Raw genomic sequence first — 72,089 nt, 5'->3', positions numbered from 1 at the left:
ACAATTAAGGTCTGAATACGTCAACTAGCTCCATCGGAGGTGTCCCACAAGGACTTCTTGTCCGACTATAGTAGTCGTAGTTACCCTTGGTTCATGAAATGCAACATCTTTTTCTAGTAACTGTTTAGGATTCAGGGAACCTTAACGGAGTTCTAGCATAGATGCCGCACCTTTCCCCTAAGATAATTTCTGATCAAGGTTTTAAGACTTGACCCTAGGCAAGTCAACACTCGGCTCTACCTAAATTTTTCCTAATTAACATTTCATTCAATGTCTTGAGAGAAGCTCCCAGCTTATTGAGACCACCCATCCATAAGATGATCCATCAAGGATCTCACCCACCCTCTTCCCACAAATGGTTTTCTTTAGTTTTCTAATTGCCTATCACATTAAGTTATGGTAAATAAAAGTAGCTTCATTAATTAACCCGTTATCACAAGTTCCTTCGTGTAATTTTATGGCACAACACAAAGACAAAGAAAACAAATGTTTGGCAAAATATATTTATTTATTATTTCACAAAGTTATTTATAATTATTTTCCCCTTTTTCTTATACAGAAGATAAAGCTCCATTCACCGAAAAGTCCCTTCTGTCTACGTAGAAGAAAAGAAACCCTCCAAGATTTCTATCCCTTCACTAGTACTGGGGACTCTAGGATCCCATCCTAATTCATATGAGGATTAGGCAGTTCCTAGGAGTGATTGACACATTTGTGGCCAAAATCCCCCTTGGAACTCCCACCTTCTCCTGCCTAACAGATTCCTCATCGAGTGACCTCTCGCCTTCGAGGCTTGGGTCCAAATCTCCTCACGATGGTACAAAACAATGTCCCTTAGAGCAAGGTACCGCGTCTACCCGTGGGGGAGGCATAGCGCGATCTTTCATCTTATTATCTTGATTATATATTTACAATTAGATCTAACTGCTGTAAGCACAATCAATCTTTCATATGCAACCATCAATGTGTGCACAAATAAAAAAGAAATAGTAGCAAGTGTTTTTAGCATAGGAAGCAGCTCCACGTAAATCTAGGGTTTTTCTTTTAAGATCCCACATTATTCTTAGGGTTTCACTTCCTAATTGCAACTCTTTTTTCAGGATCCAACAAATCTTAAGTCTATTTTATCCTTATGAAAAATTTGGTATTTTTTCCCTAAAATATAATATGGTAATTTTTACCTATGCCAAGAAATTCATGTGATGTCCTACCCTAACCCATGCTTATTAGCAGGATTTCAAATGCTTTTCCAAGTTTGTTCAGACTTTAGAATTTGTATCAAAAAATTCTTATCAATGTCCAACAAGTCCTACAGACTTCTGATATTTATTTAATTTCTTGATACTAATAGTTTCAGGGTTGTCAAGTATTTAATAGTTGTTTTCGCTTCAACATTCTCGAAATTTTAGCTAAGGTTTTCTCGCTGATTCGTAAGTGGTCAACTCATGATATTGACGCTATTTCTAATATAATCATTAATATTAACATTGTGTGTGTTTTCAACAAGAAAATATTTTTTATTTTATTCTACTCGTATTCTATGGTTTAAATGACTCGTGCCTTACTAGATAGGGAGTTGACATTGGTAATGGAGGAAATACATTCTAATCATCACTGGTGGAGGGCAATGGAGCAAGACTTTAAGTCTATTGAGTAGAATTGGACTTGGTACCTTGCACCTCAGCTTGATCATTGCAAAGCGATCGGAGTTAACTAGGTCTTTAAGACCAAGCATCTCAATGATGGCAGAATTGACAAGCACAAGGTATGGTTGGTTGTGAAAGGTCTTGCACAAAGGCAAGTGTTGACTTCTAGGATAATATTTTTTTCCACGACTTAGTATGCCATCATTTAGATAGTTCTTACTCTTGCCAGCCATAGGAGATGGGCAATATACCAATTGGATGTCAAGTCTATGTTCTTGAATGGAGAATTAAAGGAGGGGATCTATGTGGCTTTTCTTCCTTAGATGATAAGATAATGCAAGGTAAAGAAGGCCATTCACAACCATAAATAGGCTCCTCATGCTGGAAATGAGAAGATACTTTGAGACAAGTCAAGGTATTAGATATCTGTATTTGATCCAAATTTTTATATCCACATGTCAATTGGAGAGGGCATGCTTTATGTGGATGATCTCATCTTGATAGATAACCATGCTTAGATAGTCAAGTAGACTATGGAAGCATTCCATGAGAAGTTTGAGCTAATGGATATGGGACTTCTTTATTTCTTTCTAGGTCATGAGATATGGTAGATTGAGAGGGGATCTCATTTGGGGTAATATGAACTCAAAAAGATCCCTTTAGCTCAGTATTTAATCACCTCTTTAATAATAAGAGATTTGAGGTGGACCAATAGGAGAGGCGGTGGTGTCTTTAAATGTATATACAGTTAAAGTGCTTATCATATGTACATTAGGTCAAATCCTTGCCAAGATAAGCCAATAATCAGAGCTTTAACATTTGCCGATGAAATAGGAACATTTTGTCTAGTTTGGTGGAGAGATGAGTAGTTTTGATTGAAAGGTATGTGTTTTTTCAAATAGAAAAATATTTCTTTGGATATAAATAGAGCAACAAAATCTTTCAAATTTTTTATTTTTAAATATTCAAATAGGCAACTTGCAGGTCTCATAGGTGGGCTTGAATACTAGCTTGACATGTGGAAAGGTACTTAACTTTTGCCCCCCCCCCAACTTACAAGGATGATAAATATTTTCAACATTAAAACATTTTTAATTTTTGCACTTACAAGATTTGACCCCACAATGTCCTAGTAATCATTCCAAGGCCTTACCACTAATCCAAGGTCCAATAATCAGAGCTTTAACATTTGCCGATGAAATAGGAACAGTTGTCTAATTTGGTGGAGAGATGAGTAGTTTAGCTAGAAAGGTAAGTGGTTTTTCAAATAGAAAAATATTTCTTTGGATATAAGTAGAGTAACAAAATCTTTCAAATTTTTTATTTTTTAATATTCAAATAGGCAACTTTCAAGCCTCATAGGTGGGCTTGAATACTAGCTTGACATGTGGAAAGGGGCTCAACTTTTGGCCCCCCAACTTACAAGGATTATAAATACTTTCAACATTAAAACATTTTTAATTTTTGTGCTTACAATATTTGACCCCACAATCTCCTAGTAATCATTCCAACGTCTTACCACTGATCCAAATTCCAATTGTGATAATACACTTGGACATTTATATTATCAACCCAAAATTGCATCCTCTTTATTTGAGTTTTCAATTAGAAAACCACTTTTCTTGGAGAAAAACCATGGTTAGTTTCCATCATGACAATTGAGAACCACCATATTTCGTGAATTAGCAAAAGTAATCCCACACTAATCCATTTCTTATAAGGCCCTTTTGGAGTCCATATTTCCCCTAATGTTTCTCCCATCAATGATATGTGTAGGAGATGTTGACCACTTTTAAGATATAGGAGTATTGGACTATCTCTACTCCCATGGATCTAAATTGGAAGGCTAGGGATCATATAGATTTACCATTGGTGGATGCTTCCCACTATAGGCAATTGATTGGGTCATTGTTTTGGCTTTTGAATACTTGGATTGATTTATGTTTTATAGTTGGTTTGGTTGTAGGTTTTATGAGTGAGGGAATCTAAGAAGGTTCATTTTGCAAGCTACCTTACAAATACTATGATCTTGAGGGGGACCCCCAACCTTGGACTATTTTATCTAGTAGGTGCAAAACATTTAGCTTTGCTGTTACATGGATGGATGGAGACTTGGTTGCAAATGTTGATCACTAGAGATCAATTATAGACTATTTTTTTCTTCTAGGTATAGGTGTGATTTCTTGGAGCAACAAGAAGCATCCTACAATTATTCTTAAATCCACAAAGGCTAGGGATTGAGTGACTTGCACTGCCACTTTTGAGAGCATTTGTCTTTGAAGGTTGTTGAAGGAGTTTGGCTATTCAAAAAAAGAGCTACTACACTTATCTATGATAATGAGAGTTGCATAGCCTTGGCAAGAAATCTCATTTTTCATGCTAGAAAAAAGCATATAGAGATCCACTATCACTACATTTGTGAGAAGCTCTTGGATAGGATCATTAATGTAGTTACAAAAGTTATTGGGTAATTTAGATGTGTAGGGAGATGGTCTAGTTGTCATTCACTATGGCAACATGAGCAACATACAATTAACTAGGAACACAGTGGTCCATGCTAGCACAAAACACATTGAGATTGATGGGACCTAAAATGGGCTGGCATTGGCTATAGAACTAGCCAGACCTCATGCATATGACAGACAGCCCCACCACACAGCCTCGCGGGCCAAGAGCATCTAAGACTCACTTTGTACTAAATGCTTATGATGATTTTGTGTTTGTATCCAATATGTAGTCCAACATTCATCTTCCCTTCTCCTCAAAGGGAGATCCCATAACATATAGGCATAATGCCTTGTAATACACACATAGGGAAGCACCTCTCGGCTAATTGTCTTCTCCACTGCGACTCTCCTACACCTCAGAGATTAGCCCCAAGATGCATCACTAACATATAAAGACATTTGTACAAACTCCAGTCTATCATAATTCAGTGTTCCAAGAGACTTTAATTTAACTCACAAAACTTTTCCCAACGGAAACACCCGTCTAAACCTATAGCTTAGGTTTCCTGTCCTCTCAGCATTGGCCAAAGTTTATCAATCAATTGCAATGCATTCTAGGAGATACCACATGGCATGCTTGATGCAAGGTGTATGAAAATTATACATAACTATTTTACGATTAAAAACCAGCCATGTGAGGTGCGAAAAATAACTTTTTCATAAACTTTAGCTAAGCGTTATGTACTATGCTGCTTTAGGGACTAGCACCGGAACTTCTGTGCTACTAGTCACCTATATTTAATTATGAAACAATCCCTAAATGCTATGCACAAAGAGGGAAATCAAAATTTGTATCTTTTCACCGATTAGATCGTCACACAACCTTCATCCTCCCCTCACTGTTTAGGTGTTGTTGCAGTGCATAGGTGTAAATGGTTGTTTTGTATCATTTTTATATGAAAAAAGCAATAAACACGGACTATAACACAAAAGACCAGGCCAAACTAAGGCTTGACCTCATGCTTTAACGTTGCCAAACATTCACGCACATGAATCTTATTTTTCCATATTTTTTTAGCGCAAAAAATTCAATTTTTCCTAATTTTTGCTATTTTTCTCTATTTATTATTCATAAAAATTAGGTATTTTCAGATATGATTGTATTGGCTTATTTTTTTGACTGAAACTTAACATTTTCTCTGAGTTTATCCCATTTCCATCCCTTTTCTCCAACTCAAAATCGAAAAAAACCACTAATTTCCATCAAAAATGACATTTTACAAGTTTTAAAGAATTAATAACGACTCTAAATCATGACAAAAACAAGCTTCAAACAAAAATTCATTGCATATGAATAACATTTGGACCATGAAACAACAAAAATGATCAAATTTATTCATAAAATTGAAGCATACCACGTGTCTTACGTGTTGTGGGTTTTTTAATCATTATTCTGAGTAGCCCACAGACTGAATAGCAACCATTCTTCAGTGCTGAACCTCTTTCCTCAGCCTCCTCTTCATCTTGAAGCAATTTGGACAAGCATTCTTCAGCCCCTCCTCTTCTTGATTTCTTGCATATGAATAGCCTCTATACAGGAGAGAGAGGAAGGAGAGAGAAAGATTGGTTTTTGATCTCTTGACTCAGTGCATCATTTCTTGATCTGTTTGCGGTGGAGGGCGAAGGATAGAAGCATTCTAGGCCCAGGAGCATTCCTCTCCATTCTACTGATGAAGAAATCATGATTTTGGGAGAAAAAAGGGGGCGCAAAAAACTGATCCCCCCCCCCATCGTTTCATTTCGTGGCTCTTCTTGTTGTCTAAGATCTTAATTAGAGCTTCGAAACTCTAATCAACTTATCTAGTTCATTCATCTTGCATTCACACTTCCGACAAACGGATTTTTCAGTTTTGAGGGGACAAACGACATCGGATTCGAGATGCATCTGGACAGGTGGCTCCGTGGCATCGAAATCTACAAATCAGGGCCTCGTCACGCTCTTCTCGACTTCCGGATCCAATAGCTGCTTCACAACCCCAAACTTGCGTTGGATTCCTAACATCATTTTATATCTAGGAAAACTCTAGCTCAACCATCCATCACCATTTGATTTCCATGAAAATAAGCACTAGCGCTTTAGGAACTTGCCGCTTAAAATCGTCTTGATTGCCACCGCCACCTTCAACGAAGTCTATTTTTCCCTTGATATTCGTAATTTTTGGCTATTTTTAAGCACTTCTCAGCATCAAAAATCATTTGTCATTGGCGATCACGGGATAGGGCGACTCAACCCTCGAATCCCACGAATAGATCTACACATAAACAACAAAAAGGAGCATCAAGCTGATACAAAAAATACACATCACAGCTCATACCCTACCCCCTGACAAAACCAAGGCATGAAATCCACGAGGAGTAGGCCTAGCATAATCTAGTAGAAAGTCCGAAGCTAGTTACTAACCGATTGCTCCAACACAACCAAACTAAAAAGAACTGTCAAAGAGGTCGCCCTAAGTGGTGGTCTAAACTACCTACCTAAGGACAACTCAACCAGGAGCTCCTCCTAAACGAGAACTCCTATAGCCTGGTCAAGAAATATTTTCTTTTAGCACATTTCTTCTTTTAATCTTTTATTTTTCCATACTTGAGCATGTAAAAAGAAGGGAGCTGAGCGTAGTGACCCAAGGAGAACAGGGCCTCCGCCTCAAGTCCTGTCTCAGTACCCAAAAACCTACCAAGCCCTCGGGAGGCGACACTTAATCCTTTTCTAACACTCACTTTTATTTTCGCTCCAACCTTCTTTTATTTTCTTTATTTTTTCAGCTAGATGTCACCCCAAGGAAGACCAGGCATCGGCCTCGAGTCTTGCTTGTCCCCAGGAACCTACCAGGCCTTCGCAAGGCGATAAACAACAGCTCAAGGATTTTTCTTTCTATCATTTTCTATTTTTATAGGGGTAAAACCCCTTTTTACATACCTTGGTATATATATATATATATATATTGTCTTTCAGATCTTTAGGGTTTTGTCTCTTTCCATCATTATTTTGGTAGGCTTCTCTAAGTGCCTCACAACTAGCAAGAACTCCTAGAACGATTGCCTAGCAAGTCAGCAGAATAGGGTCACTAGAACTCCCATTGAAAATAGGTATTTCAATGCCTGACAATGCCTTGCAGGAGGCAATGACTACTCAGACCTCCCCCAGACATATAGAACCTAAACCTAGGACTTCATGCCTTAAGTGCCGGTCCCCAACAAATAAAAGAAAGTAACCCTTACATGCACATATATCATTAATTGCTTAAGGAAAAAAACTAGAAAAGGGAAAGAAACCACCTGGAATGGCCACAAGATGCTTCTTCACCGCAAAGGCTCCCTCCAACAACTTCATCAACTTGTATGGTGCAATCACTAAAACAACAAAGCATTAAACGTACCTACACCAAATAGAGATAGGGCCCTCTTGGCCTAAAGAAATAGCACTTTTCACTGTAAACTAATGGGCACTCTTGGCCTAAAGAGATAGATTATTAAAATTGAAAACAAAGGGCCCTCTTGGCCTAAAGAAATCAGACATTAACTATTTAAAGCAACTGGCCCTCTTGGCCTAACGGAATCAGACAAAACAGCTCATAGAGATCCCTCCTTGGAAGAAGGCAGATATACGCAAATACGCTCTATTCCAAGGGGAAAAATAGGGATCTCACCCCTAAACTAAATGCATCAAATTATGGCCCATACCTCCTACATATATAGCAAGAGGCATACGCATAGCATGTCTTCGAATCAACCTATGGGTCCAAGATAATAGTGGGAGATGGGTCTCGACTACTCTTCGCATTACTCGTATCAACCATCGCCATAACATCCCCCACAAGCGCCCAGGTCATGTCTCATTATCAATGGCAACATCCGAACTAGGACCACGGTTGAAAAAGAGGTCCTTTTCATAAGCAAAATTAGCTAAGGAATCTGCAAACTGATTCCAATAACGTGGAATCAGCTGAAGAGATATGCTCTCAAATTCATCAAGTAGGGTTATAGCAGTTCGATGATACATACAAAGGAGAGGATTCCGGACTGTAAATGTCCCAGTGAGTTGATTTAAGATCAGCTAGGAATCTCCTCTTATTAACAACTGCCTAATGCCACCTTTCTTGGCAATATTCAATCCCATAATCAGGGCTTTATACTCAGCCATGTTGTTAGTAAATCCCACCCCAAGATAAGCAGCTAATTTCATTGTAACTCTATGTTGGGGATCTCGGATAACTACTCCAACACTTCCTTTTCTATTAGGGCCCTTGGATGCTCCATCAAAATATAATGTATATGTCCATGATGGGTTTACACAGCCAGCCATCAAGAACTTCCCTATTCGTAATTATGATAATCAAAGTTCAACATATTTAGAGGATGAACTGATAGCTCCATCCCACCTTCTTCATTAAACACAACAGGGATGCTTGTCAAGATTTGTAAGCAGTGATGGCAGAAAACTTTAATTTCCCACACAAAGGTACCATCTTCTAAGTAGTAGATGACGGGCTAATAGGACCCACAAAGTCAATGCCCCACTTCTCAAATGGAAGGATAGCCATGATAGACGTAAGTGGACGCTTCCTATTCTCTCTGTTGTCATGTCTTTGGCAGGTATCACATCTCTTGACATGGTCAAAGGAATCTTGGAAGATGGATGGCCACCAATATCCAACTCTTAAAGCCTTCTGTGCCATTAACTGCCCAGCAAACTGCCCTCCACAAGCGGAGTCATGGCACTCTTCCAAAATAAAGGGAACCTCTTCAGGCATCACACATCAGTGATAAATATCATCAACACCCTGCTGATATAATGTATATGCGATCAAAGAAAATTTCAATGCCTACTGTTTAATTTTCCTCTTCTCTAATTTTGATAAAGTAGCTCCAGTCTCTCCCGTAGAAAGATAATGTATTATAGCAGCATCCCAGGAGGGAATAGATGTCATATCAATCTTGAACAAAGTCTCCATGTCACTCCCTTCAGCTAAGACCTCTTTTGGCTCTCCGAAATCCACAAGACACTCTACAATGCCCTGAAGCTTCGGCGGCTTGCTCTTAACCTCATAATCAAATTCTTGCAAAGTGATTAACCACTTTGCTAAAAGGTCAGGTGGCTATAACTTATTCAACAACAATCGAAGCCCTTCGGTCTTTGTATAGAAAACCACCCTCTCGTAAAGAATGTAGCGCATGAACTTTTTGGTTGGAAATACCATCGCAAGGCACAACTTCTCCATATAGGTGTAGTTAATTTTCGATATGCCCAACTTCCGACTAGCAAAAGCTATCGGATGGTACCACTTTTTCTCCCAAATTTGAGCTAAACAATAGCTAATACTATACATGGTTGCTGCTGAAAAAATATAAAACATCTCACCCCTTTTGGGTGCTTTTAAAATAGGTGCTTTGGCAAGCTCCTACTTCACATCATCAAAAGACACTTTGCAAGCATCACTCCATGTAAACTGATAGTTAAAGGACAATAGGTTTGTCTACGGCAACGTTCTTTCTACCAAGGCATTGATAAACCTCCAATAATACCCTACCGATGACAGAAAGCTATGCACTTCCTTTGGAGTACGTGGCGGACTCATGGCAACTATGACCTTGATCTTCTCAGGATCAGTCGCAATCCCTACGAAACTAACCACATGGCCTAACAAGAGCCCATAAGGGACTCCGAAGACGCACTTCTGTGGGTTAAGAGCTATGCAAAATTGTCTGCAATGCTCAAAACACTTCCTCAAAATGATCAACTGTCTAACCCTTACGATGGTTGCCCTCAGATTGTCAATGAATACTTTTAGCTCCTCTAGGGAGATGTCATCAAAGGTCTTGTCGGCTATTTTTTGCCACAAACCAGGTGCATTACACAACCCAAATGCCATTACATGGTATGCAAAGGTACTGAATACTGTAATAAACATCATTTTTAGCTTGTCTTGCTCAGCAATCGCCATTTGGTTATACCTTGCAAAGCAGTCCATAAACGAATAGATTTCCCTACCCACTAGTTGATCTAAAATTTGGTCAATAAACGGCAACAGGTAGTAATCTTTAACAGTCTGCTTATTCAACTCTCTAAAATCTACACAAAGACGGATTTGATTATTATTCTTCTTCCTGATCACTACTGGTGAGCACCAATCTGTATGCTGAACAGGGAAGATCAAACTCACTTTCCACAACTTCTGTAGTTCCTCGTACAACCCATCCCTTAATTCCAAAGGCATATGCCTTACTTTCTGATGTATGGGGCAGGTACCTTCCTTTACTACAAGAATAGTATGCACAACTAGATTGGGAGGAATACCCCGAAGTTCGTCATAGCTCCAAGCAAAGATATCGCAGAACTCTCAAATTAAGGATACATAATCCTCTATTTCTTCCGAACTAAGCATGGACCCTAATTTAATTGGCCGCGAATCATTTAGCGTACCAAGATCCAGCTCAATAATGTCCGGGTCTCTTATTCAATCATGAGGCTCTATCGGCTCATTCAAGGTTATCTTACAAATATCCTTTGTAGTGGACCCTTCCTTAGATCCATCACTCGATGACGTCTCACTACCAAATGGATCATCTACTGTTTCAAGTTCGGTGGAGGATAATGGAGCTCTCTCACTCTGAGGAGACTCAAGGTAAGCATTCCCTATTACACAATGGGCACCTCGACCTAGAATCACTCGACCAGTGGGTATGTCGACTTGACAGTCTGTCCATAGAATCCATGGCCTGCCTAGCAAAACTTGATAGCTAGGACGTCCTGCAAACCTTATCACCCTAAAGTCCAGATTGCATTCCATGCTCGCAACTGTAACGTGGACCTTAGTAATGCAACCTTCTGGTTTTCTTAGACTATCATCAGCCATCCTAAGAAGTGTGGAGCTGTCTTTTTGGATCTCTAGACCTAACCTCTCCATCAAGTCTAACTTTTGATATTGATGGAGGATCCCGTCTCCACGATAGCGTGCTCCACTAATATTCCATCGACATATGCTGGAACCCTAGGGCAATGCTTTTCAGCATGATCGAACCAATCTTCCCCCACTCTAGCTATGCCCAAGGGTTCTACTATATACCCTATATGCAGGATTTTCTTGAATTCCTTGCGTACTCCTGGAGAAAGTTTAATCAATTGTAGGAGATTCACGTCTAGTTTGACTTCACAAAGGGAACTTGCTAGATCAAAGTCGTGATAATTAGCCAAAGTTCTCTTCTCACGCCAAACCATTCTCTCCTTTGGTTTTTCAATTGGCTTTGGTGCCTCTTTTTTAGCTTTACCTTCTTTCTTGGCAATCCTTTATCCTCCTCGAGATTGACTTTACTACCAACAGGTCTTAACGGTCCACCTTCCATATCAGGATTTGAGACTCGCTTTCCCCTAGCATGTTGCTTAGGGCTTCCCTCAATAGGTTTTGCATTATCTTTTTCACCTTCTTTAGCCTTTTGACCTCTTGTTACAGCTCGTAGATTAGAAATTTCAGCATCATTGACACGTACAGCCTCAATAAGATTGACTCCACTGGCATGAGGTAACTCCTCTACAACAGCCTTTCCTCTTTGCAACATTTGCCTTGGTCCATCGTCTTGCTGGAGATTATATCCCTTGTGCATGATGGTTAAGTGGACCTGGTTGTTTACTCCCTTGTTGGAGAGAACTGATCTTACTCCAACAAGTAGCGGCTAAGTGGCCATACTTCCCGCAAATATCACATTTGACATTTGGGCAATTCCTAGGAAAATGTTGGCCCCCACACCACTTACAGCTGAATCTTGAGGGGCCACCCTCTTCAGGGCGTCCACTCCCTATCAAATTCTGATGCTTCTTAAGGAAGTTGACATCCACAGTTATTTGTTGATACTGTTGAGAGATCATATCGGTGTAGTGCTTCATCATATCCTTAACTTCACCACAAGGACAAATTGAAGCACTCAACTCATAGCCACGATCGTCAGTCTGTCGCCCCATGGGCCTAACCACTTGATTAGGAATTAGCCGCTGACCAAGTGGGACAACATTAGGATTCATTGTTTGGTTTCCACCACTATTTAATGAGGCCGCCTGACTAGCCATAGGCATAGTCATGCTAGGAGGAGCTGGTAACATAGGAAAATTCCACATAATACTACCTCTGCCACTCGTATTTAACATGGGGTCCCCTAGACTCCCATTGGTCAAGGCCAAATTATTACCATTCCAATTTATCCTTGCTGTATAAGATCCTTGCAAGCACGACTCTACTCCTTCTGCTTGAGTAATGGCAGTGTCAATATCAGCCAAAGCAACATTACTCAGCTGTACCTCAATATTAAAATCCAATCCATGTAGGAAATATTGCAATTGTGCAGCCATTGGAATGGGAATATAAGCATTACGTTTGCGAAGAACTTGCTTTAGTTTCTTGGCATATGCCTGGACATTCTCATTTGGCTCTTGGCATGTTACATTCAAAACACGCAACCAATATTACCCACCCTTCTCAGGGGAAAACTCTCTACGGAAAGCCATAAAGAATTGGGCACTACTAGCTATGGTTCCGGCTTCTAGACCGTGATACCACACTATGGCTCTTCCTTTTAATGTCATGTTGAAGAACATCATTAGGTGTCCATCTTGTATTTGATAGTTGAACATGAGTACTTGAAACTCTTTAATGTGGAGTTCTCCATCTTCTTCTGCTAACCTATGAAAAATGGGCATCGGTGCTCCTAATGCCGGTAAATCTGATATACCTACTGGAATTGTGATAGGTTGTGCCATGGCTACAACCGGATTGACAACATGAGTTTGTGTAGGCAAAACTACACCCCCACTTGTTGTGGGTTGATTAACTGGAAATAGGGAAGTACCATGACTTCCACTTGCACTCAAAGGGCTACTCGTAACACCTAGGTTACTAGAACCACTGCCACTTATGCGTAACGGGCTGCTCCTTTGAGGAGAATAATGTCTTAGAATCTCTAACTGCCGTCTAGCCCTCTCAGCACGTTCTATTTTTTGTGTTTGGGCTTGACGGTTCTTGTCAGAGGACATAAACCAACTATTTGGTCCCTAAAAACCCTAGATTTGAGAACCACCTAGATGCACCACTGATGGGACCTAAAATGGGCCGGCACTGGCTATAGCACTAGCCGGACCTCATGCATATGACAGAAAACCCCACCACATGGCCTCATGGGCCAAGAGCGTCTAAGGCTCACTTTGTACTAAATGCTTATGAAGATTTTGTGTTTTTATCCAATATGTAGTCCAACGTTCATCCTCCCTTCTCCTCAGAGGGAGATCCCATAACATATAGGCATAATGCCTCGTAATACACACATAGGGAAGCACCTCTCAGCTGATTGCCACGGCTCCACTGCGACTCTCCTACACCTCAGGGATAAGCCCCAAGATGTGTCGCTAACATATAAAAACATTCGTACAAACTCCACTCTATCATAATTCAGTGTTCCAAGAGACTTTAATTTACCTCACAAAACTTTCCCCAACAGAAACACCCGTCTAAACCTACAACTTAGGTTTCCTGTCCTCTCAGCATTGGTCAAAGTTTATCAATCAATTGCAATGCACTCTAGGAGATACCACATAGCATGCTTGATGCGAGGTGTATGACAATTGTGCACAACCATTTTATGATTAAAAACCAGCCATGTGAGGTGCGGAAAACAACTTTTTCATGAATTTTAACAAAGCGTTATGTACTGCGCTGCTTTAAGGACTAGCACCGAAACTTTCGTGCTACTAGTCACCTATATTTATTTATGAAACGATCCCTAAATGCTATGTACAAAGAGGGAAATCAAAATTTGTATATTTACAACAATTAGATCATCACACAACCTTCATCCTCCCCTCACCGTTTAGGTGTTGCTGCGGTGCATAGGTGTAAATGGTTGTTTTGTATAATTTTTGTATGAAAAAAGCAATAAATAGGGACTATAACACAAAGGACCACACCAAAATGAGGTTTGACCTCATGCTTTAACCTTACCAAACATTCACGCACATGAATCTTTTTTTTCCATATTTTTTAAGCGCAAAAAACCCAATTTTACCCATTTTTTGCTATTTTTCTCTATTTATTATTCATGAAAGATAGGTGTTTTCAGATATGATTGTATTGGCTTATTGTTTTGACTGAAACTTAACTTTTTCTCTGAGTTTATCCCATTTCCATCCCTTTTCTCCAACTCAAAATCGAAAAAAAGCACTAATTTCCATCAAAATTGACATTTAATGGGTTTTAAAGAATTAATAACGACTCTAAATCATTACGAGTTCTGTATTTCTATAATTTCATCCCTCAACCATGATGCAAACAAGGTTCAAACAAAAATTCATCACATATGAACAACATTTGGACCATGAAACAACAAAAACGATCAAATTTCTTCATAAAATTGAAGCATACCGTGTGTCTTGCATGTTGTGGGTTTTTTAATCATTATTCTGAGCAGCCCACAGACCGATCAACAACCATTCTTCAGTCCTGAACCTCTTTCCTCAGCCTCCTCTTCATCTTGAAGAAATCCGATCACAGACAAGCATTCTTCAGCCCATCCTCTTCTTGATTTCTTGCACATGAATAGCCTCTATGCAAGAGAGAGAGGAAGGAGACAGAAAGACTGGTTTTTGATCTCTTGACTCAGTGCATCATTTCTTGATCTATTTGTGGTGATGGAAGGTGAAGGATAGAAGCATTCCAGGCCTAGGAGTATTCCTCTCCATTCTACCGATCAAGAAATCATGATTTTGGGAGAAAAAAGGGGCCGTAAAAAACTGACATCCCCCCCTCCCATTGTTTCATTTCGTGGCTCTTCTTATTGGCTAAGCTCTTAATTAGAGCTTCTAAACTCTAATCAACTTATCTAGTTCATGCATCTTGCATTCACACTTCCGACAAATGGATTTTTCAGTTTTGAGGGGGCAAACGACATCAAATTCGAGATCCGTCTAGACAAGTGGCTCCCTGGCATCGAATTCTACAAAGTTAGGCCCCGTCACATTCTTCTTGGCTTCTGGATCCAATGGCTGCTTCACAACCCCAAACCTTATGAGGATTAAAAGGGGGATCAAATAACCTCGTAATGGAGGTCCGAGAGTTACGTTGGATTCCTAACGTCATTTTACATCTAGGTAAACTCCAGCTTGGCCATCCGCCACCGTTTGATTTCCATGAAAATAAGCACTAGCGCTTTAGGGACTTGTCGCTTAAAATTGTCCTAATTGCCACCGTCGCCTTCGACGAATTCTATTTTCCCCCTGATATTCCTAATTTTTGGCTATTTTTAAGCACTTCTTGACATCAAAAATCATCTGTCAAAGGTGCATTATCAATTTGTGAGAGAGAAGGTACTTGTAGGAGAGATTGACTTGGTATATATCAGCACACATGGTTAGATAGACGGCATTTTCACAAAGGCATTGGGTATAGAGAAGCTTTGAAAATTTCGAATCTTACTTGGAGTTGCAAAGATACACTTGAGCTTGAGGAGGAGTATTGAGATGGCAAGCTTAACACATATGGAATTAATGATGGAGTGCCTAGTTAGTGGGTTTTCATATCTACACTTAGTACATTGATGGTCATTATGACTCTAACATGGCCATTAACTCGTCATTTATTATATTTAGTCAATTTCACCTACATATAGCTAGCATAGATATATCACCAATCGATTAGTATAGTTAGTTGTGTGCTGCTTAACTTAGTAGAGCACTTTCCTTTATGTTGCAGCTTATCTATACTTTGTTTATATTGTATTATGTATGAAAGAAAAAGGAAAAACTGGAAAGAAAATATTTTGGTCTCCCTCTCTCCTCTTATGTTCTTCAGTGAGCTTCCTCTTGTGTATATGGTGTGTATTTGGTGTAGTAGCTCAAGCAACTCCCCCCACCACACGATTCATGACACACTTGATATCAACTTACATTATTAACCCTCAAACGAACAAGGTGGAAAAGCTGGAAAATCTAAAGCAGAAGATAAGGCCAAGGAAAAAGTGAAACAAAAGACGAAGGCATGCCAAGAAGAATCTGAAAACACAAGAAGTGCAGAAAAGTCCTAAATCAAGGAAAAAGGTACATGAGAAAAAGTGCGAGTCTATACTGTTGTAAAAAAGCACAAGGCGCACCATGATTTATTTTAAGAGTGCATGGGTTCTCACGCATGCAATTTGTAAATGTAGATGGGCGATGGAAAGGAAGCTAGGAAGATAGGAGGACAATGGGAAAAAGGGCCTAGTGGCCATGTAAAAAAGGGGATAAGAGGATGACCTTCCAAAAGGGATTTAGGGTTTTGTATATAAAGTTAAAAAGTGAATGAGAAGCTCATTATTGTGTGTGGCCAAAAGTGGCTCTCCTCTTCTTCTTCTTCTTCTTCTTCTTCTTCTTCTTCTTCTTGCTTGCTTGAGCTTGTGCTTGAGAGAGGGAGTGTGAGAGTGTGAGGGAGTAAGTGTGTGATGGTGAGGGACCGGGGAGGAGAAGCTTGAGGATGGAGCTCACTTGAAGCTTGCACTTGAATCGTAGAGCTACCGGAGTGCTCGCGAGAGGAGATAACTCAATCGGGCATTGAGGTAAGCTCACTACACTCGTAGATAGATAGAGCGTCGGCTATGTGAGAGGTAGCCATTAGTGCTCGGCTTGGAACACTTGAAATAATAAGTGGTCCATGGGTCTTGGTGGTTGAGCGAGAGCTCCTACATTTTGGTTCCACTTCCGGGACCAACGGATTCAAGTCTTGAGTGCTTACGCGCTTCGAATTGAGTATTGAAGTATAGTTTTTCTCGAACCAGTACTTGAGGTAGATAAGTAGAAAGTGAGGCAGTTTGAAGAGGTATTCGATCTTCTTACCAAGTAGGTTTTTGGTTTTTGGACTTGGAAAAGCATGTTGGAGTAGTGTAGGTATTTCCCTTATGATTTTTTTCTTGCATTTAAGAAGGATAGGAGCAAAACATTGGAGCACACAATAGGGTTTTCTGTTGCTATATAACAAGCTGAAATAGAAAAAAGAAGGGCAAAAAATAAAATTTCGGGTTAAATAATGGTGAGGGGAGCAAGACTAAGGTGAGTACATGCCTAGGTAGGGTGATAAGGGGTCAAGAGTGGCAAGGAAGACCACATTTTGCATTGCAAGGTTTTAGGAGAGTCGGAGAGAGGGAGAGAAAGCTTCATTGCGTGGACCTGCTTCGATCTTGCCATCGAGGAGTTATTTGCCCACCGCAGGTAATTCCACACCTTCCCCTGCATGAGTAGCTTGGATCTCGAGGTGCTCGACCAGTAGGAAGGCCTCGATCGCTTGGCGCGACGAATTCTATGGAGTCTAGCAAAAAACGCATCGTGCTCGGCCCATCCGAGTGACAACCCTCGGTCGGCCCTCGGTCGTGGAATCAACCATTCGGCCCATTGTACTCGGACGCCCTTCGCTCGGCCCATCCGAATTAAGCATTCGGACCAACTTGATATGCGCCCCTCAACTTGCCGACCGACTTGGCCCGACCCCAATCGACTCAGACGCCTACAACTTGACCCATCCAAATTGGTCATTCGGCCCCTGCAATTGGAACCTATTGGGCCGAATTTGGATTTTTTTAGATATTTGACCCATAGACCCCGAAATTGACACAAAAACCATATAAATCCAAAAGCATATCATGGACCTATCACTAGAATAAAATGTAGAGTAAGTAGTTCAAAACTTGGCTATGAATGGTCCTTCAAATCGCATGTGGTGTTAATCATAACGGCCTTGTGGGCCGGGGGGACTGCCCCCCCTCCCCCGAACCCCTGCAGAGGGGGCTCTACCCCCTCCGCACCTCCCCCAAGTAGATTGAAGAGAAAAAATGCATCATGATAGGTCCTCCAAATTAGATCCTATTGTAGTAATGGGTCTACACAAGCATGGATTCTCACTTGCAAAAGAGCAACCAAAGCAAAGACCCTAGAATCTCAATGGGCCAATCTCGCCTACAAGGGCAAAAAGGCCATACCATAAAAACATGTCTAGATTGCATCCGGACTGCATCCAATCAAAGTGGAATGCAACAATGATGCCAGCAGGCATATTTCACGGTGGATTCTATGCCACGGTGGATTCCGTGAGGTTTTACGGTGGATTCCATAAACTTTGATGACCGGGGCTCATACACAAAGTGGATTCTTTATGCGAGAAGTTGATGGGGACGCCTGTCCTTTTCGGGCGTTTCATTAATTTAGTGTGTACATGGGTGATTCCATAGCGGGTGATTCTGCAAAATGCATATTAAATTAATAAACGTCTATGAGTTTAGAGTACGCACTCGTAATAAATTAAGGTTAGGATTTATTTCTAACTATTTGATTTATTTATATAGCTGAAGACTGCTAGGTATTCACTTTTGTCGATTTAATTATATTATTTTACTAACGATTGTGAATGCTTCAGTTGATGTGTAGAGATAGCAGCAGTGGCGGAGGAAAGCATTGGAGGATAGCGATTATTCGATTTATGGATTATATTTTGATGGGCACATACCTTAGGCATGACGCATATATTTTGTCACGCCTATTTATTGAGGCGTCGGTTATTTATTATTATTTTGTATATGTATGGGCGCACGATTATGTTATTTCTACTTGGACATTGTATTGGGCATGCCAGACTCTTTGGGTACCGTCCATTAGCTTTATTCCTATTTTGTGTTAAAGCAAACTCAAAAGCTAAAAGCTTGCTATTTTGTAATTTGGGCTATTATTTGAGCTTGAAGATGAATAATACATAAAATACATGCTTTGTGGAGCGCTCACACAAGGCATGGGGGGAGATTGCACCCAATTGGTCTCTTGCTCTTGTCGTTCATGCTTTTTACCTTGTAATTTGTGCAAAAAGTAGAGTTCTATTGTTCTTGGGGACCTTCCGGCATTCATTATGCGAGCATACAACATCCGATCAGCGCACCAAACAACCTCAAGCTACAACTGTGAGGATGACTAGACATGACAATCTTGAAGATAGATGCACCTCAAACGACATTGCACAGATGACCCAAGAGATCATTGGAGAGTCCACATCTGGTCGTGTAATTGGGGACTCAAGGGTGTGTATTAGAGGGCTTGAATTTACAAGCCAAGACCCAGAAGACGAAGACGTAGTACCACCTGCTTATCCTAGGGTCAAACTCACCACAAAAAGGGAGCACTATGTCGATGCTCTCATCGACGAAGGAGCTGATTTTAATATCTTGACTTATGAAGCATGAACTCTACTAGGTGAACCAGAGCTCACACCAACTAATGCAACTAGTGTTAATTGTGGGAAGGAAACCCTCCTCAGATGACTTTTCAAAAGGGTGACAAAGTGTGAGGCTCATTACGTAGCATAGAGGATACACTTGACACTACCGAGTGTGAGGATAGTCACAACCTTTAGCAAGGGTGACCTCATCGAACCCCAAGAGAAAGGCAAGGAAGGTGTGGACATAACACGCAAGCCTAATAATGAGAGCAAGGACCAGTTGGAAGAGTTGATACAAGCACAGGTTGAACAATAAGAACCAGTGAGTGAGGCCATGCTTGAAACAAGAAGGTCAAGAGACAATGCCAAGGAACGGGCTTTGGACTTACAAATATCGTAGAAGACCCCAAAAGAAGCCCAAGCCTTATAGACAAAGGTATCTATGGAGAGCCAACACAACGCCGAGATGGATATCCAAAGCATTGCTACGTGCTCAAGGGTATTACACAGGTAACCGATGGATTTGGATACCAAAACCCCCTGCTAAACCTCCTCTATCAGCTGAAGGCCAGACCGTATCAAGAGCAAAGAAGTGCGAGAGGGAATCTAAATGAAAAATCAAGTTTCAAGTCAAAAACATTGGAGTGACGGAGCCCCTCACGATCGAAATTAAGAAACCAAACAAGACTATTCGAGGGGTAGATCCTCAACCTAGCATGCTTAACGAGCAGATATTAGATGTAATCGTTGAGGGTAAGAAAAAGCCACTAGTGCCTAAGGAGCCTTTGATTTCCCAAGAGGATAACAGGCATCATAGACACAACATTGCTCATGGCAAGGTTAAATTCTCAACAAAGCAAATGGCAAAATCATCTAACAGCCACAATCAAATCTTCCAGCTAGTGTCAAAGCCACTTAGGAGTCCCAGGTCTCCTGCATCCTCTTTCTCGAAACGGACACATGAAGCACAACAGCAGTCATCAAGTGTAGCTGCTCAATCCCAATCTCTATCTCCATCTAAGCTTCCAAATGTCCAAGAGGTGGGAGATGACGCCTCCCGTAGCTCTTGGCCCAAGGATATGCCTATGCAATCTAATGTGACTAGATCAACTGAGGCTTGATCTGCACAAGTGAATGCTCAAAGAGCAACAAAAGATACATCCATTTCTAATCTGCCTGAGGACCCGACACCGCAATCTACTAACAGTAGCCAGTCCACTGAACTAGTGGTTACCACTTCCAATCAGGAATCACAGCAGTCACAGCCTTTGGCCGTGACGATGCCCCTTGCGGAACATGTCCTTAGCCATTCACTGGTGGAAGAGGTGTCGCAACCAACATCCTTGATATCTCCAGCATTTCGAAAGCACCTAAAGCCTAGACTTAAGGAGAAACCTCTTGAAGGTGTGGCCTGTTGAGAATCAGCAATCACACTCAAACAGCCTCTTTGTATGGAGTCTCAGGGTCAAGGACATGCAGGGTGACTTATCCCATATGCACAATGGTGCCTACTGCAGTTTCCTACTTTCCTATAAAGCATTGTACTTGCTTCCTTTCAAAAAGATATGATAGTACTCTTTTCATTTCAGTAAACTGTCAATGTCATTGTCCACATACACAAGATTGTGTTTATGAGTCCAAGTCTCAATCTTGGAACCTAATTCACTTGTGTAACAAACAGTGTCCATTCCATCATGAGTCTACACTTCTCCTTCCATCCTCCATAGCTTCCGGTTATGTCATGCTCTAGATCCCGCATTTCTAACATGGTATCAGAGCCCAGTTGGGCATGGCATTGCTTCTCCAGCCTCTCTTGATTCTTCTGAACCTCCATCCAGCTCAGTGTCAGTGTATGACTTCTTTTCTCAACTCTACTCTCACTGAAGCTTCCATGGCAGCCATAGCCAGCAACACCCTGTCAGATTGAACTGCTTATATCTCACTCCACAGGTCAAATCTCTTGGAGCTTCCTTCTGGAAAAGTATTCCCCAACTCATAAAGCTTCCCTGTATCACATCAATCCAGGACATTGGACCATCTGGAGCTCAGCATTGTGAAAATCCCCAATCTCTGTTCTGTGTCTGCCATAGCCAGACAGGACCTACCTTGCTTGGAGCTTCCATAACTCTTCAACCAGGCCATTTCAGTCCACGATTTCTTCTGGAGAGTTGTTCCTCTGCTCAAGGCACTTCATCTTGGCACAATAATCAATGACATTGATGCTCCCTGGCTCCAGCATTGCAAAAATTCGACCTCGCTGTCCAGATCTGCGCCGAATCTGTTCGCGGCACCTGCGCGCTGCATACTGACCACGATCTGCACAATCTCCATGGGGCTTTGGTAGCCCATGACATAAGCTTCCTAGATATGTAAAAAATTTTGAAAATGATGCACTGTAGCTCCTGCAATAAGCAAAAAACCAGGGCCCTATCTCAGAAACCCTAATTCCACCATAGCCAAAAGCTTCAAAATCTTGACATTTTTCACTGTTTCTCTCATTGAAGTTATCAACATTGATTTTAATCACTGAGCAATACTCTCTGAAGTTCGTTAAAGTACTGTCACTCAGATCTGAAGACATCAGCATCAAATCAAGAAGGGAAAGATCACTTGGAGTAAAAGACTTTTGCAGATTTGGTATTCATTGACACTCAGTTAGTGCTTTTTAGCACTTGTGTCTCTCAATCAATTCTTCTGTTGCTCAAATCTAATAAAGTCTGAAGTTGATTTGCTACTGTTCCCGTAAATCTAACATGGGCAAAGACTCGCCAAATGCTCGATTCAAAGGAGTCGGATTCCACACTTGGCAAACCCGCATCAAGCTCATCCTGATGAAGAAGGGTCTCTGGGCCATCACAAATGGCAAAGAGAAGAAACCGCGGGACGCGGACCTTGCAACTACTTGGCAAAAGAATGATGACAGAGCCCAGGCCATTATCAAATTGGAGCTAGATGACAGTTATATCCATCACGTGGATAACTGTGAGACCTCACAGGATACATGGAAAAGACTTGACACCCTGTTCGGTGCACAATCTAAATCATCAAAGTATGGTCTCCTAATTGAATTCTTCAGGCTTGAAATGAAGTCCAGCACATCACTTGCCACACATCTTAATTACATGGAAGGACTCCTAACCCAACTTGCAGGAATCAACATTAAAATGGATGAAGATGTTTGCATCGGTGTTCTACTTAAGAGCTTGCCTCCTGAATATAATAACGTATCAACAACTTTAATCAACATGCCAAATCCTGAACTTGTTGATATCCAGGCATCACTGTTAGAAGAAGAAAAGAAGCTAAAAACTAAAGAAGAACCAAGTACCTCTAGAGATGAGCATGCATTATATGTTGGCAACAGGTACAAAGGCAAGAAAGATCAGCTCTTTTGTGACTTCTGCAAAAGGACCGGACACACCGAGAAGTTCTGCCACGCAAGAAAGAGATCCCAAAAGGCTTATCTAGTCGCAGTCAAAGAAGAAGAAGAAAATGAAGCAACGGAAGAAGAAGATGAAGATCACCAGGATCAGAAGGACAAGACTCATCAGTCCTTATACTCTCATAATTCTGATAGACTGTTCTAATAGCCTTGTATTTTTCCTTGCCCTAATGCTTCTGCCATAAGCTTTGTAAACTCCTTATGTAACTTGGCATTACAGTCCCTGTACACTTTGTGAGGCCCTTGTTACAGCCTCTGGATGTCCACCATGTTTATGGTGCCCACACTTAGCTTTTTCTGCGACAGCCTCTGGTGTTTTGCCATGTCTCTGGTATACCCACACTTTGCAGGTGGTTCTCATTACAGCCTCTACACACTTTGTGCCTTTCCTAGTTGTGATTGAGGAGGGGTGTTGAGAATCAGCAATCACACTCAAACAGCCTCTTTGTATGGAGTCTCAGGGTCAAGGACATGCAGGGTGACTTATCCCATATGCACAATGGTGCCTACTGCAGTTTCCTACTTTCCTATAAAGCATTGTACTTGCTTCCTTTCAAAAAGATATGATAGTACTCTTTTCATTTCAGTAAACTGTCAATGTCATTGTCCACATACACAAGATTGTGTTTATGAGTCCAAGTCTCAATCTTGGAACCTAATTCACTTGTGTAACAAACAGTGTCCATTCCATCATGAGTCTACACTTCTCCTTCCATCCTCCATAGCTTCCGGTTATGTCATGCTCTAGATCCCGCATTTCTAACATGGCCAAGTAGATAGTGCATCTAACCAATCAACCTAGCAAGGCTGTTCAGCACATTGCAGCTAAGTCCCTATAAAAATTTACACAATGCAGCAAATAGAATCTGACAAAGAGATAGAGAGTACACAACAGATAAGAGGAGAATAACAAAATTTCTTTATATCCAAACAACTAATACAAAGTTGGCTCTGTCCGCCCGTGCGCTTCCACTATGAAGCTTAGATGGCCATCTAGACAAAAGATAGGTGAAGAGCTTAAGGCTAGACTGAGTGAAAGATAGATAATAGATGGCTATGAAGGGGTTTAGCTTTTATAGCTTGTGAAGGGGGTCATGATGGATGACCTTCCATATGCACCTATGTCTGTTGACCTTCCATGTGCCCATGTGTCTATTGACCTTCCATATGCACATGTGTCTGTTGACCTTCCATATGCACATGTGTCTGTTGACCTTCCATATACACATGTGTCTGTTGACCTTCCATATGCACCTCCACTAGTTGGCTACGGAATATTCCCTTTACCATTGTCTAGGGTCCCTGATAACTCTCTTACCCTGCAACTCGATGCAATGTGCCTCGAGTTGCTACCATCTTAACTACTCTATCTAACCCAAAGATTAGACCCACAACGGTCACCTTTTTGCCATCCGATCACATAGACCTCATCTAATATACAAGTCAGGATGACTCAACCAATGTTCGGGCTCACATATGGCTTCTCCTCATAATGGGGGCCTTACAACTTTGAGCACCATGGATCATTGGTGGCACCTTATGAGGGTGGGGCATTGAGCATATCTAACCCCCCCCCCCTCAATGTCCACCCATAGGTAAACTATATCCTCGGCCCAATGCCAAGTCTTTGAAGATGAACTTGAAGCAGATCCTTCATAAGTGCTTTGGTGAAGATTTCCACTCCATTCTCCTTTGCTGGACAGTAGACCAGTTCCACTATCCCATCCTCGATCAAATTATGCACATAGTGATACTGGATCTCTATATGTTTGGTGCGCGCATGAAACACTGGATTTTTGGCAATGGCAATGCAACTCTAATTGTCACATCTCAGCACAGTTGGTTCTTCATCCTGCACTCCCATATGCCATAGGATCCTTCTCAACCATACTACTTCACATGCACCAAAACAAGCTGCCTTGTACTCTGCTTTTGTAGAAGACAATGCCACTATTGTTGCTTCTTACTAATCCAAGAGAAAATTCCTGAACCTAAAGAGAAACAATAACCAAAAACAGACTTCCTGGAATCACTATCTCCTGCCCAATCTGAGTCACAATTCCCCACAAGAGAAGTTCTAGAACTATATGTGATACCATAGTCAAGAGCTTCCTTCAAGTATCTGAGCACCCACATCCCAACTTTCCAATGACTCTCATGAGGTTTGTTTGAGAACCTGCTCAAAACACCAATAGCAAAACTGATATCTGGCCTGGTGTTACACAAGTAGTAGACTGCTGATCAACCTCATGTACCTCCTCCCAATGTCTACTAGTGTTGATGTATCCTCAATGCTCCATAGGTGTAGCTATCTCCTTGCACTCGGTCATGCCAAACGCCTTCAAGATCTCCCATGCATACTTCTTCTGAGAGATGAAGATCCTTCCTGCTCTTGCCAGACTTCAATCCCCAAACAATAGTGCAGCAAGCCTAAGTCTATCATTTCAAACTTAGAACTCAAAGCCTTTGGAGTTTGGTTGATCATATCTTCATAGTCACTTGTAATAAGAAGGTCGTCCACATATAGGACAATCACTACAGACTTTTTACCATCCATGTAAACATGCAAGTTAGTATCTGAGGCACATCTTTTGAAGTTTAAGCTTAAAAAGAACTTATATATCCGCTGGTACCATGCTCTGGGGCTTGTTTTAGCCCATACAATGCCTTCTTCAGCTTACACACTTTGTTCTCAGAATGGGGGGCCTCAAACCCTAGTGATTGAGCCACGTATATCTCCTCCTTGAGGTCACCATTTAAGAATGTTGATTTAACATCCATTTGGTAAACTGGTCACTGCTTGTGGGCGGCCACTGCAAGTACTATGCGAAAAGTGGTCATTTTGGCAGTTGGGGAAAATGACTCTTGAAAATCAAACCCTTCAACCTATGAAAATACCTGGGCAACCAGTCTGGCTTTGTACTTTTCTAAGGTACCATCAGCCTTGTACTTTACCTTCGAGATCCACTTGGTGCCAATAACTTTCTACTTTGTTGGCCGATCAACTAGCTCCCAAGTGTCATTCTTCATTATGTTGCCATACTCGGCTTGCATAGCTGCCTTCCATGCTGGATCTACAAGTGCTTCTTCCAAGTTAGTTGGCTCCTTTACTTCTCTCATAATCTCAACCATCAATGCCATATTGACTATGTGAGCAGAAGTCCTCCTTTGCTCCTCTATTCTCTGAGACCTCCTTGGTTCGTCTGCCTTTTCCTCAACAGATGCAGGCATAGGATTATTGTGGTCATAAAGCTGCTTCACCCAATGCGGAAATGGCTTTTCTAGTGGGGTAATGTCAGGTTGGTGAACTTTTTCCTCATCATCTGAAGATGATGCTTCCTCCTCCTTAAGGATAGGGATAGCTCTTGGGACAAGTTCATAGTGGACTACTTCTTCGCTTGATGATAAAGTGGAAGAACTTGCCTTCTCCTCCTCCAATGTATGCGGCTCCTCCTTGAATACCACATCACGGCTCGCAATGATCTTCTTTGCCTCTTGGTCATATAATTTATAAGCCTTCTGCTCATCATTATAACCCAAGAAGATACATTTTATGCTTTTTGGTTTTAACTTGTTTCTCTTCTCATCTGGAACATGTGCATAACATTCACATCCAAAAATTCTAAAATGTGAGATAGATGGTTTCTTACCAGTGTAAGCCTCATGAGGTGTTTTTTCCTTGAGAGCCTTTGTGTAGCTCCAATTTAGAATGTAGACTGCAGTATTAACAGCTTCAGCCCAAAAATGGTTAGGCAATCCCTTGCCCTTTAGCATGCATCTTGCCATCTCCACAATGGTGCCATTCCTGCATTCCACAACACCATTCTACTGAGGTGTGTGAGGCGTCGTCAATTGATGCTTGATCCCTTTGCTCGTGCAAAAGTCTTCAAACTCCTTTGAGTTGAACTCACCACCACCATCTGTTCTAAATTTCTTCACACTTTTCCCTATTTCATTCTCAACAAGTTTTAGCCATTCTTTAAATTTACCAAAAGCTTGAGCCTTATCACAAAGGAAGTACACCCACATCTTCCTACTATAGTCGTTGACAATCAACATAAAATAAGAAGATCCCCCCAAGGCCTGTGTAGGCATCTTACTGCACAAGTCAGCATGCACAACTCTAGAGGAGCCTATGCTCTATTCTTGTTTTCCTGTGGAAATGCCTTTCTCTATTGCTTGCCTACCATACAAGCTTCCATGGTTCCTTCAATTCGGTCATTGTAGGTAGGTGAGCAACCATACCTTGCTTTTGCATCTCCTTCAACACTGCAAATCCGATGTGTCCAAACCTTTCATGCCAAATCTTACTTGGCCCACTCCAGCGGTGGCTGTAAGCGCACTTAGCTCATACATGTTGTTCTTTCTTTCTCCTTTGCCAACAATTTTGCCAGCACTGTCAAGAATTTCTGCACATGTCTTCTTGAACCTCACTTCATGATCAAGATCAATTATGGCAGCAAAACTGATAATAGATTTCTCCTAATTTCAGGAACATACAACACATCTGAAAGCTTTTTGACTTCACCATTTGCAACAACAAAAGAAATAGTACTTGTGCCCACAGCAGGGCATTTTGCATCATTTCCAACTATCACAGTGATGGATTCTTGTAGAGCCTGCATAGAACTATATAGACCTTTCTTGTTGGTCATGTGACAGGAGGCCCACTATCCAACACCCATGAGTTAGTGGTAGATTCTTCTTGCACCAAGGAGCACACTTCCTCAATGGTCACCATGAATAACTCCAACTTTGCTTCAGCCGTATTGGCTGTCTCTTTCCCTTTACTTTTAAGGGTACCATTCTTTTCATCTGCCTTCTTGACACGACAATCTGCAATTGCATGTCCTTTCTTCTTGCAGTAGAAGCACTCTCCTTGAAACTTCTTCTTACCGCCCTTCTTCTTTTTGTCCCCATCATTTTTTGTGAAGGAACCACCTTTGCCTTTTGCATTGGCAAAGAATGTAGCATCTCCATTGTTGCTTCCTTCTTGGGCTTTCAGCCTCAACTCCTCCTCCATCAGTAATGCACAAAACTCCTCAAAAGTCAAAGCTTGAGGTCTCACCTAAGTATTAAGGGTAGTTACTAGTCCATCAAACTTTTGTGGACAAATTCAAAGACACCTCCAAGCTAGCTCTTTGCTAGACTTTGTATCCTAGTGTTAGCCATCTGGTTGTACAGATTCTTAATCCGAGTGATGAATGCTTCAACCATCTCTCCTTCAGCAAACTTCTCCGCTCCTAGTTGATTCTCTAAGTTTTGAATCCTTGGTTGGTTTCGTGTTTCATATTGACTCCTCAGTACATTCCAAGCCTGTGATTCTTTGGTTATATGTTGAATCAAGGTCATAACACTGTCAGAACAGCTTGTAACTAAGGCACACAATGCATCTGCATTCTTTCGTTTCCAAGCTCGTAGAAGATTTGCATTCAAAGGAATCATCACACTAAAATTTGATGGGTCGAGGGTAGGCTGTGGTTCTACATCAGTCCCGAGCACAGTCTCCAAAAGCTCATAAGAATCAAGGATAGTTGTAATTTTAAACTTCCACAAGGTGTAGTTTGTACCATCTAACTTTCCTTCATTAAAGGTTGGTGGATGAATCCTCAGTGTTTGAATAGCTAGTACAATAGCACCACCTCCTGCACCACTTCCTGATGTACTAGAAGTGCTTCCAAAAGACGACATCATTCCTCTTTGCTGTTGAAGCCTTTTGCCTCTTGCGTACTCTTTGATCCCTAGAGCCCCCTTGGACTCTGATACCATGTAAAAAATTACACGGCGCAGTGAAAAGAATCTGAGAAAGAGATAGACAGTACACAAATAGATAAGAGAATAATAACAAAATTTCTTTATCTCCAAACAACTGATACAAAGTCGGCTCTGTCCACCCGTGCTCTTCCACTGTGAAGCTTAGATGGCCATCTAGACAAAAGATAGGTGAAGAGCTTAAGGCTAGACTGGGTGAAAGATAGATAATAGATAGCTATGAAGGGGTTTAGCTTTTATAGCTTGTGAAGGGGGTCATGATGGATGACCTTCCATATGCACCTATGTCTGTTGACCTTCCATGTGCCCATGTGCCTATTGACCTTCCATATGCACATGTGTCTGTTGACCTTCCATATGCACATGTGTCTGTTGACCTTCCATAAGCACCTCCACTAGTTGGCTAGGGAATATATTCCCTTTACCATTGGCTAGGGACCCTGATAACTCTCTTACCCCGCAACTCAATGCAATGTGCCTCGAGTTGCTACCAGCTTAACTACTCTATCTAACCTAAAGATTAGACCCGAGTAGACCCACAACGGTCACCTTTTTGCCATCCGGTCACATAGACCTCATCTGACATACAAATCAGGACTCAACCAATGTCCGGGCTCACATATGGCTTCTCCTCATAATGGGGGCCTTACAACTTTGAGCGCCATGGATCATTGGTGGCACCTTATGAGGATGGGGCATTGAGCATATCTAACAGTCCCATGAGAGCACACCAGAGAAAGAGAGTGCTAAGGCCCAACCGAGCACATCAACGGTGGCTGACCTAGTTTGGGGTCCTGAGTCTTTGAGAAAGACACTTTCATTACCCAAGAACAAGAGGTGAACACAACAAACACAATGGCAACTACAAGTGGTTGTGGATGCCAAGAACATTGAGACCAAGAGCACGAAAGAACTTGGGAATAAGGCATCGAGTCCACCCACTAAGGAATCCATTGCCATCTCCCCTAATAGTGGTGAAACCTCAGAGACATTCGTGTGTTTTGCTAAGTCAAAGCGACCATCACCATCAACAGTTGCTTGCAACACTCAATCCACCGACCAACAGAACTTGCATTGACCAATCAAGAGTGGATACAACACTGTCACAATAAGGTGACAAGATTATACTAGTCACATCTAAGGATAACCATGACACAATAACAGCAAGGCCTCAGGAGAAACATGGAAACCCTGAGAGCATAAGCAATCCTAGCGTTGACCAATCTTGCTCATCTAGGCATGTGTCCCTAGCTATTCTAAAGCCTAGGGAAACTCCTAGAACCTTGCATGAGAAAGCAACCAAGCAAGCCCTCATTGAACATTGAAGTGTCGCAGAATGCTTAACTGAGTTGGATGCTAAACTCAAAGTATTCACACGTTTCTACGTCCTTGCAGACATGGATTCATTTTCTAGGGGGCAGCTGAAAGAATACTTGACATTTCCCCTGTCTTGGAAAGAGCAAGGACATCTTGACAAGCACTATGACAAGCTCCTGCATGAACACATGCAACTCAACTTGGATGAGGAAGCTAACAAACTACACTTAACTATGACATTCAATGATGTACTCTGCCAACCAAATCTCTTGGAGATAGAGCAACTAAAGCGAAAATCAAAGGGTCGAAGTCAATTTGAAAAATATTGCTTTGAAAACCTCATTACAATGGTCGAACTGGGAGCCCAAATTATGATGGTCTCAGAGGAGCGATTGGCCAAATGGCGGTCTCAAAGAGACCCAACCTATGTGGCGTCGACTTTCTTTTGAGTACTGACTGCCATTCGGGGTATGGACTTAGCCAGAACTAGCCAAGAGAACTCTTTGGCTTATAAGGTTCTCACTAGGGAGGAGTTACATGTTGCCGGTAGATTTGGACAAGGTACCATGCTACTCGAAGTTGCAAAATATCTATTGTTATTAAGTAAGCTGCCACGAGTATTGGATATGTCTGCCACACTCCAGTACAATCCTGAGTCCTACGATTGGTTTTTATCCTCATGAAGTGACATGGATTCGTAAATATGTACATAAATGAACAATGTGTTTTGTGACTGTGAATAAATAATACCCAAGCAAGCTCACACACAAGCAATGATAGTCAAGCGTAGAGAGAAAAGTTTGGGTTGGACAGGCTAAGCTCCTCAGGTCCTCCTCTCACCACACATCTAGAAGTTGTGTGACCATTTCCACCTCCATGTGGAAGGCATACAACCCTCATTGTCACCATGGAAATCCTTGACCAACACCTTTGAGGGTGTAGGCGGGGTTTTGTCCCTTTTTATAGGCTTTTCCCCCATTTTTGATCTATCCTTTCGAGGATGAGCCCTGCCCCTACTAGTTAGAATATGCCCCACATCCCAGGCAGAGGATGAACATTATCATGGGGGTTGTCCCTCTACAACAACCACTACATGCCTCACGGCAACCCTTGTCATATGCGCTTGACAGTCCACTGTTTAATCCCTTTCATGCAAATAATTCTATCTTGCCTCAAAGCCTAACCTTGGTTCACATTTTGCAGATTTTCCCACAGTAGCCATCATGGAGCACACAATGCAGCTGCCATGCAAGGAAGCTCTCCTCCGTAGAAGGGGGCATAAGGCACAAGCACCTCCACCAGAGCGATATGTGCCTACCCTTAAGAGGTATGCACCAAAAAGAGGCCCTAAGCGACATCGCCCCGAACACAAGCCAAAAACTTCCCAGGCCAAGAAAACAAAGGCTCAAGGGAATGCCTGGGGGGTGGCAACCCTAACCATGTAAGCCCTCACCAGACACTTGGGCACCAGGTGCTCAAAAGAGGAGAAGGCAGCTAGAAACAAGAGAAATTTTGATGAACTATTTAAAAGCATTCTTGAAACAGCTGCGGCTAGGGACTACACCATACGGGTCCTAGTTGATATCCTCCCTACCCGGCCTGATGGGAGTCCCGCACCAACACAACCCCAGTCACCCGACCACCCAAATTCACACCGCCTCATACAAATAGAATAGGCCCTATGTTGTATAAGTTGCTTGCCAAATGCCATTTTGTCATAAAAAATTTTCCTTAAGTGGTAAAAGGGGCACGCTCCCCAACTGTACAAACCTCCCTTACCAACTACTAATACATGTCACGTCTTTAACAAGCACCGATGATATGCATCGTAGTTAACACCATAGGATTTATATAAAGTAATATCTTCTTGCATTGCATTTGTTCATTATAATTGATACATGTGACCTGCACATACTCTCACAAAGTGTCAAGTGAATGCAGGATGACACAAGTCTTTGTACGAAAGTGTTCAATGCCCAAGTCACTGTAAGAGCACCAACCTCACAAAGAGCCATGACGAAAAACTCACCACCAAAAGCGAAAATCACCCTTGTGGATCGCCCACATCGCATGGCCCAAAGCATGACACTCTCTCTTTCTGGATACCTGGCACTCACACGGCAACTCTTACCTCAATTGTACCAACATCACACGGTACAAAGAGATTTTGCAAAATCTCCAGTGTATCTCCCCATCTCAACAATTGTTTCTCTAGCAACGAGTCATCGCTATAATATCCATTGCTAGAGCCTTTGAATCTCGAGATTTTCCAACCCATTGAAAGGTTGATAGCCTCAACGTATTGCAATGGTTGTACTTAGGTTATTCTCTTATTATTATTTTTTTTAAAGAAAGAAAAGAAAAGAAGAAGAAGAAAAAAAAAAGCACTCACAATCATAGCACGACACCTAGGGGTCCTCGAATTCGGTACGCCTAGTGACCTTGGTTGACTGGCTCTGTTCCTAGTCCCCTAGCCCTCTACACATCCCCCACAATTGTTCAGGGCACATCAAGGGTAGGACATACCTAGGGAGCTTGTCTTGCCTATGGTTAGACCTGTCACCCTGACCCAATTGCACGATTCCTTTTTGCACTCTGCCTCAGTATTATTGCAATCAATCGTGGTAAGCACCCCATGACTGGCCATGAAAAGTACACCGTACTCGTCGAGCAAGTCCAATAGCTACCAGCTACTGAAAATGCAGTGTCTCTGTGTTCAATTATGCTACATCATGATGTCACAATGCAAAGAATGTCTCATACACCTTCATGTGTACTTCTCCTCAACATGGACAACTTTGCTTCATCCACGTGTTGTTATGAGGAACCAGACCCGCGGTCTTCTAGCTGCACAATATCTAAGTATGCACGAGCACTCACATCATATCTGCATCCAAATATATACATGGTCTGGGTCCTCAAGTGCCAGACAATACTCTCAGCTTGCTTAGAGTTCGACCTATCTCCCAAACTAATCAAACTACGTCTTATGCATGATAAGAAGACTAGCACTACCCCCAGGGAGAGACCACATATGCGAGGTTTTCAATCGCAAGTACTAAAGACTCCATCAAATGCATCGTCAGCTCTTCATCATCACTCAATTCTGACCTCTTGACCATTCCTATCATGTATGTCCACCCAACAATCGGCCTGCGGAATCCCCACAAACCACCACCTATGCTAGCCCCCAGGGTAATTCCCAACAATGAACAACCCTACCCCCGACTCCAACCACCCTACGACCAACCACCCATGCCAACAATGTGGCCCTAACAACCTTCATTTTCCCACCATAGAAATCCTCAAAGGCAACCACAGACGTCCTTGCCACCCACGTCTTCGGTGCATGCTAAAGCCTGCTACGTACGACGATGAGTGCCATGGGATTGGCACTTGTCTAGGAGGGGGTAATGTTAACCCTCAAACGAACAAGGTGGAAAAGCTGGAAAATATAAAGCAGAAGACAAGGCCAAGGAAAAAGTGAAACAGAAGAGAAAGGCATGCTAAGAAGAATATGGAAACACAAGAAGTGCAGAAAAGTCCTAAATCAATGAAAAAGGCACATGAGAAAAGTGCGAGTCTATGCTATTGTAAAAAAGCGCAAGGCACACCATGATTTATTTTAAGACCATTGGCTCTCACCCGTAGAACTTGTAAATGTAGATGGGCGGTGGAAAGGAAGCTAGGAAGGTAGGAGGACAATGGGAAAAAGGGCCTAGGCCATGATGTAACGTGCCCGTTTTTCTGAGTGCGGGACACGTCTTAGCAACCCATCGGGACGAGGGTCTAGAAGGCTCTACCTTGCACTCGCAGGGAATGACACAGGGTTTGCGGTCTAGGTCTTCCCAAGTCTGCCCCAAGCGGAAGAGTCCAACCATTCCCACTTGGGATTGACCTGAGGTCAGGGTTCCTTTCCTATTGGCAAAGTCTCAACCTTTCTACCGAACAACATAGACCCATTCCTTTGTCCTAAAACAGAATACACCGAAGATTCTATATCCACAGATTAGGTCTTTATTATCTCAACGTTTGAGAAAAGTTCCCAGCTAACCGGGACCACCCTTCTGTAGGACGTTCTTGAGTCACATCCACACACTTTCCTCAGTTTGCTTTAGTTATTTAATTACCTAACACATTATGTTTTGACATGCAAAATCAACTCCCTTAATTAAATAAATTAATCACGGGTTCCTTCCCGTAAATTAGGCACTGACACAAAAAAAATGTCAAGCAAGTTCCTTCTTTTCAAGCATTTGTTCTTTATTTATCAAAATCTCGGATTACTTTCAACATCATCCCGGAGACCAATCCAGCAATCTATAAGATCGTTGTTCCAAGTTCTGCCCATAGACTAGTACACGGGCCTCGAGATCCCATCTCGAGTCATGTCGGCCTCTTGTACAGGATCCGGAGGCAAGGGATTTACAGCCAAAGCCTCCCCTGGCACCCAAGCGTCCTCCCACTCCAAGCAGTACCCACGGAGAGACCTCTCGCGACGGGTTAGGTCCATATACTCGGTGCGGCTAACAACCCCCTTGGATAGGGCCAGGCAAACAGTCAGAGGTAACTATTCTTGCCTTTCCTCTAGGCTTTCAACCTTAAGCATTTAAGTGTATTTCTTGAATTAGTTCCTTGAGCAAAGAAATCAATTATTGTATCTAAGTACAAGCACAAACAGGTCGTTTGTGCAACCGACTGCTAAGGTGTGACTCCTTTTTCCCGAATGCCCAGCACCTGATCTTGGGTCTTTCCGCGACTTGGAGAAATCCCAATAATTTCAACAAGAGCAAATGGTCTTGGTAAGTTGACTTATAATTTCTTAGGGTATCCTAGTCCCTAACTCAAGCACTAGCTGGTCAGTCAAGGCAATGGATATGCCTTATTCACAACCCAACCAAGGGTCTTATAATCTCTAATTCCAGCCAAGCTTAGGTAACACACATGGCAACACATGATTCCTCATTTAAACTTTCAAGATGCGGTTTAGATGCATGCGATTCTTCCAATTCTCTTAGGGCGGTTTTATGCAGGATTTCCCAACCATCATGCATGTTGTGCATTTAGTATAGTTGTCCCCTAAGCAGCTTTTATCTCCTTTATTCCTGGCAATGAGTACTTATTTCCAATGCACCGGATCACATGTGACTTGCGTCTATGGAAGTCTAGGGTTTTATTTTCCAATGATGTGAGTGTAACTTATGAACAGAAGTTAATATTTCATGTGTTTCTTTTAACCATTATCGCGAAACGAGAATTCCAAAGGACTATTCATGCACTGAACTGGTTAAAAAGCTATCATTTTATGTGAAATAAGGCAATAATCCTATCATTTTATGTGTGTAGAAGTTATCATTTCATGTGAGGTAAGGTGATAACCTTATCATCTTAGACAAGTAAAACGTATATGAGTTCAACCCTACAGTTGCATGCAACTTAGTATAAACGAAACCTTATGCAGGTTATTATCCCATCCACAAGAACTAAGTCCTAAATGAATTTTTTTAATGCTTGGAACTTGGGCTTGATTCGTGGGTGTTGCATTGGTTGTTCCGCTCGTCCCTCTAGCATTTCCGATGGCTTGAGCGCCTATGCTTCCTGCGACTTTCTTTTTGGGAGTATTCCCTCGCGGAGATTGGGTAGTCTGGACCTTAACGACTTCGGTTAGACATGATCAGTTTGGAAGACCGCCGGCTGTGGTTCGTTGCCAGGAGAGTGGTTTGGGTGACTCCTTCCTCTTTATCCTTCCCCTACCACTTCTCACCTCTCTTCCTCTACCTCTTCTTTCTCTTCCTCTACCTCTCTCCTTTCCCTTCTTTTTCTCCTCTCCTCCTTCCCTCCCTTTTTCTTGCTCTTCCTCTACCTCTCTCCTACTCCTTCCCTTCTTCTACGACTCTCCCTCTACTTCCCTCTTCCTCTACCCTCTTTTCCTCCCTTCTCTTACTCCTTCTTTTCACCTACTCCTTCTTCTCTCCCTCTTCCCTTCTCTCTCTTTCTTATCCTCTCCTTTTTCTCTTTCACCCCACAGTAAAAGCATCTAGGGGAAAAAAAAACGGATATCTGGGCCTAGCGGCGAGAGGCCGTTTAGATGGAGGCCCAAGGAGGGGGGGGTCCCGTGACTGTAGTAAATGAAGGGGCGGTTTGACTAGGTCCAAAGGCCTAGATGGCCTGCGCAGAAACCACGTGGGAAGGGAAAGGTTGGGTGGTGGAGTGGGTTGTTGGTAGTGTTCTATTGTTGACGCAGACTGTCACACCAAGGGAGGGGAAAAGATCTGTTTGGAAGGCTGCAGGGAGGTGGCGATGCCTAGAGTCCTGGCGAGAGGGGCGTGGCGTGCAGACGAGGTCTAGGGGGGGTTGTGCGGCAGCTGGGCATGGGATGGCGTAACCTCCCTCTGGGGAGGGGAGGAGCCCTCCCCTATAGGGGAGGGGAGGGAATAGCTAGCATGGCCATGGTCCACCTGGAGGGTGCATGCTTCCCCCACCACTCCCACTCCCTCTCTCCTTCCCCAACTGTTGTCAGTGGGGAGAGAGGGGAAATAAAAAAAGTTTGAGTTGAAAGAAAAAAAAATCCCTATTCCTTTTATATTGTGGCGAAGTTCCTATGCCCCTCACATTCTCTCCCCCTTAGAGAAATCGAGATACCCTCAGCTCAAGAGAACCTGGGGGTAGTGTTGGTTGAGAGTATCTTCGTCCATCCAGGTGGCATCCTCTTTGGGATAATCTTTCCAGTGGACGAGGTATTCTCTCAAGGTCCTTGACCTCAAATGCCTCTCTCTGACATCTAGGACTCTATCAGGTGGTAGCTCAATGACTCCTTGGCTAGGCATTACAACTTGCTGATCATCAAGTACATGATTTGGATTAGGTAGATACTTTTTCAATAGGCTAATGTGGAATACATTATGAACTTTTAGGGTTGTGGGTAGCTGTAGTCTATAAGCATTAGGTACTAGGCGCTTAGTGATCTTATAAGGTCCGCAATACCTTGGACTCAGCTTCTTGTACTCACCCAAGGATAGTGAACTCTTTTTAGGGTGTAGGCGGATAAAGACCATATCACCTTCAATGAAGGATCTATCTTGCCGTTTCAAGTCCGCGTAAGCCTTCTGTCTGTCCTTGGCAGCTTAGATGTCTTGTCTTATTGATTTGATTTGGTCATCCACGTCTTCCAGCATTTGCTTTGAAGCTTCAACCTTCAAGGTTGGATCTGAGAAGCTCAAAGGAGTACGACAATCGTGCCCATACAATGCTTGGAAAGGTGTCATCTAAATACTTTTTTGGTAAAAAGCATTCTAGGCAAACTCAACCAATGGCAAATATTGAATCCACTTTTTGGATTTGCGACAACAGTGTGCCCTGAGTATATCTTCAATGACTTGGTTGACTCGTTCCGTTTGACCATCAGTTTGTGGATGGTAGGCTATACTGAAACAGAGATGAGTCCCAATGGCCTCGAGGATAGCCCTCCATAAGTGTGACATGAAGAGAGAGTCACGATCACTAATGATCCTTCTGGGTAACCCATGCAGTTTGAATATCTCCTTGATGAATAATCTTGCGATGTCTAAGGCTTTATAGTTTGTCTTAATAGGGATAAGATGTGCAACCTTGGTGAGCATATCTACTACAACCATAATAGAGTTGTATCCTCCCTGAACTTGGGGTAGGACAACAACAAAGTCCATGCTAAAAATTTCCCATTTCATTTGGGGGATGTCAAGTGGTTGCAAATTCCCTAGCATTTTGACATGTTCTGTCTTAATCTATTGACAAGACAAACATTCCATGACATATTTGAGAATGTCACCTTTGATCCTATCCCAATAATAGCTCTTCCTGACCGCATTAAGGGTCTTGGCATAGCCACGATGTCCTGAGAAAGGGGAGTCATGGGCTTCCCAAAGTATCTTCTGCTTGAGAGATTGGCTTGCGGGGATACATAATCTCGTCCTAAAGTAGACAAGTCCACTATTAACAAAGAATTCTTGATACTAGGTCTTTAGCTTCGGGTCTTGATCTTTGATGGGGATCTCCCTTAGCAATTTTTGATAGACTGGGTCATGACATGCCTCTTCTCTAGCTAGCTCAAGAATTGGGTTGTTTGGCATTGATACCTTTGTGACTAGAGATTTTTCTATTGATGGATCTTGTAGAATCAGAGAATTTAGAAATGCCTTGCTATTGAGTGCATCGGTAACTACATTCTCTTTTCTTGGCCGGTATTTGATTTCAAAATCATAATCTTCTAGCACCTCAATCCATCGACGTTGCCTCATATTGAGCTCATTCTGGGTGAAGATCCATTTAAGACTTTTGTGGTCCATCACTAAGGCAAATTTGCTACCCAGCAAGTAGTGTCTCCAAAGTTTGAGAGCATGGATGACAGCCAACAGCTCCAGATCGTGGGTAGCATAATTCCTTCCATGGCTCTTCAGTTTCCTTGAAGAATATGCTACAGGATGACCTTCTTGTATAAGCACACATCCTAAGGCAAGTGCGCTAGCATTAGTTACTACTTCAAACTCCTTACTAAGATCAAGAAGTTTCAAGATAGGTGCTAATACCAAGCTTTTCTTTAGTTTGTCAAAGCTGTTCTGTTTAGCAAGTGACCATACAATTGCTACTTGCTTCTTTAGTAGATCAGTCAGAGGTGCTGCAATCAAAGCATAGTTTTTTATAAAGATCCTGTACCATCCCGTCAATCCAAGGAAAATACGTATTTCTTTGGCAGAAGTTGGTGTTGTCCATTCCAGACTGTCTCTGACCTTGGCCGGATCCACTAAAATTCCTTCTGCTGATACAATGAATCCCAAATATACAATCTGTCGCTTAAAAAATGCACACTTCTTCTTCTTGGCATAAAGCTTGTGTTCTCTCATTATTTCAAGAACAATGCGAAGCTGGGGTTCATGATCTTTTTTTTGCTAAGAGTAGACTAGGGTATCATCAAAGAAGATGAGTATGAAGTCATCAAGATAGGGCCTAAAGATATCCTGCATTAACCTATTGAAGGTAGCTGGAGCATTTGTCAGCCCGAATCACATCACTAGGAATTCAAAGTGTCCATACCTTGTGTTGAATGCAGTCTTCGGGATATTTTCTTCCTTGATCCTTATCTGATAATATCCAGACCTAAGATCTATTTTAGAGAAGATCTTTGCACCTTGAAGACAGTCAAGAAGTTCATCTATTCTTGGAATGGGTTATTTGTTTTTAACGGTCAATTGATTCAACCCTCTGTAATCAATGCATAGCCGAAGCGTTCCATCTTTCTTCTTCTAGAATAGCACTGGGGCTCCCCATGGCAAACTACTAGGATGGATGTAGCCCTAGTCTATTAGTTGTTTAAGTTGCTCCTTCAGTTCAATCTCTTCCGGAATGGACATCCTATATGGTCTCTTTGCGACTGGTGTAGCTCTTGGCGCCAGCTTGATTTCGTGATCGACTTCCCTTTGAGGAGGAAGTTCTGTAAGCTCTTTAGGAAATACGTCTGCGTATTCCCTTAACCAAGAAGGTTCTTCCCCAGATTTTTGATTCTAATCTAGCCTATTTAGTTTAATTAGATAGACCAGTAGACCCTTACTAACTCCTTTTATTATCGGTGTTGCTTTTGCCAGCCGAATTTTTGGCTTACCAACCTCTCCTTGAGTTGTAACTAGTTCCCCTTTAAAATTTCCAAAGGAGACTTGGCCCTTTCCACAGTGTATGTGGGCATCATTGGGTATTAGCCAATCCATTCCGAGCAAACATTCGTGGAAACCTAGGTTCATTACCCTGAATCTCACCAAAGTCGGCTTCCCACCCAGTAGGAATTTCACCTTAGCAGTTTGCGTGGTACAAGAGACCTCACGACCATTTGCCAATTCCACAAGTAAAGTAGGTGCGTCTATTGTGGCTATCCCTAGTCTTTTTGCACAGATCGGTGAAATGAAGGAATGTGTACTGCCACAATCGATTAGGGTTTTGAAGCTTTTACCTTCATAATCCGATGGAGATTGGATCACCGAGAATTGGCTATTCGGTCCCTTCTTGTGAAGAATGGCATGAACCGTTGCCCTCTCAATGTCAGATTCCATGGATTGATCTTCTTCATCACCCAAGTCCTTGTTGGCAATACTAGAGGTTCTCCCTTTGGCCAGCATGGTGGCTCCTTGGCCATGGGCGGCTCCTTGGAATGGCCCTTGGTGTTGTCCTCGGCTAAGCTTGGGACACTGCCTCTTGAAGTGTCCAGGCTCGTTGCAATAGAAGCAACGGAGATTACAGCCATTACCTTGTGTAGAAACAAAGTTGTTGACAACATTGGTCCTATCTTTCTTCCTTTGTCCCTGATTTTGACCTTGCGCTCTCTTAGACTGGGCCCTATACATTCCCTTGTTCTGATCCTTGTAAGGCCAAGTCTTGTTGTTCCTTGGCTTGGTCTGCACCTCTTGTATTATTGGTGCAGCTCGAATGAGTGCATCTTGTAAGTCCGTTAGGCGCATTGATTCCAAGCGGGTGTTTATGGGTGGATTTAACCTAGCACAAAACTTTGACACATGTTGTGTCATATCCATTTGTTGTTAGAAATGCGGGATCTAGAGCATGGCAAAGACGGAAGCTATGGAGGATGGAAGATGAAGATACTACTCATGTTGACATTGACAAAGAAGACAACTGTTACACAAGTGAATTAGGTTTCAAGATTGAGACTTGAACTCATAAACACAATCTTGTGTAGGACTGACAATGACACAGTGACTTGACACAAAGAGACAAGTACTATTGCATTATCATCATATGAAAGTGATAGTCAAGTACATCATTATATAGGATTGCTTGGTAGCACATTTCATCCACTGTGCATATGGGATTCTGTCTCTCTTCCTAGAATAAACTGCATCTTCCTAACCTAGCTGTTCCATACAAAGGGGCATACACAAGGTGTGATTGACAGATTCTCAACACCCCTCCTCAATCACAACCTGAAAGTACAAAGTGTGTAGAGGCTTTAGTGAGAGCAGTACCTGCAAAGTGTGGGCATACCACAAACATGGCAAAAAAACACCAGAGGCTGTCGCAGAAAAAGGCTAAGTGTGGGTACCATAAACATGGTGGACATCCAGAGGCTGTAACAGGGGCCTCACAAAGTGTACAGAGGCTTAGTACAAGGCTTACATGAGGAGTTTACAAAGCTTATGAAGGAACATTAAGGCAGGTACAATGCTTTTAAAACAGAAAATGAGAGACAAGGACCAATAAGCCCTTGTGGTCTTTTTCAGCATATGCTATTTCTTTGTCAGCATCATGGAAAATCTTCTTATCTTTCTTCTCTTCTTCATGATCTTCTTGGTCTGCTCCTTTATTGACTTTGCTTGTAGCATTTTTGAGTTTGCTCTTCCAGTTCTAGAGCATGGCAAAGACGGAAGCTATGGAGGATGGAAGATGAAGATACTACTCATGTTGACATTGACAAAGAAGACAACTGTTACACAAGTGAATTAGGTTTCAAGATTGAGACTTGAACTCATAAACACAATCTTGTGTAGGACTGACAATGACACAGTGACTTGACACAAAGAGACAAGTACTATTGCATTATCATCATATGAAAGTGATAGTCAAGTACATCATTATATAGGATTGCTTGGTAGCACATTTCATCCACTGTGCATATGGGATTCTGTCTCTCTTCCTAGAATAAACTGCATCTTCCTAACCTAGCTGTTCCATACAAAGGGGCATACACAAGGTGTGATTGACAGATTCTCAACACCCCTCCTCAATCACAACCTGAAAGTACAAAGTGTGTAGAGGCTTTAGTGAGAGCAGTACCTGCAAAGTGTGGGCATACCACAAACATGGCAAAAAAACACCAGAGGCTGTCGCAGAAAAAGGCTAAGTGTGGGTACCATAAACATGGTGGACATCCAGAGGCTGTAACAGGGGCCTCACAAAGTGTACAGAGGCTGTAGTACAAGGCTTACATGAGGAGTTTACAAAGCTTATGAAGGAACATTAAGGCAGGTACAATGCTTTTAAAACAGAAAATGAGAGACAAGGACCAATAAGCCCTTGTGGTCTTTTTCAGCATATGCTATTTCTTTGTCAGCATCATGGAAAATCTTCTTATCTTTCTTCTCTTCTTCATGATCTTCTTGGTCTGCTCCTTTATTGACTTTGCTTGTAGCATTTTTGAGTTTGCTCTTCCAGTTCTAGAGCATGGCAAAGACGGAAGCTATGGAGGATGGAAGATGAAGATACTACTCATGTTGACATTGACAAAGAAGACAACTGTTACACAAGTGAATTAGGTTTCAAGATTGAGACTTGAACTCATAAACACAATCTTGTGTAGGACTGACAATGACACAGTGACTTGACACAAAGAGACAAGTACTATTGCATTATCATCATATGAAAGTGATAGTCAAGTACATCATTATATAGGATTGCTTGGTAGCACATTTCATCCACTGTGCATATGGGATTCTGTCTCTCTTCCTAGAATAAACTGCATCTTCCTAACCTAGCTGTTCCATACAAAGGGGCATACACAAGGTGTGATTGACAGATTCTCAACATTTGTGGCGCGTACTTTCAGAGAGAGACGAACTTTGAATAATATGCATCCAGGGATAGTCCAAGTTGCTTCAATTCATAGAATTCGTTCATCTTCTGTGTGCGATAGGCAGGTGGCAGATACCTCCCTCACACAGCTTCTTTAAGCTTCTCCCAAGTGATTGTCCCTTCCGAGATCGCTTGATCTCTGCACCACTGTTTCCACCAAAGTCTTGCTTCGCCTGTAAGCTTAAGTTTGGCGAGAATAGCTTGGTTAGCAGGTGCAGTTCCTGCTACCTCAAAATAGTCCTTCATGGACTCGATCGAGACCTCAGCGTCAGTTTGAACAGTCTTTCCCTTACCATCAAATTCAGGTGACTTGATTTGTTTGAGAAGAAACTTCTTCTCTTAAATCATAGCTGTACTTAGTGCAGGGTTCAGACTTGGAATCTGCACTTGGGGTTGCGCCTGGGCAATAAGATTCTTTATGTTAAAACTTATCAAATGTTTCTCACATTACATTGTTATGACCCACACAGCTTTTAGCCAAGTAACCTAATCACTTAACCCCTTTGCCAACATTAACAGCCAGGATAGACAGTAATAAAAATCTTATTCATTCATGAGGACATAGCCCTTTTGAGTACATTTATTTTGGGAAAGTAGAACAAGCTGATTGGCACATCATTTAGGGAAAATAGGATGGTGTTACATTCGGCTACAGTGACTGAGTAATAATATGGAAAGGGGTCATGGATTTTCAGGAATCGATAAGTCATAGGAAGCTTGGGGTATCCCTTCCTTTGGTACCCGTTCTTCTCATAACACCCCAACACTTTGATTCTGTCGGCAAGGATCACCCGAGTCACTTCTTCATACACATACTTGTTCTGCTTGACTTGCCAACCGCTAACATGCAGGATTGTGTTTGCGTGAGCTTTGACAAAGATGAACAACTTCACGATCTTTAAGTCCTCCATCCACTTGATTCTCTTCAAGTTTGTCTAGAGGTAAGCAAGTCGGTGGGCTACTATGTAATATATTCCTGATTCTCTCGTCCATCTCCGTTCCATGTACAGGGGTGAAGGATTGTAGATGCGGTCTAGAATATTCATCATGTCTAGCCTTCGTCGATAATCCGAAGCAAAGTCGCGTCTTCAGAAGACCTTGATAAATTTCAGGATAAAAGATCAAACAGATGAATAAGCAAGATGAGGAAATAATGTCAAGACTCTGTTTTATTTCTATCAATAAGAGATTCAAGATTCAAGATGAAGAAACCCGAGCAGCCTCTGGATTGCATAGATCATCTATACATTTCAAAGAAAGTTTCCAAGAGTATGGTCTTCATCGATGAGTAAGAAAGTGGATAAACATGGATAATTTTCTGATTCAAGTTCCATCATGATGACTATTTACTGATATTGAGATGGCTTACGGTTAGAAACAGTTTTCAAATTTTCCATTTTTTATATATAATGTTAGTCTTCAATCTGCCCTGTTCCTGGATTATCGTATGTTGCCTTTCAGCTCTTTCAGCTTCTCAACAAGATAAGCCACCATGCTGCTTGAAGTTGCTTGCTAATCTGGATCCCAATTGTCCTGAACATATGAAGGCTGCAATTCAATTAGATCCTGTGGCATTGGTCATTTTTGGATTGGGATTCTCAGGCCGAGTTAGATCTTCAAAGTTTTGCATTTTATATGAATTTCCACAGCCAGGCAAGGTGCATGTTTCCCTATCCAGAGCTACACAGTCCAAGCAAAGTAAATGTTTACAAGGGGTAATTATCGGTAAAGAGTCTGCATCTACAAGGTTTTTCAGATCGTCGACAGCAGAGCTACTTAAGTTTCTAGCAGCATCTACCAATTCTGTAATAAAGAGGCGTCGATGTGGGGCTGCCAAATCAGCTAGCTTATTGAGCACCTCTGAAACTCGTGAATTTTTCTTTCGAACTTGCCAACACAACCTTCATTCCATGATATTGGAGAGTTGCTGCCTTATGATGATCAGCAATACGCAGAATAACATGTCGCCTGTAATCTGATCATATTGTCTACTACTTCTTTCATACCTTTTAGCACTGCTGCGCCATCCATCATCTGCACACGATCAAGTGGGTATGAATTTTAAGGTCCTTCTCTTTGATTCCTAGGAAGCGGTTGAAATCGATGGTTCAATGTCCTCCCTCAATATTGAAAATGCTATTAGTAACCGCTTACAAGCTCACGCCATCTACCACCACAACTTTGAGTATAGGGAGAGAGCTAAAAAGCGTCTCACAGTGGACGATTCTGAGGAAGCGGTCGCCATAGCCAGACCTTTGTGAGCTACAGAACATAAACATCGCACCTGATCGAGAGGGAAAAAAAAACAAGCCAATAAGGTCCCCTTTGTTGCTGAAAATCGAGCTTCTTCATGGCTACATCCAGAGCTTCGTTGGTCATTATTGTGCCATCAAATCATCTTCCTCATAGCTTATCATCTTCATGTCACAGCATTTTCTCAATCGTTATTTCCTTCTTCGTTCTCGTTTATGGCTTTGTCACCTCCCGTGACTTCATCTTCTTCAGCTGTCTGTCGGTCTTCTTCTCCGCCATCTCTCCCCAGAGCATTGCATTCCCCACTCGATCAGTAAAATAAAATCTTCCTTTTTCCTTCCATAAAGCTCCCTGAAATCGTCTTCTTTCCACAGGAATCAAAGCAGGTTCCTCTTCATATAAGCCAGAAACACAGGTCATAATCTATCCATTTGACTCAGAAAATTTCGTCTCCTTCCGCTCCAAATCTACAATATGTATGATCCCTTTATTCCAGAAAATCCTTTTCGATTCCAATCCTTTCCCAGAGAAAGCTTTCTTCCCAACAACGATTCCTCTTCCGTTTCCAGCTATTTTCCTCCTCATCCAGCGCAGAGTTCCATTTATTTTCCTCCCTGATTGAAAAAGCTCCCTTCCCTGTTTTTCCTGCGTGTCTTTCCTCTTTCTCCTTCTTTTTCGCGGCAGATCTCCTCCTTTAGCATTCTAATTCCCCCAAAAAAAAACTCTGTGTCTTCCTTTTTCAGACCATCTTTTCCCCCCCAAATTCAATTCAAAAACAAAAGCTCCTCCCTGTCCTCAGAAAAGCAAAACGGCCAATAAAGCTCTCCTTTTTTTCCCACAATAGCCTCAGAAAAGCAGCCCTTTTAAATCTTGCACCTTTCTCTGAAATTTTACTTTAGTTGGAGTGACTTTACACCCTTTCAGTGGTATTGACAGATCTTGAGACGTCTAACGGTGAATTTCATGCAAAAATGTGACCTTCTCGACAAGTTCCACAAAACAATGTGAGCCTTTGGTGCTCTTTGTTTAGTTTCCCTTGCAATGATACTGAAAAGAAGTATTTCTATAGCTGAGCTAGTGACATACCAAAAAGATCCACTTATTCCATATGTAAAAGTCTCATTTGCTGACTATAAGATAATTGAAACCCATGTCCAATGGCTGACAAAATCTGAACAAACACCCTCTAACTACATGTGATAATAAGAAGCAAGTGCCTTGATAAACGATCCATGTGCAACATAATCTTTTTGGTGGATTCCACATCTCGAATGCGCAGCAATACGACATCCACCCCCTCTAATCCTGCGCATCCTCCGGATGGGCCAACTACCCATGATCATTATCATCAAGATCCACAAACAGATCAATCTCTTCATTATGCATTTCCGGTGTCATATCATCTGTTTCTTCCATTGGAATTTCTTCTCGTTGCTCTTCTCTTGAAAATTCTTCCAATGCATATTCCTCATCATCTCTATTCTTGAAAATCTTGATTCTTTTTCCAGCAATAGGTACTCTAAGCACTGTCCCATCCAATTCTGTCAGCTCATATGTTGCATTATCAAAGACATGTCTGACTATGTACGGCCCAAACCATCTTTTCACCATCTTCCGAAGTGCAGTATGCTGATTTTCAAGGCTGCTATCAAAGACCAATACCCAATCTCCCTCTTCTATTACTCTAGGCCGCAAGCGATGCCTGCTATCAAACCTGTCCTTATTCCTTAGTCTAGCAACCTTCAACCTGTCAATAGCTAACTGAATATCCTCTGGTCTCCTCTCCAACTGTCGAATCCGAAGAGCTAAGAGCTCTTCTCTCGTCAAATCCTCCTGCCAAGGTAAAACAGACCAAGTCAAAGCACAAGTCTCAATCGGCATAACAGGTTTCTGACCATACATCAACTCTGCAGGCATATATCCTGTGGTAACACTATGAGTCGTACGATCAACCCACAAAGCAAATGGTAGAAGTCTCGGCCATTCTCCAATCCGTCCTCTGCATGCTTTGGCTAATGCTTTCACTATCGGCGGATGCCCTCTTTCACTCTTCCCATTTCCCTCTAGATTATATGCTGTAGTTAGAGCCAACTTTATTCCTAGCTGAGAGAAAAACTCCCTAGCTTCATCTGCATCCAATTCACCACGATCCGCAATGATCTTACACACACAACCATACCTGCAGAAAATTTCCTCCAATAAGAACTTACACACTGTACTAGTGGTCTTCGTTCTCAAAGATCTGCCCTCAACATGATTGGTAAGATCCTCTCTAGCCAAAACAATGTACCTCATCTGCCATAGACCCATAGGCATGGTAACCAAATCAACTACCCACTTATAATGAATGCATAGCGGATAGGTCGGATGAAGCTCATCTCGATGACGCACCACTGAATACATCTGGCAGTCTCTGCAAGTCTCAACAAAGTGAGAAACATCTCTATACATGCCTTTCCACCAATATTTCTCCTTGATTTTCTCATAAGTAGCCCATACTCCTCTATGACCAGCCCAAGGACTCTCATGAAACTCCCTCATCACCTGTAACTGTGTCTCTCTATCGCAGACAACCTGCAAAGGTAATCCGCCTCTTTTCTTCGGATGCTTCCAAAGAAATCCGTCCTTGAGAAAATAACCATAGGCTTTCCTTCTGATCTTCTTGAACTCTTCATCTGTCCATTCATCTCTTTTACTTAGTGTACTAAGGTACCTGCCAATCTGCAACCAATCTCCAACATAGAGTTCTTCTGTAAAATCCACAATATCATAGACATGACAAACATGATCAACCATAGTGGCTGAAATTTCTACATCATCCTCTTCTGCAAGTAGAGTCTCCTCATCATCATATCTGGCTCTAGACAACATATCTGCCACTGGATTATCCTTCCCTGCTATGTGTTTAAATTCCGGATTTAATGACTTGATATATGCAATCCATCTTAGCATAGCTATATCCGGAGTAGAGCAACTCGTAATCATACCAATCAATGGCAAGCAATCTGTCTCTACCACAACTGAAGCTCCAATAAAGTACTCCTTGTCACATTTGAGAGCTGTGACAATCCCCAATAACTCCCTCTTGATTTGCGGATATCTCCTCTGTCTCTCGTTTAGGACTTTCGCCCCAAACCGAATAGCATACCTATTTCCATCTGCATCATCTTGACCCACAGCCCAACCTATGCCAATTGGACTAGTGTCAACTGTCAATACAATAGGCCTTTCACAATTATAATCCGCTTTCCTGAGAGTAGGAGCATTCTGCAATAACTTTTTCAATTTCTGCATGGCTTTAGTGTGGCTCTCATTCCAATAGAATTTCTGCCCCTTTCGAAGCAGCTGATACAAACAATTTGCTATGTGTGCAAAATGAGGTATCCAAATCATATAAAACACACAAGCACCAATGAATCTCCGTACCTCCGAAGTAGTAGAACAATACTCTGCAATCTTGCCAATAGCATTCACCTTATCAGGTGAGGGTTTTCTGCCATAATATCCACACGTATGTCCAACAATGACAACCTCATTCACTCCAAAAACAGATTTTTGTCCTGAAAGTGTCAAGTTCACTTCTTCTAACCTGGACAAAATCTTCTCACATGCTGAAATATGATCAGCCACAAAGTATCTGCATCCCTGCTCATTTAGGCTCTCATTCTTCTCTTCTTCTGCACACCCCTTAATGGGCACATCATCCAAGAAAGGCATAGTAAGCTGAGGTATGTAATCACGAAGGACCTTATGCATGGCATTCATCATATGCGCAACAGAATTAGTGGCACCTTGAGGCAAGGTACACATCCTGACAAGCCCAATAGGAGTTCTCATGGTGGTTATGTCCCTGCTTTCCAAAGCTAGCTGAAACTAATCATATCCTGAATACAAATCACCCAAAGAATAGATGGCACGTCCAGCAAATGCCTCTGCAAACTCATCCACAACTGGACCTATACCAACATTCCTGATAGTAACTCTGTTCACTGGCTGCATGTCCTGAATAAATCGGAGAGTACCATTCTTCTTTGGAACTGTAAACCACCTGTTTGAGTATGGTGCAGATGAAGGCTCAAGGATTCCCATCCTGATTTTCTCATTTAATAAATCAATTAGCTTTGGCAAGTGTGCTTTAGGCACTGGAATAGGTCGAAGATTCCATGGGATATGAGGAATAGTAAAAACGACCATAGGAGCAACAATATCAGGATTCACACATCCAATCTCATGTGGGAAAAAAGCAAATCCCCTTCCATGATGCTCAAGCATCTCCTGAAAGCATTGCTTCTCTATGGGTAGCAAGAAATCACCATTTCCAATTTTCAATTCAGCAAGAGTCTCTGCTGAAAACTTATGACCAATATGCTCTGGATTCCTCAAAATTTGTTGTTTAGCAGCCCTCTCTATTTGCTGATCACTGTCAGGTGGAAGCGGTACAGCAACCGGCTTCACCTTCTTATCCACAGTTTTGTATTTCGTGTCAACCCTGGCTTCATTATGCTCTTCTGCATTACATAAACCTTGCTGTAAATCAGCAATTCTGCACTCCAATGGCTGAATATTCTCAACCCTCTGCTCTATGGACTGCATAGAAACAGCCCCAAACTCTGAATGCTGAAATATTTCAGCAGTAAACTTTGTTGGCTGAAAATTTTCAGCCCTCTGTCTCTCTGAAAGCTGATCATAACCAGCTGGAAACTCTGTTTGCTGAATTTCTTTAGCACTCAACACTTTTTGCTGAGTTACCTCAGCCTCTGACTCTGTGACATAAAATCTGCAATTTCATGAAACATGTCCAGGGACTGCACTAATACATTACTGTGACAATTCAGCATATCAGTTTTCAGCATATCTCCCATCTCCGTCGCCATACCAAAGTCCTCAAGGAAGTATTCTTCTTTCAAGGCCTTCTTAAAATCTTGCCAATGTGTATTTTGAATAAAAAGATCAGTCACTTTTGTCCTCAAAGCAGGTGTGACAAGACGAAGGAAGTACTTACTCATAAGTCCAGCAAGAACTCCAAAAAACCCCATCTTGATCTCATATGTCTTCAAATATGCTGAAACATTACGCCCGTCAAATAGCTTCTTCTCATTCTCAACTGCTTTAATAGCCTTAATCGCGCTATTTGCATTCTCCTGCTCTGAATAGAGTTGCCTTTGCTGAGACAACTGCTATTGATGCAATTGTTGTTGCTGTTGCATATACAATTGTGTTTGTTGATTTTGGAGCTGCATATACATGGACATATTCTGCAAAATCTGCTTTAGATCCTCCGTTGAAGTACTTGACGCAGCAATCATTGATGGAGCTGAAGTAGACGCAATTGGAACGGTAGAAGAAGCTGAAATACAGGCTGAAGTATCTCCCATCCTGAAATTTCTGCGATGCTTTCACGTCGGGTTCACCAAAGATGTCGAAGGGTTTGTGAAAGCAAAGTCGCGTCTTCAGAAGACCTTGATAAATTTCAGGATAAAAGATCAAACAGATGAATAAGCAAGATGAGGAAATAATGTCAAGACTCTGTTTTATTTCTATCAATAAGAGATTCAAGATTCAAGAAGAAGAAACCCGAGCAGCCTCTGGATTGCATAGATCATCTATACATTTCAAAGAAAATTTCCAAGAGTATGGTCTTCATCGATGAGTAAGAAAGTGGATAAACATGGATAATTTTCTGATTCAAGTTCCATCATGATGACTATTTACTGATATTGAGATGGCTTACGGTTAGAAACAGTTTTCAAATTTTCCATTTTTTATATATAATGTTAGTCTTCAATTTGCCCTGTTCCTGGATTATCATCTGTTGCCTTTCAGCTCTTTCAGCTTGTCAACAAGATAAGCCACCATGCTGCCTGAAGTTGCTTGCTAATCTGGATCCCAATTGTCCTGAACATATGAAGGCTGCAATTCAATTAGATCCTGTGGCATTGGTCATTTTTGGATTGGGATTCTCAGGCCGAGTTAGATCTTCAAAGTTTTGCATTTTATATGGATTTCCACAGCCAGGCAAGGTGCATGTTTCCCTATCCAGAGCTACACAGTCCAAGCAAAGTAAATGTTTACAAAGGGGTAATTATCGGTAAAGAGTATGCATCTGCAAGGTTTTTCAGATCGTCGACAGCAGAGCTACTTAAGTTTCTAGCAGCATCTACCAATTCTGTAATAAAGAGGCGTCGATGTGGGGCTACCAAATCAGCTAGCTTATTGAGCACCTCTGAAACTCGTGAATTTTTCTTTTGAACTTGCCAACACAACCTTCATTCCATGATATTGGAGAGTTGCTGCCTTATGATGATCAGCAACACGCAGAATAACATGTCGCCTGTAATCTGATCATATTGTCTACTACTTCTTTCATACCTTTTAGCACTGCTGCGCCATCCATCATCTGCACACAATCAAGTGGGTATGAATTTTAAGGTCCTTCTCTTTGATTCCCAGGAAGCGGTTGAAGTCGATGGTTCAATGTCCTCCCTCAATATTGAAAATGCTATTAGTAACCGCTTACAAGCTCACGCCATCTACCACCACAACTTTGAGTATAGGGAGAGAGCTAAAAAACATCTCATAGTGGACGATTCTGAGGAAGCAGTCGCCATAGCCAGACCTTTGTGAGCTGCAGAACATAAACATCGCACCTGATCGAGAGGGGAAAAAAAAAACAAGCCAATAAGGTCCCCTTTGTTGCTGAAAATCGAGCTTCTTCGTGGCTACATCCAGAGATTCGTTGGTCATTATTGTGCCGTCAAATCATCTTCCTCATGGCTTATCATCTTCATGTCACAGCATTTTCTCAATCGTTATTTCCTTCTTCGTTCTCGTTTATGACTTTGTCACCTCCCGTGACTTCGTCTTCTTCAGCTGATGTCGGTCTTCTTCTCCGCCATCTCTCCCTAGAGCATTGCATTCCCCACTCGATTAGTAAAATAAAATCTTCCTTTTTCCTTCCATAAAGCTCCCTGAAATCGTCTTCTTTCCACAGGAATCAAAGTAGGTTCCTCTTCATATAAGCCAGAAACACAAGTCGTAATCTATCCATTTGACTCAGAAAATTTCGTCTCCTTCCGCTCCAAATCTACAATATGTATGATCCCTTTATTCCAGAAAATCCTTTTCAATTCCAATCCTTTCCCAGAGAAAGCTTTCTTCCCAACAATGATTCCTCTTCCGTTTCCAGCTATTTTCCTCCTCGTCCAGCGCAGAGTTCCATTTATTTTCCTCCCTGATTGAAAAAGCTCCCTTCCCTGTTTTTCCTGCGTGCCTTTCCTCTTTCTCCTTCTTTTTTGCGGTAGATCTCCTCCTTTAGCATTCTGATTCCCCCAAAAAAATACTCCGTGTCTTCCTTTTTCAGACCATCTTTTCCCCCCCCAAATTCAATTCAAAAACAAAAGCTCCTCCCTGTCCTCAGAAAAGCAAAACGGCCAATAAAGCTCTCCTTTTTTTCCCACAATAGCCTCAGAAAAGCAGCCCTTTTAAATCTTGCACCTTTCTCTGAAATTTTACTTTAGTTGGAGTGACTTTACACCCTTTCAGTGGTATTGACAGATCTTGAGACGTCTAACGGTGAATTTCCATGCAAAAATGTGACCTTCTCGACAAGTTCCACAAAACAATGTGAGACTTTGGTACTCTTCATTTAGTTTCCCTTGCAATGATACTGAAAAGAAGTATTTCTATAGCTGAGCTAGTGACATACCAAAAAGATCCACTTATTCCATATGTAAAAGTCTCATTTGCTGACTATAAGATAATTGAAACCCATGTCCAATGGCTGACAAAATCTGAACAAACACCCTCTAACTACATGTGATAATAAGAAGCAAGTGCCTTGATAAATGATCCATGTGCAACATAATCTTTTTGGTGGATTCCACATCTCGAATGCGCAGCAATACGACAACGGGATCCGGAGGCAAGGGATTTACAGCCAGAGCCTCCCTTGGCACCCACGCGTCCTCCCACTCCAAGTAGTACCCACGGAGAGACCTCTTGCGGGGGCGAGTTAGGTCCATATACCCGACACGGCTGACAACCCCCTTCGATAGGGCTGGGTAGATAGTCGGAGGTAACTATTCCCGCCTCTCCTCCAGGATTTCAACTGTAAGCATTTAAGTGTATTTCTTGAATTACTTCCTTGAGCAAAGAAATCAATTACTGTATCTAAGTACAAGCACGAACATTTCGGAGGTTGTTTGTGTGACCGACTGCTAAGATGTGACTCCTTTTTCCCGAATGCCCAGCACCTGATCTTGGGTCTTTCTGCAACTTAGAAAAATCCCAATAATTTCAACAAGAGCAAATGGTCTTGGTAAGTTGACTTATACTTTCTTAGGGTATCCTAGTCCCTAACTCAAGCACTAGCTGGTCAGTCAAGGCAATGGATATGCCTTATTCACAACCCAACCAAGGGTCTTATAATCTCTAATTCCAGCCAAGCTTAGCTAACACACATGGCAACACATGATTCCTCATTTAAACTTTCAAGATGCGGTTTAGATGCATGCGATTCTTCCAATTCTCTATCTCCTTTATTCCTGGCAATGAGTACTTATTTCCAATGCACCGGATCACATGTGACTTGCGTCTATGGAAGTCTAGGGTTTTATTTTCCAATGATGTGAGTGTAACTTATGAACAAAAGTTAACATTTCATGTGTTTCTTTTAACCATTATCGCGAAACAAGAATTCCAAAGGACTATTCATGCATTGAACTGGTTAAAAAGCTATATTTGATGTGAAATACTTCGATAACCCTATCATTTTATGTGTGTAGAAGTTATCATTTCATGTGAGGTAAGGTGATAACCTTATCATCTTAGACGAGTAAAATTTATGCGAGTTCAACCCTACCGTTGCATGAAACTTAGTATAAACGAAACCTTATGCACAACATTATCCCATCCACGAGAACTAAGTCCTAAATGAATTTTTTTCATGCTTGGAACTTGGGCTTGATTCGTGGGTGGTGCATTGGTCGTTCTGCTCATCCCTCCAACATTTCGAGTGGCTTGAGTGCCTATGCTTCCCGCGACTTTCTTTTTGGGAGCCATTCCCTCGCGGAGATTGGGCAGTCCGGACCTTAAGGGCTTCGGTTAGACACGATCGGTTTGGAAGACCGCTAGTTGTGGTTCATTGCCAGGAGAGTCGTTTGGGTGACTCCTTCCTCTTTATCCTTCCCCTACCACTTCTCACCTCTCTTCCTCTACCTCTTCTTCCTCTTCATCTAGCTCTCTCCTTTCCCTTCTTCTTCTCCTCTCCTCCTTCTCTCCTTTTTTCTTGCTCTTCATCTACCTCTCTCCTACTCCTTCCCTTCTTCTACGACTCTCCCTCTACTTCCCTCTTCCTCTACCCTATTTTCCTCCCTCCTTTTTATTCACTCCTTCTCCTTCACTCCTCCCTCTCTTCTCACTCTCCCTCCTTCTTACTCTTCTACCTCCATGCAGATGAGGCCCAAGGGGGGTTGTGCGGTAGCTGGGCGTGGGACGGCGTAACCTCCCTCTAGGGAGGGGAGGAGCCCGAGGAGGGGAGGGAATAGCTAGCATGGCCACCCTCCACTTAGAGGGTGCATGCTTCCCCCACCACTCCCACTCTCTTTGTCCTTCCTCGACTGCTGTCGGTGGGGAGAGAGGGGAAATTTAAAAAATTTGAGTTGAAAGGAAAAAAAAAAAATCCCTATTCCTTTTATATTATGGGGAAGTTCCTATGTCCCTTACACACGACCGGCCATATAGAAAAGGGGATAAGGGAATGACCGCCGAAAAGGGATTTAGGGTTTTGTATATAAATTTGAAAAGTGAATGAGAAGCTCATTCTTGTGTGTGGTCAAAAGTGGCTCTCCTCTTCTTCTTTTTCTTTTTGTTCTTGCTTGCTTGAGCTTGTGCTTGAGAGAGGGAGTGTGAGAGTGTGAGGGAGTGAGTGTGTGAGGGTGAGGGACCGGGGATGGAGGAGAAGCTCTCCATCTTCTTCTCTCTTCTTATATTCTCTTCTCTTCTCTTTTCTTGCTCGCAGCAATGGATCTTGGAGCGGGGAGCTTGAGGATGGAGCTCGCTTGAAGCTTGCACTTGGATCATGGAGCTACTGGAGTGCTCGGGAGAGGAGGAAACTCGATTGGCAACTACACCCGTAGATAGATAGCACGTCGGCTATGTGAGAGGTAGCCAATAGTGCTCGGCTTGGAACCCTTGAAATAATAAGCGGTCCGTGGGTCTTGGCGGTTGAGCGAGAGCTCCCACATACATGTAGATTGTAGTTTTTTGTAAGGTTATATGTTTTATCAAAATGTTCGAAAACTTCAACCAAATTGTTGGTGAGAACCTTGATAAAAACAATGATTCTTCATGGAAGTTTAAAATGAAAAGTTTCTTAAAGAGTAAAGGTGTTTGGAATGACATTGAAAAGACATAGTAGTAGCACCCAAAGTTCTTGTGAAAAATGCTATTGTAGAAAGGTAAAGGCTAGGAAAGATTGGGTGTATTGGTTGTCTGTTATTAGTATCATAGATAGCATGATGGGCCATTTTTAGGAACATGATACCTCTACTATTGCATGAAAGAATCTAGCAAGGTTGTTGGAAGTAAATACAAAGGCTAGAAGTTGGATCTAAAGTCAGAGGTGAATCAAGTGAAGAATAAATCTATCCATTAATGATTATGTCTTGAGGATCAATAGCATTATGTAGGCCCTTGGATCTATCAGTATGATAGTTGATGATGAAGATATTGCGCATGAATGCTTAGATGGACTTGGAGATGAATACATGAGCTTTAGCTCATCTATGAGTATGACGAATGATATCCCTAGTTTTGCAAACTTGATTTCTATACTAATACTTAAGAAGAAGAACCTTGGCTTGAATTCCTTTTTTTCTCAAAGCAAGAACAAGTCTGAATAGGTGTTTTATTCTACTTGCAAAGGTAGAGCTCATAGAAGAGGCTAAGATGGTGGTCATGGTCAAACTTATGATACATAGAAAAATAGAGGATAGTCCTAAGGAAAGTGGAGTCTCGATGGAGTCAAGGAGGCCAAGTTTGAGATTTTAATAGGCAATAGAATTCTCATGATAGCAAGGAGCATTGACATTATGGTAAAAAAAGATCACATTTCTAAAAACTACTTCAAAAAGAAAGCTGAAATTAGAAATTGAAAAAATCAGCAAATCAATTATGTAGCTAGTAGTAGAAATAATAATGAAAAAAATGAACTTTTTTTTGTTATGCAACACTGTCCTAGCATGGAACACTAGGTTTCTAGCTAGTATGCTACACATGTTGTCATAGTGAATGACAACTAGACTATCTCCGTGCACCTCCAAATCACCCAATAACTTTTGCGGCCATACCACCTCACTTGTTGCCATAGTACCATCTTTGTATTCAACCTCCATACTTGATAAAGCAATTGTAGGTTCCTTTTTCCTAGTCCATATAATTGCTACACTACCAAGGAAAAACATGAATCCACTAGTAGATATTTTGTCAGACGTGCTACCAACCCAATTTACATCCATGTATCCAAATACATGTGTATCCTTGTCTCATAAAAAGTTCATAATGCAAAGTGGACTTCGCATTCTTCAATATGCTCTAATTACATCCAAATGAGGCTTTCTAAGCATATACATAAACTAACTAAAAAGGACAAGAATATAACTTAAGTCTTTGGCCTAGTGATAGTCATATAAATTAGATGTCCGACTATCCTCCTGAACATAGCAGGGTCTTCTATCTCATCCCAAACATTAGCACTTAACTTCACATTTGATTCTAATGGCATTGAAAGAGGCTTCCATGTTGTCATATCTTAGTAGGACAACATATCCGAGCCATACTATCTTTGGGACCTATTTATAAATATCCTTATCTGTGAATTTTTCTTGAATAAATCATAACCCATTTCGATTCAATTTGTAAATAACCCCTTTATATTATACCCTTCCGTATGTAAAAAAATATAAAAATGATATTTTAAAAATACCTTATTTTGAACCCACGTGATACACACATATGTTCATAAGTAACTTACCTGAGCTATTAGATCACTCAGTGAAGCCTTTATATTACCATGTGCTCTTTGTACACATGGTGTTTTGACTAAAGGAATACCAAGCTTATCATCCAAGCTCTCTAAACCCACTAGAATCTCTATCAAACCCCAGTTGACTAGTACATGCATCATTACAATCTGATACTTTTTTCTACCCTTTGTCTTTACTTACAATATTAGTAGATGCATATAAAGATATGGGACTGCTCCTTAGTCCCTCAAACCAAGGGCTAATTATAGATGTAGTACCACATGATGTTTTTAGTCCACTAAGGCTCTGTGATTCTTGCTTTTCTTTTTGCACATAATTATCATGATGATCATCATCAACCAATGCATCACTACTAGATGCATACCAATGGCTCATCTCATAAAAAATAACATTCTTTCTCATTCTAAACTCACCTATGATAGGGTTATAATAGCAGTACCCATTCTGCTCTAACGAGTATCCAATGAAAATATGCTTTTTAGCCTTTGGATTAAGCTCATCTAGCACATGAACCTCAACAAGTCATTGAACTCATTAGAGAGGTACTTTTCCCCTCCATCTAACCAAAAGCACTTAACTTTCAAGTATGTTTTTTTTTTCAATAGTAGCCTTGAAAATTTTTAAGTGCTTAAATACATCACTATTTTTCTTCATGAAATACACTCACAACTTTCTTAAACAATCATCAATAAACGTAATAAAATACTTCTACCACCAAGATATATGTTTTGTATATGCTCCAAAACATCTATATGCGTATATCAAGTATATTCTTGTTCACATCTCTATTATGCAAAAAAGTTTGTCTTACTTACTTATCACATGCTTTACACACTTTATGAAATTCTAGAATTCTAAAAGCAGACAACTCTATAACCAATTGTCATTGGACTACATTTATTTCAACCTTTGCATATTTGCATGTTCAATACATTTGTGCCATATTTCAATGTGTGTAACCACTCCTATATCTTTACCATACATAGCAACATTCATAGCAAAAATTGGAGCATCTAAAAAGAACATTGGCCAACTCTACTTTCTTTTGTAACCAACTTACACTTTATCATTAGAGTTTTTCATACGATAATATTTTACATTAAATTGAATATGTAGCCCTTGCTCTACCATCTAGTCGACATACACTTAATTAATTGTGATAGATGGCACATGCAATATATCTAATAGACTCTTTGGTTGACCATCATGCAAGGATAAGAAAAATTTTCCAATGTGTGAAATTGGGTGGCATGAATCATCACCCATCTACGAAATCCTATATCTCTTCAAATTATTCAATCTAGCTAGTCATATGATTAGGTGCACCTGAATCAATATACTTTACATCATCATGTGTCCTCTTTCCTATAACAACATTCATCATATGTTTCATAGCAAACATATGCTCATTTTTATCTTCATACTGTTGTGAAGATGATGCATAGTTTCCTTGCTTCAATTTACCATTGCAAATATCACCCTTCTTAGCACAACATTGGGCTACAATATGATCTATTTTTCCATGATGATAACAAACAATACCAAAATTGTTAGAACCTTTGTTCTGCCATCCACCTCTTCCTCTAGAGTTCGCCTTGTCTCTAAAGTTTCCATAGCCTCATGAAACTTGCATTTCACCAAATTACTATTTTAATATATTTTGCTCGTTATCACTAGCACATTACATACCACTACCTCTTGAAAAGGATCTACTATGTCTCCTTCTTGAACTTGAGTGACATCCTTAAACATGTTCACCACTTTTTTTAGATGATTCATCATGTATGTTGATCTCTTCAGTGATCATGAGAGAAACTAACTCATCGAAAACTAGAGAGGCTTGGATACATATATAGAAGTGATAAACGATTTCTTAGCCTTCTTATTATTAAGGCCAACCAAAGTAGATGAAATCAAATCATCATCATCATAGATATTGCATCAATAGCTACTAAGACATATACAATGCTTATCACTTTCAAAACATACTCATCTATAGACATCTTCCATTTCTTCAAAGTATTCAACTCTTGCTTGAGTTGAATCTTTCAAGTGTTTGTGCTTATTGAAAACATGTTCTTAAAGGTTATCCAAGTTACATTAAATTTTTTTCATTTCTAATATGCCCCAACATAGTATTATCGATGACTGTAGATAGCCAATACATTACATTTTTGTCTTTTGCATTCTATTCTTTCCACACCTTTAATTATTTTATAGTCATAGGATTACTTAGTTTTGGCTCCTTTTCTTCACCTAAAACAAACTCATTGACGCCTTTTCCAATAAGGAAGTTTGTCACACGAAACTTTCATAAAGGGCTGTTGTTCTTGTCCAGTTTCTCAATGATGGGGTTCCCACTGTTCTCTACCATTATCACAAAATTCATACAAAGCAACAAGTGAGTCTTCTACAACCTTTCATAGCAAGTGTATAGAAATATACTAAGTAACCTTTTTCACAAATTGTTCAATAGTACATATAATTAGTAACTTATTAGAAGATAAATCTTGTGTTTACTTCTTAACAAACACCTCTGAACTTACAAATTCAAAATCTATAACTTGTCCACCTACTTTTGATCAACACAATCAAAATCACAGTATACCTTGAAACTATTGTTTGTAACCTTGTAGGTCTAAAATGGAGCCAAAAATGCCCTCAAATGACCAAAAAAAAAGTGAAGATTCCTAAAAAGCCATTCTTAGAATACATAGTGCTCTAGTCACACACCAAATCTCACAGTAATTTGAGATTTTTTTATTTGACCTACTTCAAGTGCCTCCACAGGCACTATCCAAGAGAAAGAGTAGAAAAATGGGAGAGCTTCTTACCTATTGCTTGCTTGCTTGAATCCTTGCTTCTTCTCCTTCACTTCAACCTTCAAAACCAACCTCTCTCAATGGCACCATTGTGATACCATATCATGAATTGTGTGGTAGGGCAACTCGCTTGAGCTACTATGCCAAACACATACCATACATACAAGGGAGAGCTCACTCAAGAACACCAAATGAGAGATGGAGGCCAAAAAGTTTTCTTGCTAGATTCTTCTTCTTCTTTTTCACACACAATACAATGTACACAAAGTATAGATAAGATATAATATAAAGGAAAGTACTTACGAAGTCAAATAGTGCATAACTGACTATACTAATTGATTCGTGCTATAACTATATCAATTGCAGGTATGTTTAATAAACCATATATAATAAGTGATAAGTCAATGGCCATGTAAGAGTCATAATAACCATCGACATGCTAAGTGTAGATATGTGGATCCATCGAACTAGGTGGTCAATCATCAATGTCCACAGATAATGAGCTTGCCGTCTCAATAAATATTCCAGCTTATATATTTCATGCTTTCTTCACATAATTAGACCAAGAAAAATCATTTTAAAAATGTTAATTATGTGTTAAGAACATTTGAGAAAGAGGAAAATAGATGCTACCAACACCATCATTTACTATTTTCCAAGAAAAGATAAAAAAGAGATTTTCAATATGAGACCATTCATTCAATCTTATTAAATAGCCAGTGAAATATTTTTTTTACTTATGATTCCAATGCTCATAAGGCACCTATTTTAGTAATATTCAGCTTAAAACTAAAACCACTACAAAATTATTTATAAATCTTAAATAGGGCATTGATACTACACTCATCCTCCCCAGGCTAGATGCTGCTGACATTGTCATCAACAAGCATCTGGCCACTAAAAATTGATCCATCAAGGAGGTGAAGACCCTTCAAAGCCTATTTCTAAACTAGTAGATCCATATTCTAAAGTAAGAGGCCTGAGAAGATTGTAGACAACAAAGGAACAAGGAAGTATCCTTGTCTAATTGAGCACATTAGAGGGAAAGGATCGTGATAATATCCATAATTGTTACATAGATATGCTAAATCATTAGAGGATAAGGCCTTAACAACATAGTAGGACCCAATACCAAAACTAGCCTTGGGAAAAACCAGAAGGATGAAATCCCACCTTACCTAGTCACATGCTTTATCAAGATTGATGCTAATCATAACAAATTTCTCATTGAGAAGAAATGCATGATCAATTCATAATGTAAAATCATGTCACTAATTCGATGGACATGAACAAGCCCATATTGTTTTGGATGAACAACTTTAGATAATAAAAACTTGATTCTATAAGTAAGTCCCTTAGTCTAGGACTTTGTATGACATATTGAGTACGACAATAAGACATCAATCCTTATGGTGAACCCATCTTGATGCCTTGGAGATAAGCTTAATGATCCCAATATTCACCTTGGGAGGTATCTCACCCTTCCTACAAACTTCACTTTGTCGTAAAACATGGTTTAGACAAGAAGATGAGAGTATACTATAGAGAAAAGTAGAATAATAAGAATGAAACCATAGTGGCATGAAAAGACTTGATTGATTTGATGATTGCAAGTACAATCTTTTATAGCTTTCTAGCTTCGACATAATTTCCTTTTTTTGCTTGTGGGATACAACACTTTATCATATGTGCCTTTAACACTACCTTTAGCACCATACTTTCTAACACCCCCTTGGTGCTAGCTTACCCTCTAAATAAGTGCACTAAAGGATGTAGATTCCCCTAGTTGAATGCTTGCAAGGCCTCTAGCTCATGCAATGTCAACTAGAGTGTAGACAATTTTTACAAAATACCTTCTGAACATTCTTCATAAGATGGTGAAGATGTTTGTATAATGTTTGCCTTTTGATTCCAACAATCTTTGTCGTTGTGTATAAACTTGTTGTAGTTTTTGCACCTTGGTTTTTCTTTGTTCTAGCATTCTTTCTTGTTGTGTCCATTTCTCCTACATACTTTGCAAGTAACCTTTGTTGTAGAGTGTGGTTGCTACATGGCTCAATGTAGACTCTTGAGTCTTGATCTTGTTGTCGTCCTTATACAAAGTAGCTTCCACTATGTTGAGTTTTCTCTTGGGTACATTCCTTAGTGTACCCACAACTTGTTGATAGCCTTTGTCTTTTTTATTGACATTGTTTAAGAGTGTAGCTATTGCTTGATATTCTTCTAAATATCCTTACCAATGGATGAAAGTTATATCTCTAGGCTTTTGATTTTGTTGACAAATGATGTTAAGGAATCAAATCTATTTAAGTCTAATTTGAAAAAGTCTATCAAAATGTTAATTTTTGAATTTTTTGCTTGTGAATAAATTTTTTATTGAGTTCATCCCTTACTTTTGTAACCCTTTTTATATCTAATATGTGGCGGAGTACATCATCTAAAAGGTCTCATGCAATAATTCCCAATGCCTTATTATTTTTCTTTTCCATTGTGGATCATCAGGTGCTTCAACTACTTCAAACAACTCTTGTAAATCCTTACCCATAAGGTGGTACATAATTTTCATTCTCCATGTTTGAAAACCATCACCATTAAATTTTGCTATTGCTTCTCTTCTAAACATTTTGCCAGGATGGAGAGGTCTTATTGATGTGACTCGCACGATAGTGTCTAACTGCATACAATAAAGTCAATAGAAAATCCCACATAAAATATCCTTTTATGCTTAGATTTGACTTTCAAGGGTGTGAAGAATCTATTACAAATAGCCAATTTGATATTTAGCAAGTGTGGATGCTACCGTTTTTTCAAGAGGCTTTAGCAATGTGAATCAAGGAGTTATTTCAAACCAGCTCGTATAAATCAATCTAAACAAGTAAAATAATAAAATAAATTGTACAAGGATCAAAATAAAAGGGGTTTTCTTTCAACCTTAGTGATAAGCTTTAGTAAATTCTTATTTTTAAATAAAGAGAGAAAAATGTAGACACATGCAGCTTGATCCACCATGAATTAGTAGAAATGCCTTTTTAGTAGGAGACTAATTTGAGGAAGCCAATGCAGTAGCTACTCTCCCTTCTCTTCTTCTCCTCCTCTTTGTCTCTAACATTGACATAGAAGAAACCCCCCAGCTTATTGGATAAGTAAGCCCTAATGTTTAGGCCACAAGTTGACCCATAACTTGTTGACAAGTTGCCCCCTTAAGAAGGGCCTTCAAGCATAGCCCTTATACTACCCCCCTTTGCAAATGGTAGACGATGCAAACCTCCAACAAGTGAAGATTGTGCAACCCTTCTAATAGTTGTCTTTCCTCTTCTTCTTGATAGAGAAATGGATTGAAATTGATAATGAACACAATAAAGAGCTATACTTCAAGAATAATGGCCTTCTCTAATGAGCTTTCGACTCCAACCTTCAATCTCCACTTCAAGTCCTTCCTAAATAGTAGCACCTGCAATGCTTGAGCTTCTTGAATTTCAACTGGTAGCTATGGAAGCTCCCACAACTTCCAACCTCTAGGAAAGAGGCCCTGATACCATGTTGCAAGTCATCTTTTAGACAAGAAAATGAGAGTAAATTGTGGAGGGAAGTAGAAGAACAAGAATGAAACCATAGTGGATGTTTTTGGTCATGTCATAGATATATCCAAACTATGGAACATAATAGAGAAACAAGGAAACATCATAAGCAATAGGGATTGAACATCCAGGACAAAAGAAACATGGTGCAAAATGTAAGACAATAATAGATATTACGTAGAATAGACTATCCTTCTTCATCACATAATTCATCAAGATCAAGAACTACACATTTGCGTATAATTGTTGTTCGTGCAAGTTAGAAAGGACACCTAGATTCACATGAACTTCAAAGTGCACTTGACACTAAACTATGCAAACTATGGATTGTAGGTGTGTGGCCTGGCAAAATTAGCAATCAACACCTTGCATAGCCTTGTGGATGGATGCATGGTAGCCATGGCGTGAACCCACCCTTAACTAAGATGGAAAAGAAACTAAGGCTAGAACTGACTAAGCCCCACCCAAAGCCTTACACCCTAACATGAGCCAAACCAAGCTACTAAAAGTAGAGCCTAGATGCAACTAGGAGTACTTAAAGATGTGTTGCTACATGGTTGCTTAAATAGAGCATTACATCAATAAAAGAGAAGCTACATGCAAATGAAAAATTAAAAGAAACTAAGACTATTGCTTTATAGTAAAGTTTCCATTAGTGGTATTCATAATAGAGTTATAAGATGGCTACTAAGATACATCCCCCACTTCATAATGATTTGTGACATTAGTGAATTGTTGTCCAAGCATCTCACAATTAACTAGAACTGTAACATTTGTAGGTATAGAAACTTAAATTGGTATGCATGTAGTATAGCTCAAAAATTCTGCACCAAACTCTACCTATGAAAAACCTTGATTAACAAATTCCATTCCATGACTGGATTTGTGGCACTTCACAACAAATTCAGAAATATCATCATTAGCTTACATTGCAACCTTATCCTAAATACCATACCCAATACACATTTTGCATAGTGTTGAATCTTTAATATTTTACCAATCTTGCTTCTTCAAATTTCTCACTTCACCATCATCCTATTACATATCAAAATGAGAGCCAAAGTCAACCACATGTGTTTGCATCCTAGCAATAGCCTCTTGCCTATTATGCACTTCTTGCAAATGTTTTTGGTGCAATTCTAATGCTTGCTAATCAACAATATTACGTGCTTGTAAAGGTTTCTGAAGATCATCTTTCACTTTGGCCAGCTCATCTTGCAACTAATCAATCTACATAGAATGAACTTCATTGACTTTCATCAATCTCTCAATATCTTCTGATAGAAAAGATCCTTGAAGAACTTCATAGGGCCTATTTACAATCATATCTAAATGGGCCTTCCACCTCTACATCCAAATTTTTCAAGACTTGCCTCTCCAACTATTGCAAAGGCATTAACTGTTTTTGGAGCATCTGACATTGAACCTACAACTCTGCATTTGTCTAGGCAAGAATATTATATTCTTCTAGTATCTTCACCCACAACTCATCAAACCATTGAGTAAAGAGATTCACAAAAATCTTCCCTTGAACTACCTTCTTCTCCAAGTGAATCAACTTTTTTTTTTACAAAACTATTTCTCTTTGGCATGTTTCTTATTTGTTTCTTGCAAATAAGAAGAAAGATCCACAACAACCTTGGCCACTTCATACCTTTGTTTGAGGTCCATATATACTACCATGTCAATAGAACCCCAAGAAGGTAATTGATGAATAAATTGCATGAATTGCTACAATTTTCTCATCACCTGAAAAACATCCAGCTGTTGAACATTTGATCCCACACCCATTCCAACAGAACTAGTTTGCGCCAAATTTTTATTAACTAAATTGCACATAGCAATACCCATAGGCATAGCACTTACTGTGGAAAACTTGGTATCCAAGTTAATTTTCCTTAATTTCACAATTAAATCCTTGCATTCTCCTCTAATAGAAGTAGAATTCTCAAATGCATTAGGGGATCCAATAGCTTCAAATCCTCATTGCATATCTCAAGCATTGAAGCAACTACTTGCTTTGCACTATTCATATCATAGCCTATATCCAATGAATCATCCAATGTTTTCTTTCTAGCACTCCAAGTAATAAATGCAGTCATCACCACCTAATCCTTCTCCTTCTTCAATACATTCCTAAAAGATAAAGACATTTTCTCCTTATCCTTACCTATAATTGAACACATATGGATTCTTCTCTACTGCATGCTCATGTAGGATACCCAACACCTTTCCAAGTCAACTGTAGTCTCTTGATACTAATCACCTAGTGCTTCTTGGCACTTGTGCTCAACTGAAATTTGAAATTTTTGGAGCTGATTTGCTACTAATCTTGCAATTCTCAACATGGGCAAGGAATCACCGACAGCTTGATTCAATGGTGTTGGATTCCATACATGGCAAACTAGGATCAAACTGATCCTGGTGAAGAAAGGCTTGTGGTCAATCACAAGTGGTCAAGAGAAGAAACCAAGGGAAGCTACACTTTCAATCATATGGGATAAAAATGATGATAAGGCTCAAGCTATTATCAAGCTCAAACTTGATGGGAGCTAAATTCATCATGTTGATGATTATGAAACCTCTCAAGCAACATGGGATCGATTAGAAACCCTGTTTGGAGCTCATTCAAAAGCCTCCAAATATGGTTTACTTATTGAATTTTTTAGGCTTGACATGAAAAGTAATACCTCACTTGCAACGCATTTGAATTATATGGAAAGCTTGTTGACACAACTTGTAGGGATCAACTTGAAGATGGATGAAGACATTTGCATTGGAGTGCTCCTCAAGAGTCTTCCACCTGAGTTTGATAATGTGTCTACCACATTAATCAACATGCCAAAGCTGAAGCTTGTGGATATCAAAGCCTCTCTCTTGGAAGAGGGAAAGAAGATCAAGAGCAAAGGAGAAACAAGCATTCTAAGAGGAGACCAACAACTCCTCTATGTGAAAGGGAAGAAGACCATAGTCTTTTGTAAGAAAACTGGGCATATTGAGAAGTTTTGCTATGTTAAGAAAAGGTGTCAAAGAGCATATCTTGTTACAGTCAAAGAAGATAAAGACAACAATGAAAATGAAGAAGAAGAAGAAGAAGAAGAAGGCACCCAATAACAAAAGGATAGGACTCACTAATCCCTATTTTGTAGCTCATTTTCTAATAGGCTTTTTTAAGTTTAAAATGTGGACTTGCCTAATGTTCCCACCATAAGTTCCTATACTTCTCATGTAGCCTGTGCACACTACAACCTCTACACACTTAGTGAGGCCTTGTAACAGCCTCTGGCTTTGTATGGTTGGTTCTTTCAATGTCTACACTTAGCAAGGTTCTACTCATGACAACCTCTGTATACTCAGTATCTTTCTTGGTTGTGATTGAGGAGGGGTGTTGAGAAATGTGCAATCACATCCACCATAGCCTCTTTGTAAGGAAAAAACAAGGCAAAGAAACACATTGCACATAAAGATTTAGACTAGGTCATGTATGCATGGTTTATTAAAACCATAGTTGGTGAATACCACAATCACTTTCCACTTTTCCTCACCTACCAATACCACCTATTGTAAGCCTATAAAATGCACTCATCCCCACACTCATTCCATCAGTCATTCTCATCAATTGTACTTGCATTATGCTTGGACAATATTAGTTGTTCTTCTTTCATTAGGGGAGTTTTGAGGTCTCGAAAATGCCTTTTAGGATGTGGAGAGAGAGTGCTCTAGACCAATAAGAGCAAAGCCTCCGTAACGGAACTTCTAATTTAAAAAAAATAAAAAATCATTTTACAAAAATATATAAATATGATAATATTACGAATTTGTATTTTTATTATGTATTTTTAGTCTCTTATATTCGTGATTATGACATATTTTGCATTAATGGCATAGAGTCTCGGCTACTTTTATTTAATGATGTTTCTAGATTAATGATAATGACTGATGTAATCGAAATTCAAATTGGTGAAAAGCATGGCGCTCAGTTTTTTCCCTCGTTTCTTTTATTCCTCTATTGTTTTTCCCTCCGTTATGATAGCCTAGTCCTCTCTCTCTCTCTCTCTCTCTCTCTCTCTCTCTCTCTCTCTCTCTCTCTCTCTCTCTCTCTGTGTGTGTGCATGTATCTCTCTCTTCTACCATGGATACAGAAATTCGACCTTCAACAAGGCGTCCAAGCTCCCAAATCACATCCATATCAGTGTTTAACTCATTCCAAACTGATGGAAGATGGATTCCTACTATCATTAGCAAAGGTAGTTGGATCACCATGCAACAAGCAAAACGTGGAAAAAGGCAAAGACATGAGAGCTCGTTTATCTCTGCTTGGAAGGGCAGAATCCGAGATTTTAAGCTTGGAGCAAATAAGAATAGTATCAAAGAGGTACTAGTGCAACATGTGTTCATGCATAGAGAGCTGTGTTTGAAACCTGGATCTTCAAAGCTTCCAATGCATAGACCAAATTGTAAGAATTTGATTCTTAAAGTTTTTCCTTTCTTAAACATGGTTTAGGTTTTTCCATTATAATATTTGTTTGTCTTGTAGATGTCTATCCCTCTAATCTTGAGGAATGGCAACCAGTGGAATCTATTATTGATGTTATTGATGTTATACATGGTTCAATTGGAGAAGAAATGTATAGAGGTAGAAAGAAGACAGAGCTTGCAGAGAATGGAATATTCTTTTATGACCATTCTTATGTTATTCCTATGCGGTGTTGCCAATGGGGATCAATAAAACTCCTTCCTTTGCCAGATTTTTCAAGCTTTGAGTGGCCTTTGCCAAGTCCAGCTACTAGTGAGGGCTATAGATGTAAGATATTTTCTGAGATCCAGAAAGCACTAAAATCTAATATCTCAAGTAGGCTAAGCAAAGTTACTTTATTTATGCCTATTAATATATTTATTGATTTCTTCTCTAATATGGAGATAAGAATAACAAAAACCATGCTTTCAGTGAAGAGACTAACATATGATCATATCATACAATTTGTTGATGAAGGATGGGATACAAGGACAGAAGGAAAAATTATATGTAAGATAGATCAAGACTCTATAGCTTGTAAATATATGATTGCTACTCAAAATTTTATCCTTAGCTTTTACTATAGTCGATGGCATTTTGTTGGTAGTAGTCTAGTTGCTTTAGACCAGAATCTTAATGATTTCAGCAAGGATCCTATTGTGGATCTTGATATTTGGTTCAACGAGTATATTATTGCAATCTTAAAGATCAGAAAATCATGTACGCTACATCAAGTGAGGATGGATTTACAAAATGAAGACATTGAACTACCATGCTCCTTTGTATTCCAACTTGACAAGAAACGAGTAAGTTTTCACATCATATTATATCTACTTAGATGTATATCAAGATCTCACTTTCTAACTAACAAACATTTGTAATTTATTTTTTGCAGATATCGAAAAGGAGAGAAAATAAAATACACTACAATGACATTCAAGAAAAGATATCTTTACTATCAATATAAAATACATGTACAAATTTTGTAGCAGATGTCTATCTGCCATCTCTATGAGATATACAAGGGCTGAAGGGCAAATTTCTATATATGAAGGCCTACAAGGCGATATGGCAAAGCTATTTCTTTTTTGGAGAACTATCCTTTCTAGGAGTCCTTTTGCCTTTCTTTGATGTCTTGGGTATAGAAGGTGTTGAAGCTGTGGATTTGCCTTCCGTGGTTATAGGCACCACATCTCCTTCATGGTGCAAATCCCCACCAATCTCTGTTGTTGGTTGTATACAATTGATTATCATATACTTCAAGAGCTTTGCTCTGATGTACCAAATATGCTCAGATGTATAGCAATCCTTCGAAAACTGTCACACATTTATAGAAAAAAGAGTTTTAGTTCATTATTGTTCTTACAATAGACTATATTTTTATCATCAATGGACTATTTTCAATTAATATCTATCTTAAAGTTTAGCATCTTTCATATTACCTTTACATGTTTATCATCATTAAGATAAACAAAGTTAACCATTCTTCTAGCATTTGCAATCACCCTCCAGCCACAAGAATGGCTATCATCCTGATGGGGACACTGCAACCACCAACACAAAGTAAAACTATAAAGAGGACGAATGGTAGTTCATAGAACAAACTCATGTTTCAATTATTTTAATGAATAACTTACTGCAACTTGTCTATATTGCATTGTTGCAAGCAAATCAGATGGCATAGGGGGTCTTTTCTCTAGCTCTTCAATTAATCTTTTGGCACCTCTGTATATAAAATATGTTGAAATTTAGAGTACTTACAAAAAAAAGAATTGAAATATCAAGGAGCCCTTGGATAATATAACTTACAATTTAGCATTTCCATGGCTTCCTTTCATAGAGTTGATTAAAAAGCATTGCTTATCCACAAGGTCTATTGCAATCAAGCTCCAATGAGAACTAAAAGCAATCATATCTCAACAAATTAGTAGGATAAAATCTCAAAAACTCTAATAGAATATTGAATCACTTACTTTTCATTATATGGAATTATAAGCAGCTCCAAAGTATCGAAGTCAATCAAATTGAGCCAGTGCTCAATAAAACTTGCATCAAGCTCATTCCTCATAAAGAATGAGATAGATGGATCAAAAACCTCAATTTTTTGTTGTATATCCAAAGGAAACTCATGCATTATACACCTAGAAAAGGCATAGAAATAGTGAGTATAAACAAGAAAAATCTTATTGCTAAAAAAATATCAAAAAGTATAAGTAATTATGGATGGACATACCTTAGGCCAGCAAGAATAAGACTGTCATTTACTTCTCTTCTTTTATCCTTAAGAATCTGAACACATGCAGCATCAAAGGAGATAACCTCAGTTCTTTTGCCTAAGTCACCAGGTAAGAAACAAAACACACTGAATCCTTTTGGATTAGTTGCTTCAAGAAGGGTGGCTAGCTCATTTTCAAAGGACTCTAGTTGCTCTATTTCCCTTTCTTCAACCCTTTGCCTCCTATACTCTCTCCATTTATCTGCTTGTTCCTCTTTAGCCTTCTCCTCTTTTTCATGTTGCCTTGTATCCTTCTCATGGGTGACATCCTCAACCCTGACACCAGAATCATCTTTCTTTCTTCTAGCTGGGGGCACATTAAGGATATTAAATGTCTTCATATCAGTGAGGGGAATTGGCTCAAGGACCTTTGAAAATCTATATCTTAGCCTCCTAAGAATTACCATGTCCTTGTCCATGAGTGTGAGCCTATGAGCATGAGCAGCACAAATGTAGGCATCTTGGAAAAACTCAATTAGAAAATCCTCTGTGGCTTCTTGTATACAATTAAGAGCTGTTCTTGTCCATCTGAAACTATCCAAACTATATCTGTCACAAATTTCCCTGACAAGCCTCTGAAAAGACAACTTTGGAATTGCATTGTCAAGAGCATTTACTGCCTTCCTAATCTCCCTTAGACACCTGACATTTTGAGAAAACCTTCTCCTTGGCTTTGACTTTCTAGACAGCTTCTGAGGCTTTGAAGACTGATGAATCTTTGATGCTAAATCCCTAGGATCAATCTTCTGTTTTCTTGCTGTTGCCTTAGTCCTAGCCATCTGCCAAAAAAACATATGTTACTTATTCTCCAGCATGTAAAGCAAAACGCAAGTCCCAGACAAGAGTTATCTATGCTGCATGGCGTTTTCTCGTATCAGCTGAATTTTTCTCGAGCTGTCTAGTGAAACGCGAGTGTCAAGCAGGGGGGCCTCCTTGCAGCTGCTTCTTTTCGCGTTTCACCGGACTTGTTGTCCATTGTGTCCAGTGAAACGCGAATTTAAGCCAGGAAACCTGCTTGAAGTACCTTATTTTCGCGTTTCACCGGACAGCTCATGAATAGCATAAAATTTGACCAAGGAAAGCTTTTAAGATTACTTAAAATACCCAAAGAATTAGGGAGGAAAGAAACAGTCACCGAGAGCATGGAATTCTCAGATAAGTAATTATTTACAGCAGCATGGATTTCAGATAGCTCATGCAGATCACAGTAAGATTTTCTTAAATATCCACAATATTAAGGAATGCTTTCACTGTGGAAAAAATTCTTTTGTAGTGGTCATGAGCTAATAATAACATAAAGGATTAAGGAAAAATATCGAAACAATGCATTGAATGGAGCTTGTTATTGAAAAGCAAGATGCAGAAACCATACCTTCTTCTTAGCTTGTTCTTCACAATTTCAGCCTAAAGATGACAATATGCTTGAAGGTTTGCTTTGTTGGGGAAGCAGTGAAATGCTTGGAGATTGGAAGGAAATGGGTGGAGACTGGAAGGAACACCAAAAACAAAGATGGAGTAGCGATGAAATGCGATGAAAGCTGAAGGCGGTGAATTTGCATGGACTCAACGTTCTTCGCAAAGTGTTAATAACACACGTGTGACGTACCCTCGCTTATTGGAACTTTTTATTTACTTGGAAAAGGGTTATTTAACACACGTAAAACGTATTTTTGGAAAAAGAGAATGCGCACGTCTTCTGAGGAGTTTATTACGCTGTGTTAAGTCACACACGTGTATTTCCATTATTACACAAACTTTTTCGTTGGAACTATCACCACATGCTTAACGGTCGATATAAAAGCATTTCAAACCCATTTCTCCGACATTGTCTTCTTCTCTGCCAAAATTTCGTCTCGACTTCCCTTCAAGGTCCTTGCATCCTGTGTGGAGAGCAGTTCAACAATCTTTGATAGGTAACAATTTTTTTTATTACAAGCATTTTAACAAAATAAATTTGATTAATATAGAAAGAATGTTTTATAACACTTAAACAATTAAAGATGTTATGTGCTTTCTATCTTTCAAATGCAGCATATCTTTTCCAAAAATGATTATATCATCAATTTGTGTGTTTCCATAGAATTTATTTATTGTTCATGTTTCTTTTCTTC

This window comes from Lygodium microphyllum, chromosome 3, assembly GCF_053477565.2.
Source record: "Lygodium microphyllum isolate KBCC chromosome 3, Lygodium_microphyllum_v1.1.10, whole genome shotgun sequence".
Taxonomy (NCBI): Eukaryota; Viridiplantae; Streptophyta; class Polypodiopsida; order Schizaeales; family Lygodiaceae; genus Lygodium; species Lygodium microphyllum.
Note: the sequence above shows the minus strand (reverse complement) of the source record.